The 72,089-nt window shown below is 33.2% G+C and overlaps 2 protein-coding genes across 2 annotated transcripts; one reads left to right on the forward strand and one right to left on the reverse strand.

The window, feature by feature from the left end:
- The first annotated feature begins 7,518 nt into the window (after positions 1–7,518).
- Smp_018550 (hypothetical protein) lies at positions 7,519–21,377 on the forward strand. The gene is made up of 10 exons (XM_018798922.1): positions 7,519–7,606; positions 7,643–7,661; positions 10,607–10,766; positions 12,413–12,567; positions 13,408–13,452; positions 14,654–14,686; positions 16,287–16,313; positions 17,125–17,229; positions 18,563–18,667; positions 20,871–21,377. Exons 1-10 carry the CDS (start codon positions 7,568–7,570, stop codon positions 20,996–20,998), a joined length of 816 nt encoding a protein of 271 aa, XP_018650763.1. The 5' UTR covers positions 7,519–7,567; the 3' UTR covers positions 20,999–21,377.
- A 2,347-nt stretch (positions 21,378–23,724) lies between these two features.
- Smp_132320 (putative cadherin) lies at positions 23,725–42,041 on the reverse strand (the record flags this gene model as incomplete). The annotated part of the gene is made up of 9 exons (XM_018798923.1): positions 23,725–24,440; positions 25,969–26,147; positions 27,616–27,706; positions 28,913–29,307; positions 29,800–30,273; positions 30,340–30,666; positions 32,572–33,010; positions 36,962–37,822; positions 41,403–42,041. 9 exons carry the CDS (start codon positions 42,039–42,041, stop codon positions 23,835–23,837), a joined length of 4,011 nt encoding a protein of 1,336 aa, XP_018650764.1. The 3' UTR covers positions 23,725–23,834.
- Positions 42,042–72,089: the final 30,048 nt, after the last annotated feature.

Below are 72,089 nucleotides of genomic sequence, written 5' to 3' on the forward strand. Positions count from 1 at the left end.
TATGACACCAGCCTTCCCTTTTGTGATCAAGAATTGTTGAATATCTGTCCACTATGGTTAGTAAGTTAATTATACAATAACCACCTTTCCTGAAACCACGCTATTCGAGCGAAAGAAGTTTATGGATAATAAATAGTCACATAGACCAGAGTATATCGAAGAATCCATAACTTCTCGGTGTGTCGAGAGGATTGCTTACAACTGACTGCCCGAATGTTCACTGCTTCTGCCTCCTTTGAAAAGTATTGTGATATGTCCCGGTTTCCAGTTTTCTGAGAGCATGCCTTTGCTTAGCGAATGAGAGAATAAACCATAACGCCGTTTTTGCCATGATTGAAGCCGCTCCTCTCAGTATATTAGAATGAACCATATCCAGGTCAGGAAAAGTGTCTGTGTTTAGACTATGCCGTTTCTGATACACCAGGTCAGAGCTTACGTTCACTTCTGCGAGTCGATAGAAGGAGCCCACACCACACTCGTCCCTCCTTTTATTATTCTGTTCTCACAATCTTTCCGATCGCCGTACCACTGTCTTCTTTGGTGCTGTTCGTGACTCGTACTCATGAGACTCTTGAAACCATATCTGCAGTTGACTGGCATTTACACGTTTCTGCTTGTCTTCTCTCCAGGTCGTGTAAGTCGAGCCACGTCTCTCCGTGATAATGTACGGTTCTTCCCGTTTCGGGATCAACTTTCCTGACCCTGGTCCTCCTTCTATGTTATCTTTTCTTAATCTTGTTGATGTCCACTTCTGTTGTTGTGGTCAGGTCTTATTATGCATTAGAAGTCGTGGCTGTCTACCAAACATAAGTAGGGAAGGTGATTTCCTGGTTGAACCTTGTATGGAGGCACGATGCGCCAGCAAAATTAGTGGTAACTCTTTCTCCCAATTCCCTCCTTTAGATGCTCACCATTCATTTAACGTCCAGTTGTTTCATTCTGTGGGCCCGTTTGTCTGAGTGTGGTGCGGTGTAGTTCGTATACTTTTGATGCCAAACTGCTTTGGACGGGCCTTAAACTCGTCACTTTCAAAACAGGGACCCTGGTCGGTCAGTATCATCTTCCGTATTCCGTGACACACTACAATATTCCGGATTATTACTTCGGTCACTGTTTTGGCCCGCTGGTCTGCAATCGGTACAGCGTCTACCCATCGTGTAACATGTTTCGTCATTACCAACAGGTATCGGTTGCCGCTAGCCGTCTGCGGAAACAGTCCCATCACATCTACCGACCATAGATCACCGACTGAGGTTACTGGGACTGACTGCAATGGCGGTTCGTGTATCGATCGCTTTTCATTAATTGGCACTGCTGGCACGTTAACACGTGTTGGACCACATCATCTCTCACGCCTGACCAGTATGCACTTTGCCGTAGTAAACCCGTCGCTCTTGCGATGCCTGTATGCGCTACCTGGTGACATTCGTGTATCATCCTACGCCGCCAGTCCTTCAGGATCACAGCCACCCAATTTTTGTCATCGTCCTGCCAGACCAGAGCTACATATGTGTTCACTCTCAGTCTTTCCTTTTTGCCGAAGCGATATTATTATCTCCTTGTCCATTGCTCGTCTGTCAACATCTGCTCCCTCTTTTATCACCAATTACTTCTTGAAGTTTAGGGTCAGATTTCTGTTGCCGGACGAGTTCTAGTAGGTCTCCCTCTATATTATTCACTGCGTATGCTGTTAATGGAAGCCCGGCTTCAATGTCCGGTCTTGATAGGTAGTCCACCACTACGTTTTCCTTTCCTGTAACATGGACGATACTGAAGTCATACTCCTGAAGACGTATCATCCATCGCGCCAACTTCCCACGCGGGTATCGTGCTGTTTATAGCCGCTGCGGGGTTTTATGGTCAGTATCGATGTGAAATCATCTACCTAACAGGTACGGTCTCCTCTTGTCTACTGTCCACACAATCGCTAACTACACCTTTTCGATCGTTTAATACTTCTGTTCAGCAGGCGTGAGAACGCAACTCGCGTATTCCACCACTCTATCAGAATGACTCAAAACGGCACATATACCATGATCACTTGTGTCTGTGGTCACTGCAAACGGTTTCTCGAGTTCGGGCAGTCTGAGCGTCATCTGGCGTTTGTCTAGCCTGTTTTTGATTTGATTAAACGTTTGTTGGGCGGTTTCAGTCACGAAAATTTAGTGTTACTCAACAACTTATAAAGGGGTGCTGCTATTTCGTTGAAATTCTTGATGAACCGACTGTAGAACGCCGCCCTTCCCAGGAACTGTCTCAATTTCCTTTTCGAATTCGGTACTGCAACGTTCTTTATAGTCAGAATTTTCTCCGGCAGTGGTTTTATTTCTCCACTTCCCACTTTATGCCCCAACAACGTGATACTACTTTTCGCCATCTGTGACTTGTCCTAATTAATTTGAAGTCCGAATTCTTCAATTCACTTTAAGACTGTTTCCACATGCTTGACATGATCTGTTTCTGTCTGGCTGTACACAAGTACATCGTCGCCATACACTTCGACATTATCTAGATCCCTGAACAGTAGCGACATTAATCTTCTGAACGTAAATGGTGCACCCGCCAACCCAAATGGCATTCGTTTAAGTTGATATTGTTTGTCACGTACGTTAAATGCTGTCTTGCTTCGATAGCTCTCTTTTATAGGCAGTTGCCAATAACCTGACCGTAAGTCCAGCATTATAAACACCGTAGCATTCTGCAGCCGATCTAGTGTTTCCACTACTGTTGGCATTGCACAAGGTTTCAGTTCTGTCATATTATTCAGTTCTCTAAAATCAACACAAAATCTATAATTTCCGTTCGGTTTCTTTACCAAGAATACTGGTGAACTATATGGGCTGTCTGCCTCTTCAATTATATCTTCTTTCAACATCTCTTGGACCTGACGATTTACCTCAGCCTCTAAGTGCACTGAGACACGACGTGTTGTAAATATACTTACTCCATTGTTCTTTATCGGGATTTCGTGCCGTACTTTGTCACAAAATCCGTACGGCTTTCCTTCTCCAGTTAACGGTTTTGCATACTTTGTGCACAACTTGGTAATGTTTGGTTTCTTCGTTGAAACGACTGTTGCCACTTTTACCTCAGCCACTTTGCTACTTCCATGTAACGGGAACGAACCGTACTTTGTGACCACCTTACCGCTTTTTAAGCCAACTATTGCTTTTACTTCCCTTAGGAAATCTGCTCCTAATATCGGTCTCGATAGGTCTGCGGTCACCACGAACGGAAAATTTATCCCGGAACCATCCACTTTTACGATACTGTTAGACACACCCAATACCTCTAACATATGCCCTCCTATGGTGTGAACTGCTAATGTACACGGCTTGAATCTCTTACATTTCTCTTTACCTATTAACGATACTGCTACCCCTGAATCGATTAGGCACACTAAATCTCGTTCATTTTTGTTCACTGTTGTATAGACTGCCCCTCTATCTACCAGTGCAACAAACCCGAGATTCCTAGAGTAAGAAGAAAATGCGTTATAACATCTAAAATATCTCCTTTTCCGTCTTGTTGGACAGTTTATCTTCCAGTGTCCTGTCCTTCTACAAGCGTATTACCTATCATTCTCTTTACGATTCACTCGTAATGCCGCAATCTCGTGCTGCAGTTCCTCAATCTTCTTTTCGATGCCATTTATCTCCTGACATCCGCACGCGACCGGGGCATAAGTGAAACTAAAATACGTCCTACAATCAAGGAAGACCCCAATGCTCACCAGCACAGCTCTTTTATTCAATTACTATAAAATTACCTGGTAAAGTAATAATGCATAGAGGTGCATCTGTATGTACAGACCTCGGATTATTGCTGAATAATACTATCCAACCTATCTTTCTCATCACGCTGTTGGTTCCACCACGTTCAGAGAAACCTTCGTTAGTCAAGTGAACTAATTTGTAGCTGTTATCTTAGAAGCAGAATACAAGCGACATTCAGCTCATAACAATTATCATCTTGCTATTTAATACACTGTTTTGTTGTTGTTATTATTTAATACCGTCTTGCTTTACTCCTAAACAAGCACTTCAGTTTTTAGTGTTGATCTCTTTCTGGTATATCATTAGTAATTGTACGTATTGTTATATCTTGAATCATTTCTTGAACTGTCATCCATCACAGTCTACTTGGTCATATCACAATTATCCCCTCACAAATGACTAAACGTAACTAGTAATGAGCACTGTCTATTCTATTTCCCACCCTCCTCTTTTTCATCACTCTCGTGGCATACCACCAAAGACATGTATATGGAACATCTGACTTCGTCCTGTGCCTTAATTAATACTTCCGTTAGTTATCTGGGAGCGTTATCGAAATACACAAAACTATATCTTACAATCCTTTAATTCATGCCACCCTCCCATAGACTTCACATTAGAAAGGGAGCAAGACCAGTCAATCCCTTTTCTCGATGCACGTCTAGTGAGGAGTAATGGTTCTTTAAAAAGATCCATCTTTAGAAGGCAAACATGGAATGGTCAACTGACCAACTTCTATAAGCTTCCGCGTTTGGTCGCCTCTATGTGCATCTACCAGTCCACCTGCTCTTGTGGAGCAAGGTACATCGGCCGTAGCCAGCGCTCGCTTTCAACTCGGATACGAGAACATATCCCGGTTTGGCTCTAAAAGGGTGAGAAGAAGGCAGTTAGGAGTTCTATACTTGAACACCTAATCGACTGCAATCATTCTACGGATTCACAGTCTGGTTTTAAGTTTTTTTATATGATTCACTCAAATGTACCTAGATTTCTTCGTATCAAACTCCTAAAAATAGCCGAAGCTCTTACCATCCATGAGCTCAAACCAGAACTATGCATACAAAAGAAATACGTCTTATCATCATTGTTACCATGACCTTAATATTATTATTATTATCATTCTATTACTATCATTATTACTACTCCATTTTCCCTTTACGTATACCTTATATTCTCATTATTTAATCCATGAATACTCATCATATTACCTTATTTATTTTTACACCTATATGACCTTTAATTTTTGTAACAAAACATTTTATTAATTTTAATCATCTTATTATATTCACTAAATCTATTGTTACTACTTGTATTATGTAATCTAGTATTATGATCTTGGTTATTAGTGTTCACATTTCCTCACGGAAATAGTACTTAAACAAAACATTTTCATATATATATATATATACGATTGTACAGCTTGATAACAAAAGAGATCCCTTCGCTGAACTTCGTGTTTTAATTAAATCATGTGAAAACACAGAATCTGCGCTCAGTTTAGGCGGTTCTAGTTTAAGAGAGGGAACAAATCACATAAAAAATGTGGTACTGTCTGTGTTATACAGTCAAGAGTTTCTCCGACACAAATTAGCGTGCTAAACAACGAAGGACTAGTCAGTAAAAATATTTCAATTCCTGAGAGTCAATAAAAAATATTCCTCACAAGATGGGATCAGATATCTATCTGCAGGAATTCCAGCAATCTTTCCAAGCAGACAGTCGAAGGTTAACAGTCGCACACCGAATCAAGTCGTGACCTTGGTCCCGTCAACCAAAACCTGATTGTCAATAGTTCGACGACATGCAACAGAGAAATGAAATAACAAAAGGTGGGTCTCTAACCAAAGTCACATAATAAAAGCCCAGTCGAGGAAGACTGAAGAACATAAACTGCGGTTAAAAGAGACCTGAATAGAATTTGAAATACATGACAGATAGAAGAAATAAATAAATTACAATACTGTCAGACAAAATGCTGTTGAGGAGTTTCCGGAGTTTTACTTACGTTACAATCATTATTATTTCTCCTGATGGCATTTCGTATTTAAATAATCGTGTTGTTACCTCTCGTTCACTACGTGAACTTGTTCTTGAAGAGCTCCACATTGGACATTCGGTCGTCGAGAAAACGAAATTATTGACAAGGTTCGTGTGTTGATAGAGACAGATATATGTCATACAGCAAATAATTGCGAAAGAGGTCACAAGCCGAAAAACCATCCATCAAGGTATACTCCATGAAAAGTATCGACTGCAGCCTGACAGAGACTTTATACAGACCATTGTGATTGATTTCCATGCAAATACCATGCCTTTTTTCATTTACTCTTTTCGAAATGGCCTGAATTTTGTTCACAACTTCACGGAACTCTGACCTTACAACCTGGCACTGAGAAAAGTGTGTAGGACCAAAGAAATGTCACTGGGTCACAGCAAAATCATTCGGCAGTAGGGTCACTGAGTGTTCAACAGTGCACCAATCCTTGTCAAATTCAAGGACAACCAAAGCTCATCAATCGCACATCATGGACTGGCCCATGCAGTGGTCATGGCAGTCCCTTCCTTGTGTCTACTCTTACCAACATATTTCTGTAATAACATCCTTTGTGTTATGCGGTCTTCAAAGCAGCCACAGTACCCTGATATTACGAAAGAGTAATCGAAGTTATAGGATGACCGAGAGGTGTAACTTCGAAGTTGGTTGATTCATCACACCATTCCCGTTTTACTCGAGTAGGCCCACAATCATTCGACATAAAACATCCACGTTGGTGATCTACAAACGTTTATTCAGGAAGTGACCCCAAGGTATTAGTGGTTGAGAAAGCCCGTCATTTTGCTGGAGATGCACTTAATATCTGACTGCGTGGTAAAGAGTGTAGACATTTATTCACTGCCCCTAGACATTCTTGTTCTAACGGTCAAACAGAAGGCTTTGTCAGAACACTTGATGAACTGGCAAGGAGAGCAACATATTTTTCTTCTGCAGAATGAAATTGCTCAACAATCTTTAGGGAAAAAAACTTCATGAAAATTACCAGTAGGAAAAATTTTCTGACCGAATATGAGGTTTTCAGAATCTTCAGAATCTACATACTTAAAAGTATGATATTTTTCGAAACAGTATTGTATTATTTTACGGATCAAGTGTTCGAAAAACCACACAGCGAGCAGAGTTTCTCCGAGTAGAGACTTCGTCTGGAAGCACAATCTTATTAATAACTCTCACGTTGCCACAAGTTCGTTTATTTAGAATCGTCTTTCTGGCTTTCACTGCCACAAAAATTCCCTCAGATACTTCTGGAATAGTTACACTCTTAAGTATTTATTCGCTAGCTGTTTTCTTACAGTATGAACAATTGACGAGCACAATAGACAAGTTGACAATCTATATACTGGCTTCTGATCATTTCCTTTGTTTGACTTACTTTCAACTGTCCACCTAGTTTCTAAGACTTAGTAAACCATAGTGAGTTTCATTTTATTTTTTAATATATATTTTTTGACTTCATTTGGCGAAACAAGCAGTTACTCGAAATGACGACAAAAGTTGTTTTCTAAATCACAATTATTCTTGAACAACCATATGTTGTAAAACAACTCGATCTTGAGAGACCATTGTATTTCACGTCAACATACTTTGGGTTGACAAAATTAACAAATGTTTACCAAACATATGAGGAAATGAATGTGTTGCACCAACTATAAGACATTGTTATGAAACCCGCTGAGTTTGGAACTTTCAAGGTTAAGGGGTTCATGTCGGTAATACTATATTATTCGTAATCTCGATGGAGAGGCAGAGGTCTTTCGAAGTCCTTCATGTCGATGTAATGTATCTCATAGTTTTAAATATTTTATTTCAGGATGAAACTTTTGACCAAGGTATGTTCAAGCAGTGATCAACATACAGAAATTCATGGTTCGTATACGCTATTATTGCCTTTTGGTGCTTGGAAGTTTGTATTTCAGTCCTTCTGTTTCCATTGTAGACTTTATTGCCGGCTTTTTTATTTTATACTATGTTCAAGTCAATATTTTCTGAATAGTTATTTGTTAGACGGTAATGCAGCCCGACAGCTTAGCCTCGCTTGAAATCGTTGAAGAGGTCCATATTGTCTTTTAAACAGCTTGGACATTTCTCAAAACTATGGTCTACTTTCAACATGGAATTTGACTCGTCAGAAAAAAGGTTACGTAGTGTCGATGACTTTTCTATTCGTAAAAATGCTGACAATATGTGACCGGGCAATACACCGGTTCGTGGCAAATGTGTTCACAATAAATTCGAAAATCTTTTAATTGTAGTTCATCTCAAGTAAAAAGTCTATCGACCTCAAGAACCAAATATTCACAACGTTCTTGATTTTCTCCACTGATCAATAAATCAGCTCAGTTTTATAAGATCAATTTATTGACGGCACTGTTACTAGCTTTTTCATCAGATTTGTACAGCTGATATGGTGTGAAAGGTTCCTACAATCTTGAGGTCCACTTATATCTAAGTGTGCAGTTTTCAATCAGAATCAGATTTCGTCATTCAGCACCTAGGTAAAAAAAGAACACTTAGGTGGCTTTGAATACTGTGAGAAATTAGGAATGTAGTTGTGTGCAATCGCACACATTAATTCAATGTCTTATACAGTTATACAGTATCTGTGCTGCAAAAATAAGTTGTTTACAGTAAATGGTCAAGGTTTCTCACCAGAATTTCCTCCTGAAGCTAGTCTCTAGTGAGCACATGATAATTTCCAATATAGTTTTGCAAACATTTTTGACTTTCATTGTTCGGCTCACGATCTCAATGAAAATCAATCTCCGCAACCATGTACTGATGATTCATGAAAGTTTTAAACCTCAGGTAGAGACAGCAAACGTTTTGGATAGTTACTTTGAACTATGATTTGTCCGAATACCTTGTAGTGTGTAATCAGTATCTTCCTACTGTCCTGAGTTACTAAAATTGTTGCGTGCCTTCTCTCGAAACCATTTGAAATCTTTTTTTGAATCATAAGAAACAGAAACCTTGATCGAAGATAAATTTACACCAGTTAGCATTTCTGAGGGGTCACTTTTCAAACCCTACAATCAGTATAGGCTGTGTTTAACGTACAGTAAATGCAGGAGTGAAATTGCAATTTCTTATATTGAATGATAATTCGCAGACAGAATAAACTTTATTTCTTATTACCAACTGTAGTCGCGATTTGGAATGTGTAAACTTTCAATTTACTACAGGTCAAAAGCCGAACCTACCAACATCTTTTAATTCTTAATATTTGGCAACATATAACGTGAAGCAATAAAGTAACAATATGATCTCTCGTTCAACCTAAAAACTATAAAAATAAGTTGGCGAGAATAAGGAAAGTGATATCAAATGATAGTATCAGAAATAATAGTACCAAAGTCATAAAGAAGGTTGACGGGAACGTAATCAGACTTCCAGCAGGTACCTCAAAAGGGACGATACTTGTGTATTAGTTTTTTTCCAAGAACGGCTGATATAGATGAACTTTGTTGATTTAAGATGTTACCAGATCAAGTTGTTGTCTTCATCCTCATAGTTGGTACTTGCTAGAAATGAATAATTTTCGAAACATTTTTTTCAAAATCTAAAGCTATGGCCTAGTTACCAAAGTACTCGGCTTAAAACCACTGAGTTTTAGGTTTAAATCCCACATTAACTAATACAATTTTTGGCAGCCAGGTTGTATCTTTGTCCGACAACTAATTTCTTTCCCAAATACAGATATCCGTACTTGGTAAATAAGTTTCACTTCCTAGAACGTCAAAATACTTTTAGTTTTTCTGTAACTTGATCTGTTTCATCGCTTGTCGAATCCTTCTCCTAACTATAAGCGAAGGTTTGACATCTTGTGACAGTTCTTTGTAGATCATATCCTCAGTCAAGGTGATAGTAATTGACAGAAGCGACAACTCGTAATATCAATTTTTCCGAGTTCTCACAGTCTCATTCATTTAGATGGCGTTCAGGCAACTATTAAATATAATTCATTCTGCAGATGCTTGTACTGCTTTTAACTTAATCGTATACTTCCCCGCATGAAACCACGAAAATTCTCTGATAAATCTCTAGATACCTACCAGGTACTGTGTCATGCTTCCCCATTGGTGAAATAAAGTCAAGTAATGACACGAGTTCTACGTGTGAATTTCAGAAAGAACAAATTTACTTAGTAGAACTTTAAATTTACTGACTAGTGATGTCTGTTATCCCATAGTTCTAGCATTAAGGTTTCCGACAAGTAGTTCGAATTACTGTGTCATGACACCAGGTTTGGTATTACGTAGTCCCAAAGTGTTAAAAACAGTCTCATATCTGAATGAAGCTAATAAGGAGTTGGTAACGTGTCTATAAAAAACTCTATGATAAGATAAAGGGAATTAATGTTGAATCGGATAAGTCTAAGACCTGCTTATGGTCTGTGGAGTACGGACGCTTTATCCCTCCTTAAACAATAGAGTGACTATGGCTTGGTGTCCATCACTAGTCATTAATTGTCCATTTAAGCACCATGCTGACAGTAGTTCTTTATACTATTAATCATTGGTTACTGTTGGAATCCCTATTGTGTAAACATGAAACTATTAATTCGCCACTTCCAAATTATAGTCTTACTGTTAACTTGACTGTATATGTAACAAAGTATAAAAACATTCATTTCGGTTAGTAAAACCTTAAGAGGTAAATGTGATAGGAACTTCGGAATATTGTCCCGCATCAATAGCCATCTGTATAACTAGAACTCACAAATCTGAAAAGTAAATTCTCACTAAAAGTATGTACATCCTTTGTTATATTTTAGAGACTGATAGTCTTGTCGAAAGCGTCTACTTGGTTTCTGAGCAAGCTGTTCCTGATGAATCACCTTCTTACACTGAAGTTTCAGAGTCCGACAAGTCAGAGAATTCTCTATCCACATCAACGTTCGATTTCGTTAAACTGGACATCGACCAAAACCATGCGTAAGTCACATTTCCTCACTGTTTATGGATAGTATTATGGTTAACGTGCTTGTGCTTGAGGTGTCGATTAACAACTTTTCCTTGACTTTATTTTATGTACTCACTGGACATGTAGATTTCAATTTCTGTAAGAAATCCATTAATAACATATAATATCTTACATAACCTATAATCCACTCTATTTATTTAAATGGATAAGGTTAATTTGAATTACGGATCTTGTAGTGAAAAACAAATACTTAGGCCATTTCGAAGACAACTTATGAAAGCATGAACCATAATCACGCTTTATTAGGTGTTGAATTTGCTCATAAATCTTGGATACTTTATTCTAGTCATTAGCAAATAGGTGGCTCCCATTCAGTTTAGACCATCTACCTGACAGAGCTACTAAAATAAGTAGTAATAAAACCGACCAAATCATAGGTGTTAAATAACCTATTTATTTTATAACAAAAAGTGATTCTCATAATACGGTACCAAAATGTTGACTATTAATTCTATCCTTACCAGATATTAAGGGACTCTTGAGAACTAATTTACTTAGGTAGTATGGAATGTTTATCAATCTGATTCATTCTCTAAAGCTTAAATGTTATACAATCACAACAGCTTTTGACCTTGGTTCTACCTTATGTGTTGGAAGTGGGTTAATATTTACGACAGTCGTCTAAAACCTTATTTAGCTGATTGGGCTTGTGCATAGTACGCTTATGTATCAGTTTCAATATCGAACACCATGTCACAACAAACATAAGCTATTTTACACTTTTGCAGCTTGAGACGATGTATGGGACAGTTTGGAATCAGAATTAGTTCAATGATAAACCGTATGTACTGGTCAGTTCACGTGCACAAACAGTCTCGTTTACCTTTCTGTACTAATGATCAATAAGATCTGAATATTACTAAAGAATAATGTGTTTGTCGTTCACTAAGAAGATGTATAATACATCATTATATTCAATCTTGATTTGTTTGCAGAGTATGTTCTGGAAAACGTTAGGTTACAAATTCTACAAAAAGAATGTAAAGTGATTATTTGGATAAAAAAAACCTCGTTCGTTTGATAACTAAATCATAATTTCCCTTCTTTTTCAAAAGTTGTTTTAAAGATAGTGTTGTTGAAAGTAACTTCGGATAGTTAGGTCAAGATGATCAGACTAAAATTTTCCGAGAAGTAGTAAAACATATAACAACTGAAGCAAATTATTCTTTGGACTGTGGACCATTAGAAATGTTTCTTAAAATACTTTTACTGGCTCATTCAAAAGCCATATCTTACATTTTTTTGTGAATGATATTAAAATGTATAGTGGCCTCGGTAATTGTATGGTTATTCTGCACTTTTCTTCTCCTTAACTGAATTAAGTTAATTAATGTATTCATATCTTTACTTAAACTCGTCTGAACATTATATAAACTGTTGTGTTTATAAATATCGTTGATTGGGTGTAATTAACCAAATTTGAAGTTAAAAACGATTTTTTGTAAAAAGTAAAGTACTCATAATGTTGCTCACATTTAATCAATTATTCATGTTTATGTGGCTGATGTTCATTATTTAATTAGGTAAGGTGAAATGTTGTCATAAGCAAATACTATACAATCTTTAATGTCGCCTTTACTTTGAAATTAATTTTCAGTGCCATTACACAACCCTCTCCATCTTGTAACTTGGATCAGTTACACTGTCTAAGCGTACCTGATGAGAGAGAAACAACTATTGTATATGAACAACCATGTATCCAGTCTTCAACGTACTCTGAAATAAGCGCCTCTGATCGGATACATTTTTACTGTAAGTAATTGTTTGACTATTCTTGATATAACAACAATGAAAATTTACAAAGAGAAATTTGTGACAGTTATTTTAACTACTTAGTTTATCTTCAGTACTTTGTGGCGACCAATATAGTTCGAAGATATTTTTCATCTTGAACTGAAAATAGTCACTGAAAACTATGAGACGCTGAACAGCTTTTTCATACTAGTTGGAAAGTTCTTCGTGATATTAATTTCTCATCTTTCAAAGTAAACTTAGCTACTATCAAGTAAATTCAGTTTTGCGAACAAAATTGACTACTATTTTTTGACCATATTTCATGGACTTTAAGAACTGATATACAAAGAAAAACATCTCGTTATTCTTATGATTTTCTTCGTATCATCAGCTGGCGTTTCACTCTTACAAATATAACCAAACACTCCAATGACCAGTTCGTATCACAAATGCTTTTATAGCATGTAACCCACTGCAAATTATTCTATTCTGTACCTCGTACTTAGTTTGACGTGTGATACCGATAAGTTTGTCGTTGGATACTAATTGTTTCACCTACCCTAACTCTAAAGAAAACAGAAATTACGGTCTTATGACACAAATTCGTGTACTTGATTATACACTATACTTTTCGTGTAGCTGGTATCATTTGGCTTTTAGGTTTGTCGTTACTTTCACCTGAAATTCCTTCTTGACTTTTCAACGCATATTATATATATATATATATATATATATATATATATTTGCAAGTCGAAGGCGTATAATTGTGAGATTTTGATTTCACTCGATATTTTAAGATTTGGATTGATGTATTTCATTTACTAAACTTATCACACTTAACATTTTCCTACCTTTTAGTCCATGATTTTCTTTTGGGAGGCATAATTTTCAGTTTGCTTTTAGGTAAGTCACTTGCGTTGTAGAAACGAACTGGTTTTTCTTTATCCTGTGCTTTTTGCACGTACATATGTATGTAGATGAAAATAATTAAAGTGGCTATGACCCTCATTTCAATTTTATTATCAGCTAAACCAATGGAAGTTAACATCGATAAATATGGTCAACCTACTAATGGCTGTTTCTATTTTCCAAGTTGTTGGATAGTTTTACTACGCCATTATTATTAAAACAGTGTTTGGTTGTCTTTTTCTCCGAGTAGAAGTCAATTTGTTGTAACCGTCTTTGAATAAATCAACTTGCTGTTTTTTTTGTCTTTAGGAGTTATTCTATGATGTAAAAATAACTTACCAATTCAACCACTGCTGCTTACATTGAGTTATGTTTTTTAACTGAAGATTTAATATTTACTAGATAAATTTCTCCACAAATAGTAGATACTAGCCTAACAATCTATCAATATAAAAAAATTATCCCACTGTAATGATAATTTTATGTGAATCAGTTTACTCATCGATGCTGACCGCAATGACAAGTAAAAAAGAATCGGAAAAGCAGATTGACTCGAATATTCCTTGATGTTTATAGTCAGCAGTACACAGATTAATAAAAGAAACAAAAATACAGTTTTTGAATAGGTGATACTCGATCATTATGTACATTTACTAAGGTAAATGTTTTATTGACGGCAAAATTTTTTTTCAAAAGGTAACTGATGAAACTAGACCAATCAACAATAGAATATCAAAAGACGATTCAGTTGATCTTCGTCTGTCTATCATTTAGTTAGACTTTGAATAAGACAATAACCCTTGAAATCTAACTAATGTTGTGAAAAGCTGTTTTATTGATATCATTCATGTATACAAAGAAATTGATCTAGAAATTTAAACTACATTCATCCAACCTTCTTATCAGTGTGATACAGTTCACCATTTTTCTTTCTAACAAAAAATAAACAGCAATATTATTTTTATTGTAATGAATTCAAATCAAAATCTAAGGTGATTATCACTAGTCGTATACTGAAGTGTAATTATGTAATATACAGTTGTAGTTTGACTGACAATCGATTAAATTCTTCACTAACAAACAGTCTTTTGTTTCTTTTTCTTAAATATTATTTGAATAATAAACGCAACTTCTAATAAATTTCCCTTAAATTACCATATAACTGCTTTTTCTTTGTATCATATATATATTTCAGGTCACATGCTGTATTCTGAACAATGTTATAAGAGTAAGTAAACATTCTGTCTACTTTTCTTTGTATATGACATTTTCTACCAGCTTTTTCATTTTTGCTTATTTTACTCTTGAATTGTTTATAAATGATTATATATATATACTTCATCCGGGCACAGCAGTAGTAGTGCACCAAACGAGTAAAAAATTACCCTTTTACGTTTTATTACTATACATGAAGAAAAAATATTACAATAGTCATCTGTCAGTGACACAAGGAAAGTAAAGCATAACCAAATGGACAAGTTAATAAGTTTACGTATTCTTTTCTTGTTGTTATATTCCAATATAAAGACTTATTAAGTTCATATAAAATAACAATTAAGTTATTCTAAATCTGAACGACTTTAAGTTCCTTTCTAACTGTTCTTCACTTTTACCACTGTGAATTACACCATTTTCTTATTGGGTTGTCAATTTATCAGTAAGTTATTTGGTGGTACTTTTTCCAATAGTCGTGAGGTTAATCAGCTGTTTTTAATGAAATAAAATAAATCAAGACTGAATTTATCCCTTTAGATTAACTCGAACCAAATGAGTAGTTGGTTTAACACACTGTCCACGATCATCGGTACTAAAAACATCTGTTTCATTTACTTGGCCGTATTAACCTTAGTTTTTGGATAACTATATAGAAATATTAAAATAACGGTTATAATAATGGTAGTCTTATGTTTAGTAATACATATTACAGTGTTTCTGAATAATAATAATAATACTGTGGTGTGGTCTACTTATATCTATATAAGTAGTATATGGTGTTGGTCAGACATAGAATGTATTTTGGCAGAAGACCGATGAGGGAAGAACTGAAATGAAGCGCAATCGGTAGGAAAATGCATGAACAATTGAATTAGAGAAGAAACAGTGGAGATTGAGACAATTGGTTGTTAATTTGCAAATTAACTGTTCATTGTATGGTTATCAGAATTTAGTGAGATAGTCTGTAATTGGTGCTTAAATACATTCGATTGTCCCCAACCAGTGTTTTGTTCACTACAATACTGCTACCAATCTATTTCTTTAAATCAATAATCTTTTCTACCATTTATTCAACGCCTCAGTGATCAGTTCATATCACGATAGTAATAGTATACCCTACATGTTTTGAAATACTTTCATGCAAAGTCGTCAGGCTGTTTTAACCTTTCAATGACTTATGTAACTAGTTCATTCAGTTAATATTTGTCAAAATATTCCAGTAATACAGTTATCATTGGAAGTAATAGAAAGGATAATAATTATAGCCTTCTATTTTGGTTATTGACGAGTATAGTTTACATTTATTCGCTTATTACACAAACTTGGTGATAGTTCAAAGTTAATCATAACTGTATAGATACATCAATTGTCTACTTCCAATTTTTATTTTGCTCTTCATGTATTTACTTTATTTTTCCGCTCGCACTCTTTTCATCCGTATTAACAGCTTTCTATTTTTATCGGTTTTTTCTTTATTTCGCAATCTGTCAATTTTAACCATGATTTATATGTTGTGTAGCCTAGCGATTGTATCATTTCAATTTATTTAATCTATCTTATTTAACGTTCAAAGATATAATTTTTCCCTTCCTGATATTGTTGTTTTCTTTCAGATAGAATGGCAAGTTGTGAAATTGAACGTGACAAATTGTTAACAAGCAAGTTAATATAAGTTTCATTTGTTAGTTAGTTGTCCAACGTTGGGCACTGCTTTGAAAATTTTAACACTAAGCATTTGATCGTATTGAAATGTAAGCTTCCTTCAGCCACTCATTCTATATTCTTGTAACATTTTTATTTAGCGTATATATTTGTGAATTGTATGGAATCCTCTTTCTAGCATCCTGTTTATGAATGATAGCAGTCATTTAGCTTAAACTAATAAGCATGATGTACTTCTAGAATGCTAAGTAGAACCCAAATGTGGGTATGCTTACATAGATTATTATCTGACTTTTTTCTGACAAGATTTCATACTTTTATTAGAGATATTCAGATCCTACTATTTTATAACTTATCTTGAATGATTTTGAGTTACTGTTCTTCCTCCAACTATTCTCATTATATATATATATATAAGTTCAAAAGTCTTTAGAAGATAAAGCAAATTAATTTACTTTAGATATACTAATAATTTAGTCCAAAATATACCTAAATGAAATAAATCGTGATTTTATTTGACCATATATTACTCAATGCAATTTATGTGTAACCTTGTGAAAAGAATCGATTACATAAACATATAATCTTATCCTATTAAGTAACTTAATCTACACAAGTTCAATACAATTATAAGTGAACCAGAATTACTAAGCAGATGTGCCCTAATTTAAAGACGAGTAATTTTACATGTAAATATTGCCGACCTTTCAAAGAAATTGTCTATTATTATCACTGCCTTACTATTTTCCAACTACTCTTTTAAATTTTCTTTTATGCCCCATTTTCTAGACATTTCTTTTCTATCGACTGAAATTTCACAAAAAGATACAGCATATCGACACTTGGAAATTAAAAATAAACACCTTAAAAATATAACGCATCAATTGCATTCAGGTAAAAAAAATTTGTCCTCTTATCATTTATGTTGTGGGATTTCTTCATTCTTCTTTCTTCATTCTTCAAGCTGTTGTTGTATGAGTCATGATAAGTGTTTTAGTAATTCACAATTTGACTAAGAATGTAGAATGTAACTATTAAATACTACTCTGGCTCCCTTAATGTTATCCGAACCATAGTATATTATCTACTTGTCAACCCTAGTAGTTCATTAATGTCTAGATAAAAAATGTACATGAACAATTAAAAAACCACGCATAGTTGTTCTGACTAACCAGATCAAAGTAATCTAAACACTGAACAACTTCCTTACTTGTTTAAGGTCAATCTTATCACTTATATACAGAGATTGATTTATTTCTGAGAGATAAGTCGTCTGAATTACTTCATTTGTCCTTAACTACATAAATGGACTGCTAATACAACTATCAAATCTATTACATTTATATTTTCCTCCATCTAGTTAGTTTATTTCATAGTTTAACTTTAAAATTTATTCGATGATTACATTTTCAATAAAGATTACTCAAGTATACAATGCACTTTAGGTGTATAACCTGTAGGACTTCATTTACTGGTTTGTTTATGTACACGGGTACTGTATCATCTGTATAATGATCTTCAGCTCATGAAGTATGTTCGAATTAACTCTATAGAGAACGGAAGAAATACAAAGTTTATAATAATTATATAGAAAACTTATAACCCCTTCTGGATCGATTCGTCAACGCCAATTGTTCTAACATGAATCAGTCATCATATTTAGACTATGCTCATACCGAGCATACTAACTAGATCGTTATAAGTCTACACTTCTAATATCTGGATACAGACCAACATAGTTAGTTACATTTTAGAAAACTCCTACTTACCATTTATAATTTGTTTCAGTTAGTTTTCATTTCTTCCAAAATTGCGTCGAAAGAAGAGATACAAGAAATAATATGCGAACAATAGCAAATGAAGGAGAATTTAATAGAAAGTAATCAGCCTTTACAAGGTGTATACGAGAGAAAATCACAACCAAACTTATTAATATCAGTTTTGTTCATATCTAATAATAGCATTTTGTTTGAAAGCAATTAACTGGGATTGGAATACTTAATTTTCATATTTGTTTACATTCATGTTCAAACTATCCCAGTAATATTCAAGTAGATTATGCTTCCCCAAAGATTCGAACTTGAATCACTCAGTGTTTCTTCCAGGAAACTCTACAGTTTGTTTATTTGCTTATCATAACTTCATCTCCATTTCATGGTATATATGTGTTATTTTCTAAAAAGTTTTATACAAATCAAAGATGCATAGCTTTTGTTCACGATTACAGATATATCTATACTAACAGCTGAATTACGTGACAAAGCACTGGCTTACAATGAATTAAAATCAGACTACAAATATGTTAGTGATAAAATGAAAGAGTTAACCAATGGTAACTTTATTTTAATATCCTTTGTATAATCCCATTATTTTTGATATCTAATTATTCTTTACGTTGTACAACTTATTGAAAATGCTGCAAAATATATATCTTAACAGAAGAACAGTAGTTCAGTGAGTGATATATGCAGACAACTTTTAGCCAATGTTTCATAGCTCATCAACCACCTTAACTATTTTATTCTGGCCTCATACTTATGGTTAGTCATTAAGTTGTGATAAAATTGACCATTGGTCATAGTTCAGTGTTAAGTAAGGTGTGGAATTTATCAAGCATACTTTCTCGGATATGATATTTATCTAACATATTTCTAATAAATAATCGCTTGCCCCTATCTTAATCATTTATAGGACTTTTGATGCAGCTGAAAATCTATTGATTTTGAGATAAAATTGTAGGTAAATATTTAACATTGAATATGGTCATCAATACGATCCTGTTAGTCGATAGTACCTAGACAAGTCGAATGTTTGAATGGTAGCTAAAGTTGAGCTATGGTTAAAGGTTCACATGTTTCAAATATTTCCTGGGTTGAACAACTAGATTTTCAATATCATCTAACAATGGGGTTTGATTGCTCAATACTAACGATTCCTTTGCCTCCACCAGTTACTCATCACTATCTTTGTTTTCTAAAATTTAATTCGTATCAGTCATGATTATGATGACGATATAAGTAATGTGACATTCGTACGTAATTGTAACTTCAGTGAAGTAATAAAATCCCTGAATTTTTTAGCTTAACCTCCATTTATTTGGTTGTGTAATTGTATATTCTCTTGATGATAAAATGATACTTCAGTTTTGTAGAGATCACCCCATTTTCTAAAGTGTTCATCGTAGATTTTCGTTTCACTGTAAACTATTTATTTATGTGTATTTCCACAATTTCTCGTTGAGTTCAATCGAAATTCGTTTTTGAATCTCTTTATTTTTCTTACATATACTTCGGTATTTATTCAAACCACTACGTGATCGCTGATTTACCACTTGATGTGTCTTATAAAGCATACGGTCGATCTGGAAGAAATACGTACAACTTTTCCAGTAACAGTGATATATTAGCCATTTTATTCCGTAGAACTGCTTTTTATGATGTTCAGGCTAATTCCTCTCTATTTGACTACAATATTTCATATCCCGTCAACTGAATATCTTAGCTGACCAAATCTTCTAGTAGTATTATGAATTTACTCGAGAAAATTCAAAAGCCAGAAAACCAGTTGTTGGGACAGTGTATTATTATTAATTAATAAAACCCGCAAGCATACGGGGAAGCGAGCGAGTGGGAGTGTTAAAAAAAATCCATATATATTTATGAGTGTTAATCGATTGTGGGACTAAGTTATTGATCGCTTATGTAAATAACACATGAGAGAATAGATAAAGAATGAGGTGCAGATATGCGTTCAACCAGACTCACACATACTTTTACATAGTGGGTTACTTGTCTAAATTACAGCAGCTAGTTAATAAAGCCTTCAAAGGGCTTATTATGATGGCACCTATAACTTGGATCTATTTTTCTTACTGCAAATTATTTTACGTATGTTAAATTTTTCTTATTCTTTTAGACTACTTTCGACACTTTTAAATCCTGGTCCTTCGTCAGAAATATCAGTGGCAGTCTAAGCATTCAATTACATAGAGCTGTTAAGATATTTTTGTTCAAAAGCAGCTTCCCTTCACGTATTATGACTTTACTGAATGTATATTTTAATATTACTGTGTTTTCTGTCAGTTTCATCTTTTTGTATACTGCTGCGAAGCGGCAGCCCAGTGGTCAATGCGTCCCACTTTCATCCACTAAATTTCAGGTTCTGATCCCGCTCTACCTACTTCACTATGATCAAATAGCATCGCTTGCCCTCACACTTAAAGTGTGGCTTAAAGTTTAGTAAACGAACCTGTAACTGGTAGATAAGTTGTAAAGTGTAACAACTTGGAGCGGTACACAATTTTAGTTAGGTTCTACATTTATCTATTCTTGCTACAAGCATTTCTAATAGGCAGAGTGCAATATGACAAATTACATCATTAGTTCGTTTTGTATTTACAGAGAATCATCGTTCCTGTCTTTTCACTTTATTGTTAATGTTATTTACACAAATGTAAAATTATTATTCATTAGTTATCCTTTCTGCTTTCTCTTTTAACCATCAAAACAAATCATCTTTTATTTTATTTCTCATAGAATTGCGAAAATTGAAATTTGCGCTTATGGATTTGAAACGCTCTTCGTTATTTTTCCCCGGTATCAGATTGATCAAAGATATCTTGTGTAAAATTTTAAGCGTTTGCCCTGATCTAGATGGTGTGTAGACAAATAAATGAATTCAAAGTGAGCCGTGTCTTCGAAACGGAATAAAGGATAATATATTTTTCTTCTTTTCTCAATTAATGTTTTTGTCATCATATTTCTTTATCTTGTTAAGTTTTATTGAGTAATTTTGGCATTTCGTATAAAATCTCTTTTATCTTGCAGCTGCTATTGTAAACATTTATACCAAAAGAGTATTTATAATTTATCTTCATTATATACTTCATTCTGAGAATTTTCCTTAAAGTCATTACGTCACAGTTCAAATAGTATCATTTAAACTATAACACAAATAGCCCGAAATAACCTCATACAAAAATAGAGTGAAATATCGATCTATTCCATTCTTTCCCAATAAATAAATAATGTACCATTATGCTTCTCTTGTTTCCGATATATTTCAATTATTTGGTTTTGATCTAGTTTAATTTTAATGAATTCGCAGACATTACAGTCGTATCCATAAGATAAATCTTTATTATGAAGTGTCGGGACTTATTTCAGAATTCTAAAACACTTGTTTTTTGGATATTCGTTATTTGAAAATTTACCGAATACCTTTTCTTTAGTTTGAAATTAGTGATAGGTAGTGAATTAGTTGAACGCGTTGAACACTTGATCTATCTCGGGTTTCATTAATTTCGATAGTTTGATGTCTAACGAGATCTCGCCATAGTTCCAGAAAGCTCGCTTGGTTTTTGCTAAATTTTGTCACTTGTGGAGTAAACGAGGCGCCTATCCGCCAACCAAAAGACGATTATACTTAGCAGTAGTTTTCTTTGTATTACTCTATAGCTTTGAAACATGATCTATGAGAGTAGAATACATGTGTACATTGCAATTTTTTTGGTTATAAGTGTCTTGAAAGCATTGATCGTGTATCGTGGAACGACTAAGTGAAAGATCTTGAGGTTGGACATAGATTACTAGCCAAATATACCAAAAAGATTTATGAGTTTATCAATATTCATTAATTGAGGCGGTTAAGACATGTGTTACGTATACATAAACACAGCCTACATAGATGAGGGATGTTAGCTACTGTAGAAGTACATTGGGAGCTAGGAGAGGACAAACTAAAACGTGACATGGGTACATAAAACTACTTACTGTTAGTCTGAGCCACGTTGGTAGATCCAAACTACCTGGTTGGAGTGCGCGCGATAAGTAGTTGGAAACGTCGGGTGACATTTCCAATCCGGTCACAATGACGCACATGCACTCTTTATCTTATTCTAGATCTCCCGTCTCAGTATTCCTTTACATACAATACCTTAGCATTTTTTTAGAACCTTATTCTGGTTATTCTGTAGTCACCTCTAGTCCGTAATTACTTGTGTTTGATATATCTTGAAATCTTCAACCATTGAGCTACAAGTTTTAAAACTGTGCTCCACATATGCGACGTTTCGTGCAGCATAATATTGATATTGTCTCTCAATAAATGTGAATCATTCTGATTTACAAACTTAAGTTTTCTTAATATTTGTAGTTTCAACCGACCTTTTTCATATTGAATCTTAATGGTTATTAAGTGAGGAGTATTGACTTTCACACATGAAATGCTTTGTAAGTGATATTTATGCAACATTGTCCTACACAGTTGCTATAATAGCCGCTTACGGTATTCAGAACGATTACGAAGGGTGATAGAAACAATTATATCAACCACTGAATTAGGGAATAAACTCAAAGTTAGTAAAAACTGAATGGTTCTCTCTAGTTCACCTGGGGAGTAAATATAATGGATATTTGGATATCAGTACCTTCCATAATACATAAATCGATTAGAAACCTTTCGTTCGAAGTAATTAGTGTCTTAAAACATCATATTCGATCATGGCCAGGAAAGGGAGAAACGTATAGTTCCTGAACCAAAAAAATTCTTGTTTATATTCTCTTATTGATATAGCCGAACGTTTGGTTACACCACGACTAGTTGGGAGTTTTAAAGAATACTTCCTGAGAATCAGTGAAGTCCCTATTTTTAGTATGTTCTTTTTATCTTGAGTGAATATGAAACATAAACAAATTTATTAGTACTCATCTAATGTTATGTACAACCCTCAAATCGATCACATCTGGAGTGTATTACTACATGACACGAGGTATTACAGTAAACGAATACCTGTTCAGGCGTCTTTCCTACGGGACCAGTTTTATTCAGATGAACATAGATTCCCTAGCGAATTATTTTGTCGGTGAATTTAGAGTCAGTTTATATCAACAGAAGTTTGGCTTAGAAATATCGCTCGCTAAAGATAAAATCCTGATTCCTTAGGTAAGACAAAAGAACTATAGAATGATATATGTTCTCATTCGACTAGTACGAAGAATGCTTGTAAATTCTCGTTAAATATAATTTAATAAGGTTCTTGCCTTAAAATGGTTTCACTACCTGAACTATGAATGCCTCAGGGTTCGGAAATGATATTACTAATGAATGTTACCTACTGATGTCAAGCAAACCTAAGCTATTTCTTCATCACTGTAAATTCAAATGGTGTATGTTTTTCCCTGATATTATATATATGTCGGCTGTGCATTAATAAAATGTTTGCAATAATAGCAAGTAGAGGAAACTCAGAAACGTTTAAATTATTAAAAAAATTAGTTTCGACAATGAGCAACCATCCAGGGACAATCAAGCCAAATTTTCTGTTATATTAGAATAAAGTAAACATGGTGGGAGAAAATAAAGATTGGAATGAAGAGACAATTCAAGTTTATAATGTAGATATTGTATATTTACAGTAAACAAATTGAGTGCATATACTAAGCAAATATATGAAAAATTGTTTCATTGACTTCTTTTTATGAATATTTCTCTCCAAATTCCTAAACAAAACTAGCTTGTACAGTCGGAAATGAAATAGCATATTGTGACATTTGATTAGTTTTAGTACAATGAATATCGTTATTATTATCAGTAGTAGTAATACTGTTATTGTGACAACCAGTAGTAATTGTGTCGTTTTTATCCGAAGACGGATGTACTGTTATCATTCTTAATTGTTTACTTGATTGGTCCTCCCCATTATTGAAATTTGAATTAAAGGGCATAGGTTTATTCTGGAGTTTCGTACTAATTAAATCCTTATCAGTGGTATGCCTGGTGGACTTGGATCGTTTTAATTGTGTGCCGTAATATTCAGGTATAAGGTTTATACCATCTAATGTAGAACCAATTTTATTGTATAAATTTGTTTCAGTCCATATTTGGTTGCTTTCTTTATTATGCTGCTTTTTAATCAAATCATGCATACTTTGATTCAAATATGGATCGGATTTCCATACACTTAAATGCGATGTAAGTTGTGGATAACAAACACTACTATTATTTCCAATGTATTGATCATTGTCTGGGATAGGCGTTCTATGAAGTGAGTGAACTTGAGGTCTAACATAATCATCTGATTTACCACTTTCCGTGAAAGAAGCAGCCTGTCGTTGTATAGGTAGAGAGAAGAAAAATAGGTAAAATAATCAATTCAGTATGAAAACTTAAATAAATAAAAATTATGTTATGTTAGAGTTTGAGTTTTTTAGTTGTTGATGTTTAAGCACTGCAATTGATAGGTCTCTTTTTGGTCTATATACATCTTAAGCGGATCGTATTGATCCTGCTACCTAGTCACAATTACTTTCTTAGTAAAGTTCGACGGAAGCTGCAAGTAGGATCCAGGACGCACGTTTCGTCGTATTTTGGATTTGTCTGCTCGATATACTTGCGTCTTATTTTTGATGTTCATACTAAAACCGATCTAATATCTATCACTTCAAACGCCAATGCATTATCTACTGAACTATTGAGTTCAAATAGCCATAAATGTGTACGATGTGAATAGTATGTTATTTTAAATGTAAGGGTTTGAATATTCCCACTGTTGATGATGTTAAGGACAGCAATTGTTCATGCTTTACGGTGTAAACATCAACACTCGAATGCAGGTATATCTAGTTGACCAGTCACAAATAGAATGAAAAGTGCATCCCGGATTTTTTTGCCGAAAAGTGAGAAATATAATGCTGCAGACACACTGAACCAATTAAGCTTGATCTCAATTTGAATTAGTAAAACCTGTTCGATAACAATGATAAGTATCTAACTAATTCATGCAGAGGTGGATAAGATTTTTTTTTTTTATACAATGAAATGACCATATCCTGTTTCGGTTAGGGCGCCTAGGCAGTATTCCAACCCTCACACGTATCGAATGATTTATGTGGAGCATATGTATTTGGTGCCAATGTTTGTACCAATATTTATGTGTTTAAATAAATAAATGACCATATATTTTAGGCTAAAAATTCCCAATAACTGAATAATATGCAGAAGGTCCTAAATACCACATGAATCCGGTTCAAGAAAGCAGTGAATGACCAGCTCTCGTGTTGTCGTAGTTAGTAGTTTTCTTCAGCAATGTGTATATACATACATATCATGTTCAAAAACTTTTATATCTATAGAAATGTTATTTGTTGTTCAAATCGATGGTATAACATTCAATGGTGAATGATGTCTATTTTTATAGTAGGTTGTGGTCATTTATTGTTATAGGTCATTATTTCGTAATAAGATAGAACTAAATGTCCTATCGTGAACATACAATGAACCCATTCGAACAATAATTCAAATTATTAGCTTGTAATAAAAGCAGTAACAATAATCAATTTGTTATGGATTACACCCACTGGGTTAATGAACGGTTCAAAATAGACTGTTACATATTATCTAAACCAATATAATCCCTAAAAATACCGACGCCTATAGACGATTTTTGGTAATAATAACACTAATAATGAATAAAAGTATGATAATTCGAAAAATCACAACAACTTAGGTTGCAAATCCTGCAGGCCTATTATTTCATTGGGTTATTCTATATCGATATAAGTCTCCTATCTATCTATCGTACTGTCCTATTTTAAATCTTTAAATATTCTAAGAAATAAATTGAACTAGAAATACCTGATATGAATTGATGGTATCTTTAATTGGTCGAAATTCAAATTCAGAAGCATCCCATGCATTTCTCGGGGCCAAATGTGCATTTGATGTCTCATTACATTCATTAATGTAACATAAACGTCCATTAGGAACATATTGTTGCTGTTCACCAACATTGTAGGTATGTAACAATCCATTACCTAATTTTATCAATAAAAATTACCAACATGAAAACAAGCTAGAAAATATTTTTATTTGTTATCAGAATGAAGGTTTGTGGAAATTGTAGTAATTTAATAGTTGATTTCATGAGTCGATTTAAACTAGAACACAATTGAAAACCTGGAAGTACTGGACTCCTCAACAGTGCACATCCCATTAATAATAATATTATTATCATTAAGTTTCCATTTATCAATAATATATATACTATTTTCGAATTCATCTGCACTACAAATGAATAATTTTGCAAGTATTATGTAGATTTCGGTTTGGTTTATGTGGATCACTAACACGGAGTAAGATATCCCACTCAGCAAGTTCTAATATATCATACATCATCAACGCATATGCTTTTGAGCACTGTAATCAAAACAGTAGTTCGTTCAAACTGTGTTTATTAATACAGTGATTTAGATCATATCTGTTATTTTATGTCTTACTACTACTTACTAGTAGTAAGTAGTATGAGTTAAATTTAGGGTATTATTACGTCTTAAAAATTGCACTTTTCATATACGTTGAACGTACTCTTTTAGATTGCAATTCTCCTTGCTATTAATTCATTTGTTTGTGTAAGACAACTCACGAACTGTTATATGGAATGGTAAACTAGTTTTTAATAAAGTAGGCAATTCAGTGAAAATTTTCTATCTGACGATCTCACGTACTTAAATTGTACAAACGTATTTATAGTTAATTTGCTAAAAGTAGTAGTTCATAGTAAAACAGAGTGACGTTGATTAAAATACGCATCTCTGAACATTACCGTGCCTGGTTGTCTGAATTATTACATAATTCAGTTAAACATTTAATCAATTCTGGTCACTGCTTCATCAGAATCTTCCTTCAATATGATCTGTACATTTGAGAGAATCAGCTCAAAATAAATGCAAATGAAAAATTTACACACAGTAGTATGTTCAATTCCTTTAGCATGATCTTAACCTTCCTTTCTATCTTCTAATATCTGTCTTTTTCCACTCGTTTCCAATTATTTTTCACAACTACTAATAAGCCAATATACAACTTTCAATTATTCTGATCCTAATATTTATCAACTAGACAATTATCTTCACTTTAAGATTTTTCATGAGCCAATTATTAAGTAACTTTCTTTCAACACAAATTAGATTGCACAACTTAGGTAAATGAAATCATTGAGAAGAAAATCTTCTACGCTGAATTGTCTTTATTCTTCTTTAATGACACAACAAGTATCCTTTTCTAATTGTTATTTGCTCCAAAACACTATAAGCGACTGGAAAATTAATATTATTTTCAAAGGGCCAAGGAGCAATCTTATAAGACAATATCTCTGTGAACTCGATGATAAAAAGAAAATGTTATTAGTAGAAGCAATTAGTAATGTTCAATCTTGAGTTCAATAAACTGGACTATGTTCATTCAAATATATTTACGACTGTTTTGACAAAATAATTTTTTTACCTGGTTTGTAGCCACGATAGAAATTCTTTTTACTTTGATTAGGAAATTCTACTCCAAACGAATTCGGAACAAAGTGATAATAACTACCATGCTAAATGATTTGAGAAAAGAGAGTATAGGAAAATTTATTTCATTTTTTATTGTAGACAAGTTATTGGTAAAATGTATGTAGTTTAGTAAGAGTAAAAGTGTACAGCCGTTAAGTACATACAGTAGCCTATTAGTTAAGTAATTGATGAGGTAGTGAATCTCTATCGACCTTAGGTGGTTGGGAGATGTATTATGTATGCCTAATCACCGCCTTACTCGACAAGTGATGTTTGCTGGTGCCGATTAGAAGTAAGGAGCGACTAAAGCTAAACACAATACTTGTCTATGAAGTCATTGACTTTCGGACTAAGTCACGTTGATAGACACAGCAACCTGATTGGGATATGCGCGATCATCGTAACCGATAGTTGGAGACGTTAGATAACATGGCTCAGAATCGATTACTATGGAGTAGATGAATTCACATTTCGTCTTCTCTTAGATCCAGAGTTTAACAAATATTCCTTTTTCTTCGACAAATCTATTCTTTCTTGTAGAATCATATTGTCTATGTCTAAACTTTTCTACTATCACTAATACTTGTAGTACTTTTATGACTCCGTGATTGGTTTTGAAAATTTCATTTTGCTGTGCTAATGTGGTGTAGAAAATTGAACCGATGTATATATGTGCTACGTTCTACTTTCAGTATTGTTGACTGACTACTGAAGAATAGGTTGATTTTGAATTACTTTTGGATCCCTCTTAAACCAAGAACTACCACATACCTGTCTTTATTTAGTTCTCAGTTTCTTTAGAAATTCACTTCCATAACAACATTCAGAAGGGAACCCATGGTTTTTAAGCACAAGCACAGTACATTCATGCTATCTTCCCCGATAACTCTTGAAAAAACTAATAATAAGAATCATTGTCATAAGTGACTATAGGTAGAACTAGATCAGAAATTAGGTAATCCTAAAACGTGTCCTGTATTTCACCCAAATAAAGAGAACACAAGCATATATACTCTTTAAGATGATAAAGTTTAAGTGAAAGGTCATATACAAGTGCTTTTGGATCCTACTAGATGCGTTTTAAAGATAAGTTGCGTTTGTAAGACATTTTATCCTAATGAAAAGGGAAATTATTAACTTCAACCACGTCAAAGAAAATGCATTTCAGATATTAGCGGAAATTAGTCTTATATATATATATCACGTTTTGTACTTAATCACGTTTTGTACTTAATTAATAATAAACTAACCATTGTATCATTAGTTTCATTGACAATATTAGGTATATTTACAGTCAATGGATTTATTGGCCAACATCTATGATTGCTATTGGTAACATATGAAGTGTGCTTACGACTAAAATCATTAAAATCATAATTTGAGTGAGATGGCGAAAGAGAATTGCTAAAACTACTAGTATTATCAGCGATGAGAGCATTTGATACATCAGAATCCACAAAGAAATCTTGATTCTCACGATGTCGACAATTTCGACTGTTAGTGATCAAATGGTGTTCTCGTCGTTGTTGTTGATTATTATTATTATGCGAAATCGGTAAATGTACAACAGAATGGCTACAACATATTGGACTAACTGGTGTTAAAGAGCCCAAATTGAAATTTGTTTGTTTATATTTTAATAAATCTGTACATACTCCATAATCAATATGACTCAAATATTTCAACGTTGTTGTTGTTGCTGTATTTGTCGTCATTATTGTTTTTATTGGTGTATTATTATTACAATGAGCAGTTATGTTAGTAGTAGTGGTTGTTGTTGTTGTAACCGTCGTATGATCAAGTAAATTTTTCAGATATGGCTTTTCATCAATATTCGATGACAATGTTGATTGACTACGTCTAGACAACAGACATGTACTGCAACATGAACACTTATTATTATCATATATATCTGGGATAAAATGCAGAAAATTATATTTATGACGTAAATAAATACATAATCCAATCATGATCAAAATAAAAAATAAAATAACTATAATGATAATGAAGAGAAGAACATTTGAATCAAGATTTTTAAATAAGGGCAATGTCAATAAATCATTGCTAGTAGTGTATAATTCATGTTGACTTCTATCATATAAGTCAAGATTATTTCTAAGAGTATGATGATTATTACTGTGCATTTGATTAGATGATGATGACGATGATAGAAAATCATTAAACTGATAATTCCTATTATTTTTTATATTTGATGCCCATTGTGGTTCAGACTGATCAATTAATAAACGTAATAACAACTGTGTTTCCAATGATGGTTGACCTTCATCTCGTACTATTATATGCACTTGATATTCACCTAGATCATCTTTTGTTAATGTACGACGTGTTTTCAACATACCATTATCTCGATCAATTGTAAATAAATCACTGCTTTTTAAATCTTGTACCATTTCAAAATGAAATTTCCCATTGAATTGATCAGCATCACGATCATTTGCGTTAATACTGATAATTTCATGACCAGCGTAAACACGATATGATAAACGATGTACAGTAGAATTGGATGTCATTGGATTAGGAAATATAATCTCTGGTCTATTATCATTTACATCAATCACATTGACAATAACAGATAATGAAGCTGTATGACCTGGATAACGATGATTATTTATAATATAAGCACTTGGATAATTATTTTTTATATCATGATAAGTACGAACAGGTTCGTTGTCTGTAGCAACAATAATAAATTGGAAAGCTTCCTCTGTTTCACGATCCAATGGGCGTGTTGTATTCAAAAAGTATCGTCCATTGCCAATTTCATGTAATGTAAAAGGTAGATCTCTTCTTCCATGTCCTGGATCAATACGCACTTGTAATCCCTTATGCTGGTGTTGTTGTTGTTGTTGTTTTGGAATTTGAGAGAAACTTGATGACGATTTTCCAAAATAATCACCAGTTTGTTTTTCAAGTAACCCAGGATAATAAATATCATCAAGTTGTACAAATGAAAATATATCAGGATCAATCACTGCGATTTCACCTATTTTAGTACCAGTTGGTTGATTTTCTTCAATGTTAAATGTAGGTCCTGTGCTGATAATTCTTGGAGGATTATCATTTTCATCTAGGATAATTACTTGAATTAAAGCGAATGAATGTAATTGATGTGAAATGCCATGATCTGTAGCTTTAATCAAAATGAATACTTCATTTGTTATTATTCCATTTTCTTCACGATCAATTAATTGACGAGTTGTTAAATCACCATGAGTTGCATTTATTTGAAATAAATCAAATGCTTCTTGTTTACTATGTATTTCAATTACATCATCATTCATATGATTATTATTATTATTATTATAAGTTTGTTGATTTAGTAGAATATGTTGAAATTGTGGTGAGTAGCTTAGTTTTGAAAATAAATTATTAAATGAATATGACTCAATCATTTCAAATGTAACACGACCATTTTCACCGGAATCATTATCAGTAGCATTTAAATGAGCAATTAAAGTAGATGATGGTCTATTTTCAGGTATATATACAGTATATACAGAAATATTAGCTAAGAATGCTAAAAATATAGGTGAATTATATACTTTGTGCTTGTCTTGTTCAGTTTCTAATAAATAAGTTAACTTTTTCATTGACCATGGTTGTACTGGTATATAATCTTTCGGTTGTCGTTGCTGAAATTTATCTGTATTGTAAATGTTGGCCGCTGTCAAACTTAATGTAGAAACATGAATTTCTGGAATGCAATCATTTTGATCATCAATTTCTACCTATAATAAGACCAAGTGGGAATAATAGTAATGAATTAAACAGGAATTATTTATACACATTCTGTTATGAATTCAAAGATAATAAATTATCAGTGTGGAGTAGTGGAAATTTTCGAGTTTTATTGAAATTATGAACCGATCAATATCAGACCCATACTAGGCCGAAATGGACGTCCAGTGCTTCTAGGTTATTAATGATGATCTAACAATGATAAGTTCATGGTTTCAATGAAACTCAACAATCTCCACAACCCTATATTGACAATTATCATATGGTCACTAGCGACTAACTTCATGAGGAAATTCGCGGAGTTCTAGTGAGAAGACACGACCAGTGGGTAGTTACCCACTGAAGTGTTTTAGAGGTTGAACTGCATAAAATACATTTGGTCAGTCAGTTATTTATAAACTAAAACCAATCAAGTTAATACATATCGGAAATTTCCTTTGTACATAACAACCAAATGGACTCAACAGAAATGGAAGCTTTAGAGGTTTGTGGAGATTTTTGAACTTTCACAGTTGACATTATGGACCGATCTTAGTTAGACAACGATTGAAAACAAGCAAGTGTCGGACACTTGCTTCCTTCTAGTATGGGGGTCTTCTGTACTGAATATCCGCGAACCACGAAGGACAAATTGAAAACCTTCAGGTTTCAGGTTGGGTACTTCCCCTTTAAACTACTGATGTTCAATGATGTTTAGATCTAAATTCAATCAATTCGCGATATTGTTGAACAACTTTCCATCGCCCTTAATAGATAACTGATCCAAAACCAATAGAGCTGAGTTCCGCAGGTCACGTCCCATTGGAATTAAGTCTCAATGATCGCACATTATCGTGACTCGAGCCTAGACATTAGAGCCAAATGTGATGGTCTTAAAGTCAAGCGCTTGCTATGAAACCTAAAGGTCCTGTACTTAGCCATCGGTTAGGTAATGGATATGCACTGCTGAGGAGTCAGTTAGTGAACGATAAATGTTCAGTGTTTCTTATTTCTCAATGATTATCTAAACATTGTCACTTTTTGATGACTACCATGAGAAATAAAAGCTTTGCATCCTTACCGTATTCTCAAGAAAAACTTAAACAAGAAAAGCCGAATCAGAAATATTTTCTATGTGAAACAAAGTAATTTATTTCTAAATAAAAATTACTTACCACAACTGTTGCAGTCGATGTTTTCGGTGGTATATCCGAATCCGTACAACTAATTACAATTCTATTCTCATCACCTATTTCACGATCTAATGATTTAATTGTTTGCAAAACATATCTTACTTCATTTGCTTTATTCAATTTATAATTATCTGATTCAAATAAACTGTAGAATTCATCATGTGTCTCTAATTTACATGAGATTAATGCAGTCTTAGACAATGAAGCACTATTAACTCTATTCGATAATGATGATATAGAAGAAGAGGAAGAATGTAAATGATAATTATTGTTATCATTATAATCAGGATCTGTGACTATGATGAAAGCGATAAAATATAAATTCATGGAATTTTCTGTAACATGTTTATAATGTTCATTTTTCTCGTTAGAATAATCAATTTGAATAAATGGAGGTTCATCATATTCATTGTCAACCTATAAATTACATAGATGTAAATATACAGTAATTGTGTTTTAAAAAATTCTTCATAGCAATATGAGAATTAAAAATTACTTGTCTATGTAAATAAATGTCAATTTGAAAAAAAACAAATGAGTATGAATGAGGTAACTTCCAAATCCGACCACACCTACCTACCTCATGACTTCATTTAAAAAAAGCACACACACACACACCGGTAAACCATCAAACAGAAAAATGAAAAATAAAAAAGAAATTTGAAATTTTATTCCACAGACAATTTATTCTTTAAGAAAAAAGATTATGAAATGTTAATTTCCAGCTTTAGTTGGAAATTGCTTATAGACTATAGTAAAATATATCTCAGTTAATATACCAGGTAAATCTGATGAGATGTGTTTTTTTATTCTTTTTTTTTGTAAATAATGTTATCAATTTTACTTAAGTGGGATAATTGTCAAACTATCCTCAGTATATATAAGTACATGCTGTACAAAATTGTATCTAATTTCTGATATGACACAAAAGAAATCTATCTAAACTGAGGATTTCTTGATAGTAGTTCCCCAATAAAAACATTATTTGCATGAAATAGATTTTTCATCCAACTAAGATAGTTTTCACACCGTAAGACTCTGATCTTAACATTTTCATTATTATCAGTAAAGCGTTGTGGAGATTGTTGAGTGTAAATTGATGTCTAGAGGTTAAGCGTTCGTGCACGAGACCTAAGTTCTTGGGTTCGTGTCCCCCTTGCGGGATCGTGGAGTCTCATAATAGGACTAAACGGCCGTCCAGTGCTTCAAGGTTTTCAATGGTGGTCTAACATTGATCCATTCATGATGTCAATTTTTATCATTACTAGAAAACTCAATTTCTCATCAAAGTATATTATTTTGAGATAGTTGAGAAGGTTTGTAGCTTAGGTAGATGATTTCGAAGGAGTTTCGTTTTCTGAGCTAAATGGTTTAGTCATGGAGCTTATATTAATCTTCTGAAAAACATTATCATCACAAACTTAATGTAGGAGTGAATTAAGTGAGATTCCTCCACATATAACTAACAGTTAATCCTGTCGACCTCAATCTTGATTGTTTATTGTTGACTTTGCACCTGACAATCGGCAAAAAATTGCATCGGACAAAGTGGACGCCCCCTCCATCTTCGCCTGCACGAACATCAATTAGCAGTGAAACGCCATGATAAATCTGCGCTTATATCAATGCATATAGACAACTGTGGATATACATTCAACTGGGAAAATGTTGAAATCTTGGATAGAGAGAATGCTAAGAACACCAGAGAATTTTTATGAGCTTAGCACTCAGGTTAATCAGCAATCAACAAACGCATAGAAATGCGGCCATGAAACATGAAGTTTTAATATGCAACAAGAACAACAACACTGACCACTTACTATTGTCATAGAACAGAGCAGGAATTCCCATGTGTGTATATTTAGAAAGATGTTATGTACTGTTTAACTTGTCTTAGCATTTAAACCTTCTTTGAAAGGAATTATAAGTCAAAAAGTTTATTCGCGGGAGTATATGATTTGAACAAGTTTTATCTATGTAAATATTACAAGACTACGTTGTTGAAAATTGCATGAATTAATAAAATGTAAGCTCAATAATAGCCTCCAATCTTAACTTTCAAAGCTAATCGAAAGTGCTACGTGTTTCCAAAAGCATTGATTGTACCTCCCTAGTTGAAATAACAGTAAAAACGCATCACAGTGATTAGTGAATTTTAATTAAGCTGATCGATCAAACCAAATTTTGTTGTTTGTTTGTTTGTTTGTTACCTCATAGCTTTCATCAGACATACCCCATAATATTTATGTTCTTTTCTAAGGAAGTAACTAATGATTTTCTGAAATTCTCATTGGCGTATAAACTTATCAAGTTCCTAAAAAATGAGTCGAAACAAATCTAAAACTCGGATTCAATAACACCACTATGTCTACGTTAGTCATAAAAGAATAAAATTTTACGATTCGAAAGAATCTATTGGTCAGTCAAATGAACTGGCAAGAACATGTACCGGTAAAACTTTCCACAAATCATAACCATATTGAGAGAGAGAGAGAGAGAGAAAAGAGGTCAACAAGATGACAAGTAGAGAAATCGAAAAGACATCAGTTGTGATGATAAATCAAGTGTGAGAAATATATAATGTACGTGAAACAAATGCCATCATGACCAATTTCAATTCATGTTACATCCAAGGTCTCTTACTAAATATATTATGATTGCCAGACAGTTTCCGGATAGAAAGTCTGAATCTATAGATATGATTTAGACCAGCAATTTTAGTGTGGTTATTCACATCCTAATTGCCAAAAAATAACTAGGCTGAGCTTCCCTTGGCATGACCTAACGGAATTATAACTAGAGTGTCAAAGTATTCAATACTTAACAATTTCAAACCTATTGCATCTAAATATCACTACTTTGAATATAACTGATACAACGAATTTGTTAACGAATTTGGTAATGACCTTTCAAAATCGCATACTTCCTTAAGTTTTTTTGCCTGACTAAGTTTGTTCTCAGAAATGAAGAATAACTAAGAATATTAATGTTCTACAGCATATCCAAAATAGTAAGTTTCAAAAACAATAGTAACATTGTTTATAGGGTTAAAATGACAATAGTTGGATAGGTGCTAGCAGGGAAACCCAGGGCCGACCTCTCGTCCTGGTCAATCTAGAGGTGCCTGTATCTTAGTGCTGATGATCAATTGTAATCCATGACACAAACAACAAGGAAATACAAACCTTTAAATATAAAAGACATATTTTGTTGCACAAACTTGTGGCTATCCTGATTCCACAGCTCAGTGAATAATGTTCTGAAGTTTAAAGCGAAATCTATTGAATTTAAGTCTCATGGTGACTATTGAGTATGAGATGCAAGTAAATCCAGTTGATGAATCCCAAGTATAATAAAACCCATGAGTCCCAAATTTCATTGCTAACAACTAGCCAACTTTATTAAAAACTTGTGACTAAATGGCAATATTGAGACAATCTACTCAGGATAGATATATTTGCATATATATAAAACTGAGTTTTCATAATTAATTGACTGATCTGGGACATTTTAGTTTATTTAAGAATTCAATAATGAATCGCATGAAATTATACATTGAATTTCATCACAAAAATCATTCATAAGTAAATATCAAATAAATGATGAATGTTATTTATGCTGAACAATGAAAAGAATATCCATACTTCAAATTTGAAACAAAAATATACACTGAAATCAATGCTATTGGGACAAATACATAAAAAATGGTAAGAATATTCATTACAAACTAAACTAAATAAATCAACGTGGTATAAAGTTACACAATCATCATCGACTAATCAAAGACAATGAACACGATATTATTACTCAACCGCACAGTATGTCTACAAATAATATGCATACGTACCACACACGTCACTTGATTTATGTGTGGGTTATGATACTGTCCGGGTGCCCAGACCGAAGCAGGTGGTTTCCTTAGGGGACCATACCCGGAGCCTTCGACCTAAACGTCTAATCCACAAGGCAGTGGAGTAACGTAAGGGGATGCAGTCCCATGATACCGGTGACCAACGATTGGTTCATACGCCCTTTGTACCCTCGGTATCCTGGAGCCCATGTGCACCACTGGTTTGTAATCAGGGTTTTCCAACTACCCTAAGTGGATCCTCCGTATCCACTAACCCAGTTAAAGCGTCAGACATCCGCCTTTTGTCCTCTCAATTTCGTAAACAACACCCCCGCCACGAGAAGGCAGTGAGTAGGACTTCCCTGGCAGAGGCTATATACGCGTGGCCATGTGAAAGCATTTAGAGAGAGCTAACCCTTCCACTCTTGGCCGTACCAGGGCATTTGGGGGCAATTATAAGTGTTCTATTCTAATGAATGTGATAAAAACATTTTTTGTGTAACCGATATTTTACTTACTTTCACAATAATCTTAGCTGTTGCTGTCATATCTGAAGAGATTCTGTGGTTTGATGACGATAAAACTGAAGGTGGATTATAAGCTAGAACTTCTAAAATATGTTCTGATTTTGTTTCATAATCAAGTGGTCGCTGAATCGATAGTCTACCAGTTGAGTCATCTAAATGAAACCAGTAACCTGGTGGATATTGGTTCACATTCACCACGTCATTACTAGTAAGTAATGATGATGATATTGAAGTAATCCATTCAGAACCTTTAGGAAATTTATAAATTATAACGGCGTTCTCTCCATCATCTGCATCTGTAGCACTCAACTGTAATATGGTTTTATTTATAATTCCTTCACTGACATGAATTTCATAAACTGATTGGTTAAAAACTGGTGCATGGTCATTTATGTCTAATACATGAATAAATAAATAAAGTGTACCAGTTTGCGATGGTTGACCGCCATCAATAGCAAGAATCCGTAATTTATATTTATCTTTCTCCTCACGATTCAGAGGTTTCAATAAAACAAGTTCAAGTTTTGAAATAACCGACTCTGTTCTATCATTTGATACATGACCAATTGAATGTGAAGGATAATGTCCATCAGAACTAGTAACAATATTTTTTGTGTAATTCAATTGGAACGTAGGTAAATCTGATTCACTCATATTTAAATGATCAAGATTTTCTAACTCATAACGTTGAACATTGAATGGTGAGGAGTCCAAATCTTCAGCCAATGGTAAAACTATACGACTTCCTACTGGAGATGCCTCAGATAAATTTGTAATAAGAATAGGTTGTCCATCAGAAGATGCTGGAAGACTCTTTTGTTCTAATAACATTTTTAAGTGGTCTTTAGGATGCTAAAATTTGTTTTACGAAGAAAATGAAATAGGCACATGATTAGCACATAAGCGAATAATAATATTAATAATAAATAGATCTCATTTGTAGTGATTTGCAACACAGATCACTTTTTCAATGTCCTATACAAAAATGGGAATCTTAAAAATATATTACAGAAAGTCATGATCACTAAACAGCTAGAGCAGACCAGTTCTAATATTGACTTTAATCTAATTGAGTGATCAGAATGCTTGGATAAGCTAAACTATATAGAAGTTAGCAAAATGCACACCGACATGTATTTGCCGAACGATTATTATCTATAATTTAATTTATATTTGTTGCCAGTCAGAACCATCCCGATAACAGACATGTAGATATTGATTCTGGTTGTACAAATAATTCATTTACACAACGTATCTAACTCACTCTTACATATGATTTACCATACAACCTTGGTACACAATGTGATATGTCATATTCTGTCTGCTTTGCACGGTGTATCAATTCTCCGGAATGTTTATCTCTACAATTAATAGATTAATATGTTTCACAAAGTTGGTAAATCTTCAGAAATAGCATTCTCAAAAGTTTTCAAGCATATGTAAAAAGTAAACGTTAATAATCATAAACTGTGTTAGCAGCAAGTACTTGTAATCATGCACTAAACATTATACTTGTCTAAGAAGAACCAAGGCAATAATGAACGCGATCAATAAAATAAGCTACAAATATTCGCCAATGTATTCTATTTTCAACTATCTGATTAGTTAATAGTCAGATATAACCAAACGATTATATATATTCATAAATATTATAAGTTTTATATGTATGCATGGGAAACGACAAGTGAATAGGAAGGAAAAATGAACAGCGATAGAAGGGAATGTAAAAGCATCACGAATATAACTTCTAAAATATATCTTGATATATATATATATATATATAGAAAATTAATCAATACAAACTTAAAGTAGCCTTCATCTATCAAGTTCTATGCCAACTAAGATGTATCTACCTATATACATGTATAAACTTCTTATTGAAATTTATCTTCAGATATTTAGACAACTGAATAATTTTTAATTCCAAGTTAAAACCAGCTTGACATGTAAATAATAAGAAAAAACATTATCCCTAATAATCACTGATGCAAGTATGTATGTGCATGAAAAAGCTTCTTGCTTGTTTGTTTTTTTTCACTTTCGTAAAATTTTATTTATATATAACAGATAAACAAGAAAGAGTATGACCATTGTGTATCCCCACTCACCATCACTCACCAACGTAAATACTGTCAACGCTATAACATAAAATTGGGACAAATTCTTTATATAATACAAACACAACATGATAACAATTGGTATGACAACTACTAACAATACAGTATTGACTTTTTCGTATCTTCTTCTTCTTCTCCTTTTCCCAGTTTCTTCGCGAGACAAGTCATTATACAAAAATAGATCAAATAATTTGATATATAACTAACTTTACAACGATTCATTTGACATGACACTAAAAATTGACTAAAATAACTGAAATGTGCTTATATGCGTTTAATATATCATTGTACTTGTCATCAGATTAGAATTTTTTTTCAAATTCTAAACAAAAGAACAAATTATTCTCCATATATTTAAGTATAGGCTTGAAATAGTTTGTAAAAAAATTTATGAATAAGCCCTTCTAGTTTGTCAATTTTTCTTTAGATAAATCAATCAATGATATAAATAGTTCATTTACACCTATTCGAGTATTCAAACATACGCATACATAGCTGCCAGTAAGTAAGTGTTACTTAGAAACTTTAAGTAATAGAACTAGTTAAAAGAGAGGATGTTTGTAAATGGCTTTTCATACGATCGAAAGATTTTAGATAAATTATGTGTAGAAATTTGAAGATTTATGCACAAACTAATATTCTATATTTGAACTGAATTATCCAGTGTTTTCTAGTCTTTAATGATTGTCTCTAAGATTAGTCTGTAGCGTAAACTATGAAACATAGTAATCTTCATAAAACAAATCAATTGGAAAATCATTAAAAAGACAAGGAATCTTTTAGTCAGTTATTATTATCTGAGTTTAACACTTTCCATCAAGTAGTAGTGGATACTCGGTAGAATTTATATGGAATCCCACAACCCATCATTTAAATCTTACTCATTCTGTGGTGTATGCTACTTATGCCTGTCGACACAATTAGTAAGCAACACCAACATAAAGTGGAAAACTTGACAGAAGCAGGTTGGGAAGATCGAATAGAAGATAATGGGAACAATGAGTAATTGGTATCGAAATGAAAGAACAATAAAGTCTGAGACAATTAATTGGTGTTTTGCAAATGAAGGATTAAACGTATGGCTTTCATATTTTACTAAATAACTCCGTAGTTATGTTTTAAAATGCATATGGTTGTCCCCATCTGTTTTCGTTCATTACAACTATACAATGTATCACAATCTTCAACAAATGTCATCAGTCAATTACTGTCTTATTATAGACTTTGATGATTTGAACGTTAGCCGACCATCCAACAAAACCCTGAGAAATTCATCTAAAACCCAGTACATCAGGGATTTTATGGTCATTATTTAATATTAGATGGTTTCATATAACAGTACATTTCGTTGAAACTTATACATGAGATTTTCTTCTATTTCAGTATTCCGATGGAAAGACACTGTAGTTCTATAGTGAACGAAAACTCAGGTACGGTGAACCAATTTATTTTTTATGCAAAATTAAACAGTGCCTTTGTAAAATCTGAAAATAAATACATCATTCGGATATCCTCGTTGAGTTGTCGTTTACATACTTCATCATTTTTCCGATGCTGTTGTTATTCCGACTGTTCTTCTTTCTCCTTCCTTTTCTATTTATTTCAACTTTCTGCTGATAACCATTTCAATTCCAGTTCCCGCTAAATACTACTTATGTCTGTTCGCATACGTAGCGTGCACCATAGTACCAGTAGAACACTTATTTTCAGAAAATTCTGCAACGCCTTTGCTATAACGAGGTAAATATTGTAAAAGTTGTAACAATTGGAACTGTCTTACGAAGAATTACTGCTAAACTCTTCGATTATTGTATCGTGTTGTTTACGACCAAAGCTGAACAATTTACTTGCCGTTGGATTAAAATCCAAACATCTTAAAATCCTCATTGATAACCTAGGTTATAAAATTGTCTCAAAACATCATGTTTCGTGCAGAATGATTTATGTGATATTGTGTAACATCATAAACAATATTTACTAAAACCTTGACACAATTATTGAACACTGCACTCTAATTATTACTTCTCAAGTGAAGCAAAGTGGAAAAGAACTTTGATGATAACAGATTATTGAGAAGAACTAGTGTTTGTATGATATACACAACAACAAGTTAATTTTACCAGTCAAGTTAGATTTATACGCACTCTAAACAAAATAAGACCGAACTTATTAAAATAAACATCTACCCAAATAAGTTCGACATTTGTAATCTTATTCAGAAATGTATAAAATTAATATAAGTTTTTTATTATCATACAAATAATTAACAAGAAATAATCCATATATATGTATAGAAAAGAACAAACTTCACTTACTTTAAACTGTGGTACATGATCATTTTCGTCACATATAATAATTGTTATTTGATGTGTATCCGGTACCTCGGATGGTGATGTCATAACTGACACAGTTAAATTAAATGTACACATTGGATTATATAGAGATTCAGTATCATCTATTTTAGCAGAACATAAATTAGGATAATAAGTTGATTGTGTCTGTAAACCATGTATATTGTTCCTAGATGTTGTATGTGAAAGATAATTATACTGATAATTCATAAAGTTGGTATGTTCAAAAGATCCAATATTAGAAGAAATGGTTGATGTTGTAGTTATTGTTGTTGTAGATCCTTCGAGTGGACAACATAATCTAGACTGTAGACATAATTTATCACGATCTATAAAACGTGATGTAATCAATTGATGATTTTCATTAATATCAAAATATTCTCGTCCTTTAGATGATTGCAATAATGATAATTTATAACCTGACTGAATATAATTTAATAGGAAATCTTTAGATACAATTTCATTTTCACGTGTATTATCTCTTAATACAATAGGATTAAATGTAATAGTGTAATTGATGAAAGATATTACATGTAGGAAATAGATTGTATAAGATAATTTTATGGTACAGTTATGAAAAAGTTTGGCTAACAGTGAAAACATGATTTCTTTTTAAAATTTTTCTATCCACTTTAATTCATTTGTACAATCTGATTGATTGATGTATCCAAAGGAAGGAGTAGAACTGATCACACTGAATCTAAATGATTATAAAGGATGCGGTTTTTTTGGAGGAAAAAAGAAAAATGAGGAAGAAATAGCTATTATCATCATTTAGTTCAAATCTATTTAGAAATCTTGGGAAACATACTTTTTCTTAAACATTATCAATAAGTAAATCGTCACTACATTCGGTTACCAATTCTTCTTTCTGCAAACTCCGTAAACGTTATAGGTGATTAAGGTAAATGTGACACTAATCCTGGAAGTTATTGGGGTTTTTTCTAATTAAAATTGTGAAACGAACAGAAAACTTTCTATTAACATCCACCGGTCTAAACACTGAAACCAATTCCGTAGATCAACTTAACAACTAACAATTAGTTGATCTCCCGATCTTTAATGTTATGTTATTTGATGAAAACCATGTTTGACAGTAAAAATATTAGGATTTCATTTCTTTTGAGCACTTTTTTGAAAGATGTTGATACTATCCATTTCCCTTAACAGTTAATTTTATAATAATTTCAAAAGGAAATCATGTTAATCAAACTTATTAGCAGTGATCATTCATATTCGATGGGGATTCAAGGTTCAAACTGTTGGGGTGATACAGAAAACTCGCAAAAAACAAGAAAGGCTCAGGAAACATTAGGAAGCATTGTATCCAGTCAGTATTCACTAGAAGTTTTGCCAAAAATATCACGAAAGTGAAAAGTCACATGTAGAGTTTCTGGTAGGCTGATTACTATACTGCTACTATGTTTAGTAGCATTCCAGAATTTTCGGGAAAACCAAAGGATTACTAAAATACTATAAAAACCATATATTTTCTGTACATAAATGAACCTTTGGAGTAAAGTGCTTCTCGCATATTTTGTGCCTTTTCTCTCATGTTCAAGTTGCTGTGTAGATTTACCTTGGGGGTTACGAGAATAGCTTAGGAACCGAGTATAGCGTTCAACTAGCAAGACTTATCAAAAACTAATAATTAAAATATTGTATTCCATATCTGTTTGAACCATTGACCAAAGTTAAACAAGATTAGATGTGACCCCGATAAATTGAAAGTCACCAATGAGCAATATCATTAATGATATACATGAAAATGGTGTATGTCAGTTATAAAAACTATTATCATTTAACTTAATAATTGATGAGGAAAATGCACGAAACTAATTTATTTAGCAGTGAATAATTTTTAAAACTTATTTCTCTAATCATTCCATACTATTGTTAAGTCATACATTTAAAGTTATATTTTGTTTTTATAAAAACAGTGGACAACGCGATGGCGTTTGAAGCAAACGGTACTGAGTTCGAGTCCCAATTAGGAATAAACACGCGTCCTGGATTCTACGACTATCCACCTTCCATCTCTGCTTATAAAGCTTCGGTTTCTTATAAAAAAAACAAGCCAAAACAGATTTTATTTTATCTAATCAACTATAAACCCAACTGAATTAAACAGAATTTTAATCGTCTCGTTTTTTTTCAATTGTTGTTACTGATATCGTCGTCAGTTTTGATCACCTCATCGTCACCATCGTCATTATTGTTCTCTCTTCTCTGTCGAGCTTTAATGTCTACATAATTGGTGTACTTTCGAATTTCTCGATATTGACAATAGAGTGTAAATACATCTTAACACACACATTATTTATTCATTTAATATATGGCACATTACACTACATAACATTGAGGTGAATTATCCCTCATTCATCGTCAACTTATTGAAAGAGAAAAGATATCTGGATTTGTTGTTAACTTTTCTCCATATGTTTGTGCCTGGTTGATATGAGAGATGATGAACAAGAGAAAAAAGTAGTTTCGAAGTCAAGTAAACTGACAGTTGTCAGAAGAAAAAGAGACGTTATAATAGAGTAGATCGAGGAAAACCAATTACAACGTGATTCAAAACTCACTACTTCCAATACAAATTGATCATTGAATAATGGACTACATTATTATGATGTCTAAATTGATAATCTTTCAACGCAAGTGAATCCTGAATGATCAATCAAATAGATATTAGATAGGAAATCTTTGATTTGTTTAGATATAAATAACCGAATAAAACAACACCAAATGCTATCTACTAACTTTTATTTAGTGAGTTGTCTAGCTCTAAACAAACATTTCTTGTTTGAATAACAATCTAATACATGTTGACGAATTCACTTCAATGGAATAAATTTCTCAATTTTTCTGAGATAATTTTATTGTGAGTAAAGAAAACTACTCAATTCCAATAGTAGTTATTACGGATAGGTTTTTCAGTGTGAATAAAGTTTAAAAAATAATAAAAACTTTGATCTACTGGTTCAATGTTAAGTAGTTTGTTATGAGATTTGGAGAATACTACGTTAACTTTGAAAATGTCAACGTTTTCAATTTTCGAAGAAATACGTAACAAAAATGAACTGGATTCCTAGAGCTATCTGGTCTTTAAGGTCTATTTTGATGAAAATATGTTTGTTGAAAATGTGCATACAACAAACACGGCATTTGCAAACAATTTACAACTCTTAAAACAGACAATCTGTACATGTGTCAAAAATTAGAAACTATCATTCTTTTACACAAGGCGATAAAGAAGATCTTATAATAAATCTAGTGTTTGAAGTCACTACACCTTAATACAAGAAGTAATAACAAAAACAACAGGAGAATATCAAAATGAAGAGGGTGGCAACCAGTAAAAGGGAAGACAAATATTGAGTAAACACTTGTTCGTGATTAGGAAGAAAATGGAGATAGGAAAAACATATGATATTGCGACCAGTTGTGAGCTATATTTTACAACAAGCATTGAAAATATGAAAGTTTACAGTCAAGTTAATTGGCTTCACTTCCTCTATCTAATTTTTTAAATTTACTATAAACATACGCCTAAAAAGACTAAAACATGAGTCTATTTCTTGACCTCTCGTTTCATTTACTTTAACAGTCATGGCTCAGAAATGTGTTAACATTTAGCCGACTGCTAAGACACTATATTTAACCAGCAGCATAACTGTAACATAGCTTGACTGAGCTCTTTGTTTCTCTTGCATACATCTGTAGTCAGTTACATAGTGAAAATGAAGTCGGGATCGGTGAAGTTCAACCGTGTCAGGTGTGAAACAGTTACACCCTGAAGACAATAAGAAATAATAACGCAATATCGTGGATTGATTAGATTTAGATATTAGCTTAATGTTCAAGAGGTTAGGCGACCTCACGCAAGACCTAAGAACCTGGTTTCGAGTCTGGCGTGCGAGATTGTGGATGCGCACTGCTGAAGAGTCCCGTACTAGGACGAAATGGCCGTTCAATGCTTCCAGGTTTCCAATGGCGGTCTAACATTTATGCGCTGACTATCTTAACATAAAAGAATACTTTGAACGTAGTTCAACAAATTTCGTTATTTATAACACTTCCAAGCAGTGTAAATGTATAAATGTACATTTCTAAATTACTTAAACGGTAGTTAACAATGTCACAGGAAAGTGCGTCTACATAAACACAAATAGGAAATAAAATTAATAAACCTTAGTAAAATTAAACCTAGAAACTACACCATCTCGGTTTTACAATTGTAAACTGTCAAAAATTAAATTTCTACATAAATTATACGTAAACTTATTTGACCTGAAAAACAATAAAAGTCGAATTTGTCAAAGTCATACTCCAATTTGTATATATGCATCAATATGTATCTGTTCAACTGTTGTCGACATTATCAACACAGAAAAAACATATGCACATACTTGTCGCTCGTTACAATCAAAATATACGAACACACAGAAACTTCCTGTAATATGAAAAAAAACATTCAGATAGATATTTTATTCAGCCTTATCAATTACATTAATCTATACCATGTCAATATGAAAGTAAATATCTGCGAAAATTTTGTTGTAGACATTGTCTACCTCAATGTTAAATGATATAAAGGAAATGATGACGAAAATTGAGAACCGGAGGAAACTTTTAGGTCATAAACATGTCCCAAAAAATATTTATTTCTAATCTCAGTGTAATTGTTCTCAATAATCCCTTCCCTTTCTAGAATATTTTCAAATAAACACATAAAAATCAATGAACAAAGTTTCTTTTGTAACTTGTAGTATACAGTGGATGGAGGTGAAAATACTAAGTTTTGAGAAAGGAATAAATGAGTAAGAACTCAACCTATTTACTTCAATTATTTCACTCATAGACTACACTATGGATTGGCCTTAGTTAAATGTCCATTGAAAAGTAGAAAGTTGTGGAAAGCTGTTTCACTGAATGCTTCCTAGTTTTCAATGGTTAGCTCAATAGAGGTTCGTGATGTACTCCATAAAATTTATCAATCTTTACAAACAACTTAAAGTATTTCATTTATATTATTTAATATTATTGATAAACTTACGGTTGAATATTGAGAATTGAATAATCTTGGTATAACTGTAATTAGCCAAGTTGGTTTAGAATTGATTGTTTAAATTTGTTGACTAGTTTCTCATATCCATGTCTAATTACTCTATACAAGAAATCTTTTGAGATTATAAGTAGAATTTGATCACTGTTTCACACTATGACTGCTTCATACAATACAACTTTCCGTATTTCCGTGATTTTCACAAGTTTCCATTGCTCTCTAAAAATCAATTAAAATATACATCATAATTGACTTCCTCTGATAGTTAAAGGAATTGAATGGACAGGAAACTATCTATTTGATAGATGTTATTATTTATGATTTGTCTTATGATCCGAGGAAATTGATGCTTTCTGAAATTTTCAAACCTATCTAAATTAATATCATATAGATAGTAATGCGTTATTAAAATAAAAATAGTCTACAGAACAACCAACTGATCATCTCGGTGTTTACTCATTATGATTAATGTTCACATCGAAGACTCGACCACTACTACAGAACACAATAATAATAACTAGTGTAATTAGCTATCGGAAAACAGTTAAACAATTGTTTGCTACATCACCACCTATTATCTTTAAACATGTACCCGCACACTTGAAAATATGTGATACGTTGCACGAAACAAAAATAACAAAGTATTGGGTCACACAAAGTGAGTGCTCTTTAAACGTATAGCTAAGTATTACCCTGATTGGTTTACTAAAAGACAATGTAAAATAATCAATAACTCAACATTGGAGCATCTTGTTAATCCTGGTCATACCGCCCCCTACCAAAAAATATCCTTCAAAACCATCCTCACAGTCAAACAATAAAGCAATAACTTGTGAACTACAGCAAGAGTAGCAATTCATAGTTTCATATCTAAATCTTATACCAAAACGACACACCCAAGCACCCATTATACCATGCCCTCAATATTTCTACCTTTTTATACTTGGTAAATTAGTTGTTAATACTTTCTTCTATTGTTTCTAAAACCTGGTTATTTGTTGTTGTCATCATCACATCCAACTTCTTAATTTGTTCTTCACTTTTCTGAAATTTATCAAACAAATACATTTCGTTTCTTTTTATGACATTTTGCGTTAACTTTCTGTTCATTACACAGCCCGCTTTTGAAATTTGAAATTTTTAAACTCTTTGCTATATAATCCTTTTTTCTATATTTTTCAATAGACTAATTTTATTTGTTAACTCATTATGAAAAACAGTCGCACAACTTGTATAAATCGACTATGTCGTAAGGAAAATCTTCGTTAAACCATGTTGAATTCCTTTATCGTTATTTGAAAAAAAAATAGTACACCGCAAAACTTAAAACATCTTAAATAATACCACAATTTAAAAGATAAAACATTTCTAAAACCCAATTCATAAATAATACTCGTAAAAAGAATACACATATGATTTCCAGATGTAGTGTTTAAAACAAAATTATCCGTAAACACCAAGTAAATACCAATTGAATTGTGTTATTTTGTTTGTTGGAGAAAATACAGACTGACAAACCAGTAGTATTTTAGTATGACAAAGGTTTATCAATTCTCTTCATTTTCCCCCTATTACTACTGTAGTGAACAAGAACACGGGTGGGGAAAATGCGATGTATTAGAGCACAAATTACAGACTATCTCACTAAAATCTTACAACCATACAGTAAACAGTTAATTTGCAAAATAACAATCAATCGTCTCAATCTTGACTGTTCCTTCTGCAAATATTAATCCATTTCCTCTGATTTCAATGTTCATGCATTTTCATACGGATTGCACTTCGTTTCAGTTCTTTCCTTATCGATCTTCTGACGAAATACATTCTATGCCTGACCATCACCATATACTACTTATGTGGATATAAGTAACCCACAACAAACTACTTCTATAAATAATAAGAACCAACAAAATTTGGTTAATCTGATTATTTATTCTCTGAAGAAGTGGTTCACACCGAGTCACGAAAAGTCAGAAAATCTAATTTTTCTACTCATTGGGAAATTACAAATATATTATTTATTTATAACAATCTACTCAATGTTTAATTTATTCAAAATTATCAAATCAAAACTTGGTAAGGATACCTACAGACAAAATTAGTTTAAGTCTTTTGTCAACAATAACAAAAAGATAACAATTATTTTTTTATATGGATTGGAAAAGCAATATTATATTTCCCTTTCTACGAAAAAAATATTAAGGAATAAAACCGAAATAATTTTTACTGCAATTAAAGTCTTTTCGATGATAGATAATCAATAATTTAGAAGAATAATTATTAAATTAAGGGTAATAAGGTTTAATGGAGTGATAACTAAATGGTTAAGGCATTCAACTTTCAGACATCAAGTTGTAGGGTTCAAACCTTGAACTCCATCTACTTTGCTTTGAATAACCGAATAGTATCACTGGCTAAGCAAACATTTATGATCTAATTACTTTAGTAAAACTATAAAGCAAAAAGTGATTAGTTTCGCGTAAAGTACCTTAAGATTGGACATCATTATATAGTTTTAGCAAACAAAACTAGAATGAGTCATTTGTCACCGATTGAAAAAAAGATGTAGTAGAAATCATGTATATGAATAATTACCTAATGATAGCTACTGGTCATAAAATTCCTTAAAATTGAACTCGTAAACTGACCTCGAACATCAGAGATTATTCCTTTGCACTAGAAATCAAGTTGTATACCGCGTAATCTAAAAATCCTAATTACCGTACTACATGGTGTCATAAAAAGTAGAAATGCTTTAGAACATGATTAAAGGTTCGTTAAATATCTACCTATTTTCACTGCTTATTTTAAAGTTGTTAGTTTGTTAGGATTAGTTAATTGACCAAACATACATGATTATTATAGTATTGCATAGTGTCTTAAAACTCCGCCTGTAGCTCCTCTGGGGGTTACTGCCGGTCCCAAGCCCGGGTAAAGGAGGAGGGTTGGGCATGGGGTTAGCGACCCCATCCCGTAGAAAATCAACTCGCTAAAAAAACGCTAACCAGAAAAAATCATTCAAACCATTCAAACTCTGCCCTGGGAGTAGGAGGAAAAATGACGTCTCATGATGAAAGCCGAGTTCCTTCGGAAGTCATGAGGCCGATGCACCTTCTTACAACCAGAGCGACAATTTTTATAGGTACATGGAATGTCCGAACAATGTGGGAGACCAGAAGAGTCTTTCAAATTGCTGCAGAAATGAGAAAATACAACCTGGAGGTGCTTGGAATCAGCGAAACACATTGGACGCAGGTTGGACAACAACGACTGTCTTCAGGAGAACTTCTGTTATACTCCGGTCATGAAGAAGAAAATGCCCCACATACACAAGGAGTGGCATTGATGCTGTCCAGAAAAGCACAAAATGCACTTATTGGATGGGAATCTCATGGACCAAGGATCATCAAAGCCTCCTTCAAAACAAAGAGGAGGGCATTACAATGAACGTCATCCAACGCTATGCGCCTACCAACGACTACGATGAAGACGCTAAAGACCGATTCTACGATAGGCTGCAGTCGATCTTCGAGAAGTGCCCAACAAAGGACCTGACCATTCTGATGGGAGATCTCAATGCTAAGGTTGGAATGGACAACACTGGATATGAAGACGTCATGGGACAACATGGACTGGGAGAAAGGAACGAAAATGGGGAGAGATTTGCAAACCTATGTGCCTTCAATAAACTGGTCATAGGTGGCACCATATTCCCACACAAAAACATACACAAAGCCACTTGGATTTCACCGGATCACATTACACAGAATCAAATCGACCATATCTGCATCAACAAAAAGTTCAGGAGGACGATGGAGGATGTGAGAACCAGAAGAGGAGCTGATATGGCATCCGATCATCATTTGCTGGTCGCCAAGATGAAACTAAAACTCAAGAAGCACTGGACAACGGCGCGGACAACATCACAAAAGTTTAATACGGCCTTTCTTCGAGATGCTGACAAACTCAACAAATTCAACATAACCCTCAGCAACAGGTTCGAGGCCTTTCATGATCTACTCAATGGAGAGGGGACTACCATGGAGAGCAACTGGAAAGGTATCAAGGAGGCAATCGTTTCAACATGTCAAGAGGTTCTGGGCCAAAAGAAGCACCATCACAAGGAATGGATCACTGTTGGTACACTGGATAAGATTGAAGCAAGGAGGAACAAGAAGGCAGCACTCAATATCAGCCGAACAAGAGCGGAAAAAGCCAAGGCACAAGCCGAATACACAGAGGCAAACAAGCAAGTGAAGAGGAGCATCAGGACCGACAAACGTAAATATGTGGAAGATTTAGCGATGACAGCGGAAAAGGCTGCAAGAGAGGGAAACATGAGACAACTGTATGATACAACAAAGAAACTTGCTGGAAATTACCGTAAGCCAGAAAGAACAGTGAAAAGCAAGGAAGGCAAAGTAATCACCGGCACTGAAGAACAACGAAACAGGTGGACAGAACACTTCAAAGAACTCTTGAATCGACCAGCTCCACTGAACCCACCCAACATCGAAGCAGCACCCACGGACCTCCCAATCGATGTTGGCCCACCAACAATTGAAGAGGTCAGCATGGCCATTAGACAAATCAAGAGCGGCAAAGCAGCGGGACCAGACAACATCCCGGCAGAGGCACTGAAAGCAAATGTAGCAGCAACTGCCAAGATACTCCACATTCTCTTCAGTAAGATTTGGGATGAAGAACAAGTACCAATAGACTGGAGAAAATGACTTCTGATCAAGATACCAAAGAAAGGCGATTTCAGCAAGTGCGACAACTACAGGAGCATCACTCTCCTCTCAATACCAGGAAAAGTCTTCAACAGAGTATTGTTAAACAGGATGAAGGATTCCGTGAACGCCCAACTTCGAGATCAACAAGCTGGATTTCGTAAAGATAGATCGTGCACAGATCAAATCGCAACTCTACGTATCATTGTGGAACAATCAATCGAATGGAATTCATCACTCTACATCAACTTCATTGACTACGAGAAGGCATTTGATAGCGTGGACAGGACGACACTATGGAGGCTTCTTCGACATTACGGCGTGCCTGAGAAGATAGTCAATATCATACGGAACTCCTATGATGGACTAAACTGCCAAATCGTCCACGGAGGACAACTCACCGACTCGTTTGAAGTAAAGACCGGTGTTAGACAAGGTTGCTTACTCTCACCCTTTATCTTTCTCCTGGTGATCGACTAGATCATGAAGACGTCAACATCTGGAGGAAATCACGAGATACATGGGACAGGCAGGATGCAGCTTAACGATTTAGACTTCGCGGATGATCTGGCTCTTCTAACACAAACGCAACAACAAATGCAGGAGAAAACGACCAGTGTAGCAGCAGCCTCAGCAGCAGTAGGTCTCAATATAAACAAAGAGAAAAGCAAGACTCTCCGATACAATACAATATGCACCAATCAAATTACACTTGACGGAGAAGCTTTGGAAGATGTGGAAACCTTTACATATCTGTGCAGCATCATTGATGAACACGGTGGATCAGATGCAGATGTGAGGGCGCGGATCGGCAAAGCAAGAGCAGCATACCTACAACTGAAAAACATCTGGAGCTCAAAACAATTGTCAACCAACACCAAGGTTAGAATTTTCAATACAAATGTGAAGACAGTTCTACTGTATGGGGCAGAGACGTGGAGAACTACGAAAGCCATTATCCAGAAGATACAAGTGTTTATTAACAGCTGTCTACGCAAGATACTTCGGATCAGATGGCCAGACATTATCAGCAACAAGTTACTGTGGGAGAGAACAAACCAGATTCCAGCAGAGGAAGAAATCAGGAAGAAGCGCTGGAAGTGGATTGGGCACACTTTGAGGAAATCACCTAATTGTGTCACAAGACAAGCCCTCACATGGAATCCTGAAGGTCAAAGGAGAAGAGGAAGACCAAAGAACACATTACGCCGAGAAATGGAGACAGACATGAGAAGAATGAACAAGAACTGGATAGAACTAGAAAAGAAGGCCCAGGACAGAGTGGGTTGGAGAAAGCTGGTCGGCGGCCTATGCTCCATTGGGAGTAACAGGCGTAAGTAAAAGTAAAAGTAAGTATGGTGTCTTAAATGTAAATAAATATAACGTGAATAATCCAAGCTTTGATATCGTGAGAAGTAAGCAAATTATCTGAAAAATGAAAAATTGCTCTTGACCTACAAGTCATCCTAACAACCAACTGAAAATTACAATTAGTTTATATATTACTTATTTCCATTTGGTAGTGTACTTCAACAGACCAACGCTTATGATTGGCGGAAAACACAATGAAAATACCTCTTGGCCAGTCAAAAATACGGCAACAATTCAGACCATTACATTAATAACATAGATACCATACATACAAACACGCATACAAAGAGAATCTCAAATTTTTAAACACAAAATAATTTCCACCCGAATCCATAGCAAAACATGCGAGTAAAATGAAATGAAAAATAAAACAAAAATTTTTTAAGGTCAAACTCTTAAATTTATTCATGGTCCACGGTTTAAAAAGCCATCGAAAAAAAGAATACAGAATATAATAACAATAACACACATACTACTCGGTAGTACTCATATTAACGAATGAATCATCCTATTTAATTTCTTAAATAGTTTTGTTGAGTTCACAATCAGATAGGGATTGAATTGAATTCATATAGACAATTGGACTATTATTGTGAATAAAATATACTCAATTGTTATTATTATTATTATTATTGAAATTAAAGAAAACTCAGGTAATTAACAAGGTCAAATATACGTGAGTGTTAACGTAAAAAGAATAGATAAACTGGTTTACCCAAAAGCTAGAATAATCCATGTAGGCATGAAATAGTACTAAATGCTACAAAGCTCTATGATATCTAGCCCAGTAAGCACACAAATAGTTTGGATAAACAATCTTTCATGAAAGTGGTGAAATTCAGGTATGTTGCTGCAGTTCTACATTGTTTATAACTTATTCAACATTATTAATCTGTTTTCCCAACTTTAAAGTAAACTAATTTATTTTTTAGCTTTTTATAAATCAATAAACGATCTTTAAAAAGACCTTACATTTCTCATCCAGAATCTTGATATGACGCTATAAATAATACAACGATCTCGGATTTTCTGTACATAAGTTTCCAGATCTGTGTTTAAGTAACTTAATATGTATAAAAGTTTACTTTCAGCAAACAAAGTCAAACGGGGCCTTTAACTAGGGAAACATAAAAAACCCCATAACTCTATTATTTAAAATTATACAATGATATATATATATATATATATATATATATATATATATATATTCCTCGTAGAACAGTCTGAAGAGTTTTATCTCTTCCAATCACTTGTCACGATCTAACAGGTTGCATACAATGTCCAATATAAATATTGCCTAAAATAACAGAAAACAGTAATAACATTGCTATGTCTACTGACTTAACCCTTTCATATTGTCTTTTCTTCTCTTTGCTTCCATTTAATGTAACTTAGTCGAAACTATTAAATAGTCTTAACATTTTGGCGCTTTGTCTTTTCGAAATGAATATTTACGCAAAGTTGTCATGGTTACCACTGTGTTTTCATGCTTTAAATGAAAAAAAGTAGAATGACTGTTGAAATCTAAACACCATACCTAATGCATGTATTTAATGATGATCAATAGAACTTAAAAGTATAAAATTGTGATTTCAGTAGTTTGTACATCAACGCCATGAAATAATAATAATTAAGTAAAATCCCTATTTAACTAATGTTTTCTTAAGTGTCTAGATAGTGTACCAGATGCGTGTGTATTGAGTGTGGATCGAATAGAGAATGAAACTACTCTGTTCTATATTTCACCCTTTTAGAAGTATTACTTTGTATAAAATAACAGTTTTACGGATACTTTATTGAATAAAAACAATTATTGTAAAAAGTAGTCAAAAATAGGACCTGACAAATATGTGTATATCTCATTGTCTAAACGACTGCCAATAGGCTATACAAACACATTAATCCATTGACCAGTAGACACAGATTATGAAGATGGTAAATTTGACTTTAAATATAACTGTTTCCTGTTGTAGGTTCCGTGTTCGAACATTTAATCGACTAGACTAAATCTTAAATGACGCATAAAATGTATATCATCCAACTGTTGTGTTATCTGTCAGTCAATCATCGATGAACAATGAAGAAGCTGGTGCAAACGTGTACATTGACTAGAGTCTTCGTCTCTGTCTAAATCTAAAATGTTGATTCAGAACTGGTCTGTATCAACGGGTAAACTAACGATAGGGAGTGAAGTAGTTGAACACATTTAGTGTTCAATGAAATTGTGGATACCTTTCTTCAACCTCCGTCACTCGTGTAGTAGAAGAGGTATCTGTCTGTCACGTAGACGGCTAATAGACTGCTCAACAGTTAGCTGTCTTACTTTATGACTGTGAAACGTGTCCTTTAAAAATAGAGGATATTCGTAAGTTACTGGTAATTGGATTAGAGGTGCCTTCGAAGCATTGGCTTGTGTAATTTGAATCCATCGAGTTGGCAATGCCAAGGTTTTACGCAGAATACAAGGTGAGGACGGAAAATCGGTTGATGGGGTTGTGAATCTTTATTGACTGAGATGGTTGAGATAAGTATTACGTATGTCTTTTATTGATTACCACATAGGGCAATGATACCTGATACAGAAACATGTTGGAGGAAAACTAGGGGCGGCTAAACCAAGACATGGTATCAACTCATGAAAACATTGACTGTTGAGCTAAACCGTGTGGATTGATGGATACTACCTGGATGGGGTCCATGTGATTGCTGTAACCACTGGTTGGAGATATTGAGTGATATGACTCAAATATGTAAGATATGGAATAAATGCCTTATTTGTGTCCTGGAACACATCAAAGATATAACTACTACTTTAGTGACTCACAACTTTTTATAAGAGATAAATTAAAAGATTATATACGTTTAATAAACATTAAAATACCGATTTAAATATATTGAGGACTAACACTAACTTTGACTACCGCTGAAGATATCAAAACACATAACTTCCCAACGAACCATATACGTACACGCTTATCTTCATTTGTTTATAATGAAATCATGAAACTATAGACTTTTATCTCATTTTTTCTACCGTTAAAATTACGCATAAACGATTAATAATAAACGGAATTTAAGCCGAAATAAAAACCCAGTAAAAATTTAGCTCATAATCATACAAACAAAATACAATGTTATCAGTATAGTTCTTTTTCCGTTGCTATCAGTTTCTTTCTTATTTTGCATCACATTAGATATATATACTGTATATACACCAACCATTTGTATGTATTAGTTAACATTCCCATGAGTTTTTACACACACAGAGACACAAACTTACATGTTCAATGATAAAAGGAATAGCATCATTGAGTATATGAATAAAAACTGTTAGTTTATCAGTAACGTCTATCAAACAAAACGTATTTAACATGTTTGTATACCATATACATGCGTACACTAGACTAAAATGAAGACCTAACACGTTCTCTATAATCCCCACCCCTAACCCACACAAATATTCCACTGTTTTCTGTTTGTTTTTCTTTTAGCTTTCTGGATAATTTGTTGCTAAGCCATAAGTTGGGAAATAGAAGTCAATACAAATAGAAGTATGTTTTACATGGTAAAAGTTTTCAAAATGTCACTTGCTAAAAATATGAAACATACACTTGAAACAGTTTTATTCTATCATTTCAAAGTTATATATATATATAATAAGTGCAGGAGGGTGTATGTATTTTGTAGTTCCATCGATATACCGATGAACAGAACGAAGAAAACATAAGCGACAGAGATATGTGTGCACAAAGAGCAAAGAAAAAAAGCTGATACCGTTTTTTAATATCCTAGATACGGTTTGTGTATTTTAAATGTAAAACAAATTTTATCTAATTCCTTTATATGAATAAACATTTTAATCAAATAAATAGGGGAAAAAACTAATGATATTTGTTAAATAGAAGTCTTAACTAAGAAGAAATTTATTAAAGTAGTCAATTAAAAATGAAAGTAATGCGCAAGTAATTGTTATATATCTTATCATTCTAACTTTGAATAATTAGTAATAGGATACATACACAACTTGTTTTGCATACCATAAAAATAGGACTAACTAACTAATATAACTATTTTTTATGATTTGTGCCGAAGATAATAAAAGGCAAGAATCAATATGAAATAAAGGATACAATCCCAATGTAGTTTATCAGACAATGGGATGAACAACTCTCTAATGATATTTAAAAAACCATACAGAATAAGGTAAGTCTTTGAAATAGAGCTTTTAATGTACCGATATAAAGCAATCATATAGATAGCGCTGTTTACAACACACTGGTTACATGATCTTCAAGGATGTATGATAAGATGGATTATTAAAAGATAGTATTAAGAAGGAGCCATTATAGAATTTAGTTAAACTTGTCAGTTAAAGCAGTTTAACCCATTTAATATTGTATATTGCATACATGCATCCAATTACTGATTAATTTATATCAAGTACCGCTTAGTTCGACATATTCAATACTGACAAAATAAGTAAAGCATAATTCAGCATATTTTGACATCGTTTTTGATTTATTTTAGTGCATAATAAAATTTCCACCTATATATGGTCTTCTTTTTCTTTCCGTCCAACTATATCAGTCTTATTCAGTCATAAAACTATCCCTTAGTTGTAACTGTGAGAAAAGTGGTACTGTGGTGTGGTCTACTTATATCTATATAAGTAGTATATGGTGTTGGTCAGACATAGAATGTATTTTGCCAGAAGACCGATGTGCAAAGAACTGAAATGAAGCGCAATCGTTTGGAAAATGCATGAGCAATGAAATTAGAGAAGAAACAGAGAAGATTGAAACAATTGGTTGTTAATTTGCAAATTGACTGTTCATTGTTTGGTTATCAGAATTTACTGAGATAGTCTGTAATTTTTGCTTAAATACATTTGATTGTCCCCAACTAGTATTCTGTTCACTACAGTACTAGCTACTTTATCTAACTGGCTAATGGGAGGTAAGGTAGGGTGTTATGATTTCATCATAACGATATTTACTGTAGTGTATAAATAACTTTTATAATAAATCTGTAATAATAATATCTGCTGCAACAGCCAGTTGGTTATATAATAATTATAAACCTATAATTGTTTGACACCTCAACAGCATATTAATTAAGCCTTAAAAAAAGGAATAAACTACAATTATTTGATTCGCCTTAGCGACAACATTCCGGTACAAAGTGAATTCATGCTGACAACTCCAACTGACAACACAGCATGTGAAGAAAAAATTCACTCATTCAATTTTGATTGTAACATTGTTGATAAAAACCTTCCAGGTTAAATTGTCAGTTAAAATGAAAAGCTTGTTAGGAATTTTCATAATTTTTTTATGTAAAACTAACAGAATTCAGTATCCCACAGCTGAATGATGAGTTAGTTGATTTTTAAAGTCTATTGAGATTTCCTAATCGTACATTGTGTCACTGTTAAGATTCGTTAAGAGAAACATTTGTCTACTATACACTGTTTAACAAGTGACTTTAAGTCAACTCATTTCTAAAATAAAACGTGTTTAGTTAAATTAATAAGTTGTATTAATTACTATGATTAATTATTGTGATATCTCACCATGTTCTATAGTGTCTATGGATGTTTATCAACTATGCATATTACTAGTCTTTTACTGAAGAAAATAAAAGTTCTATAAGAATAGACCTCTCACCAATCCTTCCTTATTCATCATCCACAGTATGAAAAAATATTTGAAGTGATGTTGCCTTATCTCTTATAATATATATAATTATGGTACTTAGCTACTAGTAATCGTGAAGTAAGCTCTCAGTCTCAATCCAATCACAGTTGTGGATGACATCCCTCACTTTTGCCAATAAATAAACTACAAAACACCACAATCAATAATACAACGGAAAATCTCATTCACCAACCCTTTATATTCTTACTTACCCTTTCTATTCATTCAATATGAAAAAAGTAGCAGTAACTTCATATCGTTTTTACAATCTCATGAATAAACTATTCGAACAATCATATCTTTAACAAAAATCTATTTCTATCGAAAGGTATATATATATATGTACATACATATGTATGAGCAGAATCTTATCGTTCCCAGAATGAACTCATGTTCAGAATGAATAAACAAAATAAAAGTTACAAATTATATAAATATAATGGGGAAAAGCATAATACTACGATGTTTGTTAATAAGAGTATCAACCTCCTTTCTTTTCCCCATACACACAATTTACATACACTAGCAAAATCTCATTTAAATAAACGGTCCTTACAACTGAATGTTTAAGAAGACTTGGACCAATAAACTTGGAAAAAAATACAAAAAACAGATGGACATTAGAAAATATATAGATCATATGTTCACGTTTGTGTGTAGATGCGTTGCTTTTTAATCCCAATCAAGGAACATAATAGTAAATATTGTGAATAACGAATTGTAAATAAATATTAATAACAGTTATAGTGACTTCGTTTAAAGTTATTAGAGAAAAGACGATGACGCCAACTTTTATGGTTTCAAGATGAATTTCACTGACTAGACACATGTACACATACAAGCGAAAATTTCCTCGAAAAAACCTCAACCAGAGAAGAAAAAAAGTAAATACTCAGCTTGTCTATAGCAGAAATTTGTGGTTATAAAATAAAGAATTGAGCATATATTTATAGAAGAGTGTGGAAACAATAGTGAAAATCAAAAAAATAATAATTTACTCTTAAATTAATTTCCTGAGTCATAAAATACCATTTTAAAATTCTGTGTGTGTGCTGTACATATCTGAATGAAAATGAATTGACTTACCTATATATAAACTATAGGAAGATAAAATACTGACTAGGGGAAAAAGTTTGTTTTCTTTCTTGCTGAAGCAATAAAAAATAACTTTTCAGGAGAAAAAAAACGTGTTTTGAATTTTTTAAAAAAGTATTCACTGGATGAAATAACATGCAAAAGGGACGCACGCACATAGTCACGCATGAATCCATAAATGCTGGTAAGACAAACAATTGAACATATTGAAAATTGAAACTTACAAACGACGATTGATTTATAAATAATAGATGTATGTTTGTAAAGTTTCATTTCAACATTATTATTATTATTATTATTATTCAGATGAGAAATATAATGAAAATATATGTTTGTTTTCTTTGTAGTCACTAAACGATTAGTTCGGTTACTATTTGCAAATAAACGTTCTACTCTTATTTTTTTTAAATTTAAATGAACTTGAGGTGCGTGTTTATAAACAATTACTAGTAATATTGTCCTAATGGTATACACTATGAGTTTACGGAATGAATATACATATAAATATATTTATGTGTATATCTGTGCATATTATACTTTTTAAAATCACTCCATTGATCATGTTTAAACTATTAAATAATGGTCGTACTATTCAGGAGTATCGGTATTAACATTTCCAGTTGGGACTCTTTGCTCTACAAAAAATAACATAAATCTAAAAAGTGTAATTCATCACTATTTATGGATTAAATTTTTCTAGAACGGATGAGATGCTCATTTCGAAATTGAATCGGATAAGGAATCAATGGTGCTCCTATAAGGGTATTAGTTTACAGATCTACTAGTTAAGCATACTCATATTTTAATAGAAATAAAAAACCAACTATTTATACTTTCATTTGATCCCAATTATCAAATATCTTGTTGTATTTACCAAATACCTACACATCACCTTCACAGAATTCATTATTATTCAAAAGCTCAAACTAGTTATGTGGTGTCTGGTACTTATATTGACAGATATAAGTAGTTCGTAGCATCAATCGGAAGTGGAATGCCTGGATGCAGAAGACTGAATTGAACAGAATAGAAAGGAAGTTGGAGAGCGATCATAATAACAACAGTACTGGAGGAATAATGGAGTGTGTAAAATGAGACAAAGCAAAGGTGTGAAAATGACTTATTCAATGCTTGATTTCCATATTTTACTAACCCCACCAAATCTCCATTCACTACGTTTAGGGTCGCTGCCAAAAGAGACAGCTAAACTATGTATATAATACTCACTTAGACTAGCTATTTCTGAATCTATAAAGTGTTAGAAGCTCTCGATTATTCTCTAAAAATACGAGTTTTCAAGTCAGAAAGAAAAATCTTGGAAATACGCTGACCGATTAAAGTTTTATGGAAAGTTTTAAAACAATTCTAGAAAAATATAGGTTTTCTTGTCATCGTAAAAGAGTGAACAACTACCGATTTTGTTATAATTTTCAGGATGTTCTTCAGAAGCCTATGGAAACTCATAGTCATAAATAATACAACAAATCCTCTCATTCTCTCTACAATATTTAACCTAGTAAGTAGAGTTTCTTTCCTACCTTCCGCTCTTCGCTTTCATATGAAGTTTAAGAATAGAGAATTTCTATGGACTAGGATGTTAGGAAGCTGATACCTAAGCACTTAAGTAGAACTTCAGATTTTCCTATCTCGTAACAAGCCCTCTGATGTTAAAATTCCTTAAGCTGCTTTTCCAAGTTTACAACCAACTTTCAGATCTCAACCCATACGTGATGTAGAAAGCTCTAGTCTTTGTGAAAAGACATACCCCAACTAAAAAAATACTTCCAAATAAGAACTGTAGAAAAATGGCAACCAGTTGTATATGTCTATACATATTCGTGTACTGGTCAAGTAAACCTTCCACTTAACTGATATTGTAGTAATTACCTTAAAATAACGATAAAAATCAAGTCTTAAATACTGTCTTTGAGTAAAAAGCCTAATTTTAATTAACTACACTCTAGGAGATAAAAACTATGATGCTAGACAGGTGACGAAAGTAACACAGCTAGAATTTTGTTATTATATCTTAATTAAAAGTTTTATATTAAACACACTATATACACACCTGGAGAATAATCCTAAGGAGAGAAAGAGGAAGAGAGTAGTACAGCGAAAAATAATGAAGGCACATATAAGGCGAAATCTAATTTCATTGATTTAAATAAAAGTATTGATAAAATAAAAATATTTAAAAGTTTAAATTAAATATTATGCATGAGTGAATTTCACTGATTTTGCTTATTTTATTACAATGGTCAATCATAGTTACAACTTTTCAAACACTATTTTCTAACAATGTATACATATATGGAAAAAACTAATAATTTACGGAAGAAATGTGTTTACAAGCACACAAGCACACACACATAATGTCTATAACAAACTAAAGACTTGGACAATATGGTGGAAGATTTAGTTATTCAGCTGTTTACGTAGTTAAAGTTTTGTGTTACTCAAGAGTATAAAGGAATAAAACGGAACATTGAACATATATAATAATAAAAACAGCAATAATCATAGTAACGAAACTATCAACATTGGTCACAACCTCAACTTGCACGTTTAAAATAGGGAAAACACATTGAAACACATACAAACACACGATTATTCATCAAAATAACGTTTACTGATATAGATTTTGTGGAGAATTTAGTACAGTTTTTTTTAAATTAAATTTTACATCATTATTAACCACAATAAGCATTGTATTAGAAAACCGTTTAAGTGTAGCTTGCAATATCCTACCTGATTCAGTGTTTCTATACCTAATGTCAGTTGGATATTACAAAAATTAAATTGGGAATGCACGAAATCTCGCACAAAACTATGTTAGCGAACAATTATCATGTGTTCACTAGCATCAAAATTAAGGAAACTAATGAGTTTGTGAGTGTATTAGTAACTTCTTGGTCACAGTGTCTGATAACAGTTCAGATGGGGTCTTAAAGTACCTATATATATATATATATATATATGTATTCAAGAGTATACTTTGATTTGAAAAAGGAATTAAAGCTACGAACCGAACCAACAAATCATAGCACTTATACAGCTAACTCATCGTCATTTATGGATCTATCGATAATGCATAGCTACACTGTTTAGTAATACATGATTGAACCGAAAACCTTTAAGTCTCCTCCGGACGACCATAATTTCATCGAGCTAGTGAGCTCAGAGGTTGCGTGTAGTTCAGAATTAATAGTTGTTCTTAGTTCCATTGGTTTATTAGTTGAACAAATCCCATAAATCATCTTTGGCTGACAATAAACGTGTTGAAATCATCTCTTATCGAATTACTTTTCCAAAAAAGAGAAAAATTCGTAACAGATTTCATATGAGAAAAAAATCGAAATCATTTACGTGGATGAAAGAAACAAAACACATAACTCAGTTGGAGTGTAAATTTAACATTTATGAGTTCATTTGGCAGTAAAAAGACTTGAGGTATAAATAGATAGATAGATAAATGCGTTCAGCCTTCAAATTGAAAATATAGGCATAAATATACTGACTAATTTTATATGATTTCATTTCCCAACAATAAATGATATTCTAGTTAAATGAAGCATAATTTGTTCACTGTGTCACCAAAAACAGCAGTAACCATAAAACCAACTTAATAATCAACGTATGATTATGGTATGAAAATATCAAACAATTTTAGCATAAAACTGATTGCTTGAATATTGTTATACCAGTTAGGTTCAGTCCTTTGTACTGATTAAAAGTATAAAACTACAACTGTTAAAGTGAGTAGCGAAGTACTTCTTTTTTAATGATAATGATGATAAAGTCTTACCAGATAAAATAACTGAGACTGCTCTGTTTCTAGTTTAGTTATTCGCTTGACCTTTTCCCCTGTCTGATTAGATGTCGCTAATTTTGGTTCGTTAATTTTCTATGCTAAAAGCCATACTTTCGTTTATATATAGAGACAGAAAGAGAGGGAAAGAAAGAAAAAGAGAGTTGTAGCATTTTAACTTGTTCTGAGTGGATATTAATTCTCCTCTACACTTCGTTTTCTTTCTGTGTTAGGGGCTTGTTGTTGAAGTGCTGTATGTTAGCTTCATTTACCGAGTCCGTATATAATCGTTCGTACTAGAATTGCCCAGTCGCTCCGTAATTCGCAATTATCGTGGACTAGTCAGAAACCCGTATAGATATAATCGATTTATCAACACTAAGTACAACAAATACACTTTCTGCAAGAATGTGTATTCTATACCCAAACTTCTTCGACATCTCACAATGCATATGTTGTTTGTCGAATGAGAAAACACATTCTCAGGTAGATTAAATCTTTTTTTGACAATCCATTAATGAATATATCAGATTATTGAGTAGATGTTAGAAGTCCAGTTTGGTACAGTTTTTAATCAACATGATCTGTACATATGACGTTTTAAAATGGTATTAAAAATGTCCTGGTTATACACCGATTGATATCTATAAATTACTATGATTTTTGGTCCCGTGTTTTAGCTATAAAACCATATGAAATATGAGTCTACTGAATTATGAAAATACTTGTAATCAATTACCTACCTTTTAATATTATAATTGAAGGTTTAGGAAGCTGTTATTTTTCAATGCCCTATCGATTGTGTGGTAAATACAATAGCAGAACTAACTAATGGACATATTATCAGTGGCATGGGAAAGAAAATAACACTTGAAACTTTATAGAAACAATGAATGACTGGGAAACACTAACATTTGCTTAAATAAAGATACGTAATGCCATAAAAAGTATGTCCGTGATGTATAAAAACAAGTATTCATATAATATATTTTAAACATTGAAAATCATAAAGCACTAAATAGCTTTTTCATCCCGACTTGAGAACATTTAGTCGTAAGAACCTATAACGCATAGAATACAAAGATTCAAGTAATGCAGTCACTTATAACTCTAGATCACAGAGTTGATTCATACCTCAATTACGTAACAGAAAACGATCATCCGATACTATTGTGGGTACATGTTCTAATTCCTAACATTGTTAAACTTTAAAGTTCACAAGTTCCCTAATATTGTTCATATGTAATTTTGACATTTTCATGGATATAATAATCACTTTTTGTTCGCCTTTAAAATGCTTCTTTCACGAGAAAGACAGCTAGTAGACAGAGTTCCATACAAATATGTTACTTTTAATCTAGAGATATATGACAGAAATAATCATATTCAAGTATTAAAACGTTAAAAACAAAAGCAATTAGGTAATCTAGGAATGAAATCTAAGTAAAATATCAAAATACATCATCACTAATGGTGATTATGAATAATTGATTCCAGTTGATTTAGTAGTTTAGAAAAATGACATGAACAAATGCATGCCTGACAACACGGTTTTCTGAAACTGGTTTTATTGATGCATTCATCAATTATTTGGGAGATTTTATGATCACTTCTTTCCACGTGTAATATAACCTTTGAACCTCTGAACACAAGCCAAAATGTGGAATAATTGTGTTAAACAAATAATAAGTAGGATTTGATAGATCATTTACACTGATCTACTAAGCTATAAATCAAACATAATAATATTATGATGTACGATTTTACATCATCGGGTTAAGTCTTGAGTGCTACTAGAGATACGAGGGCCGTTATCATTTCCCGGTCGCCCACGCCGTGGAAGGGTTTTTCTAAAGGTACCTGGAAAGGAAATTGGGTGAGAGTTGGTCTTAGTGACCTGAGAGCGTGACCACAGTGACCAAGGGACAACTCCTTGAGGCCAGTCACGCACGACCATTTTGTGGGTGATTTTTATGTTAGCTCCGTACTTGTTGGGACCTTCTCGCCGGAGACGGAATTCCGTGAGATAAGGCGAGGTGTGCATTTTTAAGGTCGACCTTTTCTAACTCCACCCGTCCTTGTGGGAAGGCAGCATCGTTGTTATGCTGGTTTTCTGAGGGAAACACCTTACTGCATTCACACACCTCTGAACAGTACGACTTCACCTTCGGGCCTTGGGTTTGCTGCTATTAGTCTTACCGCTCTTCAACTGACCTGTCTGGCATGGTAGGACCTTGAAAGACGATTGTTCCAGCCATTATGGCTCGATCGGTTCATCACGATAGGCAAGCCCAACCACCACGTTAAGGTAGCTGCAATGGTCGGGAATCATCGGTCACCCCAGAGTGAATCAAATGAGTCAAAATTCTAACTGTATTTAAAATTTTGAGTATTCAGATTCCCATAGTAGTAATCTTAGTGTGATGTGCGCTTCCTATATGGACAGATATAAGTAGTGTGTGGCAGGAATTGGGATGTTTACCAGCTGAAGATTGCAATAAAGAGAAGAGGAAGAAAAACGAAAAGCAATTGAGACAACAACAGGGTTGAAAGAATGATGGAGTATGTAGAGAATAACTCAAGGAAGATTTCCAAATGTTTTTATTGCATGATTTCCATATCTTACAAAGGCACTGTTCGATTTTGCATATAACGATAAATCGGTTCACAGTATTTGAGTTTTTATTCACTACTATGGATGTTGATGATACAACTGATAACTAGTTATCATGTGTACAACAACATTTACTCATCCATAATTGATGAGTGATTTGTTTAGCATCAAATTTAAATAGTAAACTTTCACCCAAAATATTTTCTCATATGGATCCATTTCACCCCTTTCTCTTTCGATAATTTCCGTGTACGTACTTAACCCATATCCTAATGATGTTATTGTTGTCACTATTATTATAACTATTGTTCAAAATGAATGACAAGCAACCAGAACAAATAAAGTAAATCGAAAAAAGGAAAACGGAAGAGGAGAAGAATTGTCACTGTACAGTGTTGCAGTGGAAAAATTCGTTGTGTCGACATAAAACAAAGAATATGAATGAGAATTTTTCTCTCACGAAAAAAAACAACAAACTATAATACATAAGGGGAAAATAGACTCTTTTGTTCGCCAGTAGAAAAAAGGAATAGAATGGAACGTGAATGATGACAGTGTTCTGATATGAGTTTATACGTGTCTATTCATAAAATGTATGGCTATTGAAAATGAATGGAGTACTCAGACAAAACAAACTTAACTTATCTAGTTATTTTGCAGGAAAAACTTTACGATAATATAACGAAAATGATTTAATTATACAGTATGAATTCATCACTGAAGTATATCATATACATATAAATTATATCGATAGTAAACATATTCAGAATGAGGGTTTGTGGAGAATGTAGTAATTTTAATAGTTAAATTATTGAGTTGATGTAAGATGGACCACTATTAAAAACCTGAAAGCACAGGATGACCGTTTCTTCCTAGTATGGGGCTTCTCAGTAGTGCGCATCTACGATCCCTCATGCGCAACTGAAGGCCCTGGGCTCGAGTCCTGCGTGAGGAATCGTGGATGAGCATTGCTGAGGAGTCCCATACTAAGACTAGACAGCCGTCCAATGCTTCCAAGTTTTCAATGGTTTTCTAACTTACATCGACTAATGAATTCAACTAGTAAACATTCATTTATTGGAAAGCGTCTATTGTATCTATTTGGTAATTGAATGACAATTTTGAATACGATATTAATTGCGAGAACGGGTTTACTAATAATTTTGAATGTTCTATCTCTATATATGTTCTTGTCTTTTGTAACATTCAGACCGTCCTTGTTCATTCTTACAACTTTTCTACAACGATCTTGACATTCGAAAATCCTTCGAAATTAATGATAAACAAAAGACTTTGAACTTGATGAGTTTTGTCGAAGTAGAAGCTTAAATAGGATTTATCCATTCCACAAAAATACTCTTGTCAGTCTTACACTGTTTTAGTGGCCTTAGTTTCAAACATTTGTTAGCGTAACACATCTCATTTTGTGTTTCCAATCATAATTTAATTTACTTTATTTCTCCTTGAGTCATATTTGGGCTTCAACCATTTTAATTTAAAAATTAATCTACTTTTCCAGTTGTTACCACGTAACTTTTAATAAGATTTTTCCAATAACCTTTCTTCAAGCTTTTTAAAATTTTCTTTTAGAATATTCACAATATTCCACAAATAAATATTAAACCACTTAAAATTCGCTTATTACTCTTTATTTAAGAGAACTGTCTTGACATAAAGTATGTAAATTGTTTTGCTGTTAAAAAACTAATGCAATCATTTCTAGGTTGTGAGTAGCCGAAGAGAAACCATAAGGTAAATTGACTGATATTACTCTGTTACGTTCATCTGTTTGCCTGATCTAAACTTTTACTTTCATTGATTTTCATCAACTACTACTGTTAAATGTGACATGAAATTACACCGTTTATGTAATTCAGATTTCTGTTTGTGTTACCTGACTGCAAGCGCTGAAATGAGAAGCATTAGAAATACGATTTCATAATGATGCAGAGGGCTTGAAGCTCAGGTCAATGCTTTCAATCTTGTTGAGCTTTCTGAGTTAGATGGTTTTGTCCTATAACTACATTCAGTTACGTAATTTAAATACCTAGAGTAGCTCTTTTCACTGATTTTAAGATGAACACTGTCGCATACTCAAAATCAAAATTATTTACAATTTAAATCGACCCAACCACATGTGACGTAAGGATACGCTAACTGATTACTATATTATTTTGAGAATGAAACAAGTAGATTATATCAGAGAAAACATTAACAATGAAGACAAACTATTGTTCACTGCAGAGGCAATGACAGCTAAGGAACATTAGTCCATTGATTTATTTTAGTCTAAGACACCTCAACGTTGTACACCTACAACTTCACTTAGGATCTTTTAGATCATTAGATCAAAGTTCATCAGCCTTAATTTCCAACTTCAACTGATTTCTAGCTATAAAAGACTTTCAACTATCTCACTCCTGACTGTAATAGCTCCTCAACTAGCTCAAATTTATATGACAGTTGACATTTAAACTCACACATTTACATACGTTGTATGCATATATGTACACAAACATGTGATTGAAACCTAAGACAATGTTATACACAATACTTATTATTACACTGTCAATCATTTAGTCCTTAACTAATTCTACGAACGATACAAAAATAAGATTAAAAAAATACCACATGGAGACAATAATTTACAAGCAAGAATATACTACTATGTATTACATCGTTTTCTGACAAATTTTAAAAGAAATAACCCATACAGTCATAACAAACGTTCCAAAAAATGACACGTTTAGTCGCCACATGTAAGTACTACTGTGTATCAATCATTCTTCTTTTATACGATCATCATAGTCACCATCATCAAGTTAAGAGTTTAACGTTTTCTTATCTTAGAAAAAGAAAAACACCAAGCTACCCACGACACATTGTACTTCCTTAGTTTGTAATTTGTAAGACACATGGGGAGAGGAAACTGATAGGAAATTTAAAAATTATCTTCACAATCTTTCTTCGTCATAGACACACAAATTTGTACAGGTCTTTTCAGTTGCTTTCTTGTAACTCATTACATTGAAAAAAATCATTCGTTTTTCCAAAAGCAGAAAAGTCTAACAATTTGGATACTGATTTTTATATTTTCATTGATGTTGTTCCTGTGTGCTACGGTATTCATGGAGGTGACTTTTGAATAATAATATTATTACTATTGAGAAATAGCTTATTGGAAATAGTGTATAAAATATCACATTCTTGTTCTTTTTACATAATGAAATATTAGAACTGACACTTTTGTCAAGTTTGTGTACTAAAAAGATAATTGTAGGTTAAGAATAGAAAATAATTTTGACTGTCACTTAGTCAACAATTAGAACATTCACTAGAAATCATGCAGAGTGCGGAGATTGTACGATGTTAGTTTAGTTTGCATCAACAACTGGAATAGAAATTTCTTTATAATTCAAAACACCTCAGCAGTTTGCCAGCTGTTACCTTGTCAGCGTTGGACTAAAAGTGTTGTTAGTAAATCACCATTGAGCTGTATCTACCATTATTAAGTTCAGTTCAAAGTGACTAGTACTAAGAAGTATCAGAATAAAATGAAAAAAGGAACCAATACTCTTATGGTTTCAAAAATGATCTTAAAGATATTGAATTCACAATGAAGCTGATTTCCAAATTAATGAAGTTGCAAAAATAATTAACACCAGTTAGTCATAACTAATGAAGACTAGTATAAATGTGAGCTTTCCCAAGTTGGTATACCACACTAGCATAACAATATGGAAATAATCAGATGTTTATCAAAATAAATCGAAATAATGTAGAGGCAATGATAATGAGAAAAAGTGAATAATAGAAATATAATTCGAAAAAAGCAGATTGGAACGGTATGTATTAAGAAATAATGTGATTCAAGATTTGGAGTACAACAAAGAGTGAATCGATCTCCACTTAGTATCTGTAACCAGAGGTCGCGACTATCCCCCAGACCTGAGATAGATAGAGCCCATACCTACCTAAATGGTTGTCTGACGGCCTATAACTTCATGGAGTGGAATGATGTTAATTTGTAATTTGGTCCTCCTTAGTATCCTTCCAACTTGATCCTGCACCAGCCAACATGACCAGTCAAGATGGTAGTTATACAAGTATATCACATCTCCAAAGCATATAAGTTGATGAAGAGTCATGGTCTCGTCAACCGACTTTCCATTTTTGCCTAGTACTATCCTACAACTAAGCTCACAATTGTTGCCTCGGTAGTCTCACAAAACAAATAAGCAATGCTTCAACAAAACATTTAATCAAAATCCTGAAGCCTAATTATATCCCATACTTTTAAAGACCATGTTTTACAGCCGTAAAGTTAGACACGTCCAACTACCACCCAGTACATTACACTCGTCAGTTGGTTAACAGATAAACATCTCGCCTATTGTAAAAGTTGGCAAAAGCCAAGTGAGCTTTCTGAATACTTGACAAAATTTTGTCAGATACAAACCAACCCACCCAGGCTGATGCGATTTTAAATATAAATCAAATGATCAACGCACCCAACTACCTTAGTTTCTATAATCCTAAGCCGATGTGCACTATATATAGGTACAAGTTCACACTAATTATACAACCAGCCAAATTAACGTATACTTTTAATATCAACCAGATATACATATAACAACAAACACTAATATGAAATAAAATAAAACTCTATTTTAGAATGATGGACAAAAAAAACTAATGTTCCTATTTATAAGTTAGTCGATCTGTGTATTCAAACTTTTACAGACGCAATTGATGAAAAGAATTGAATTTCGCTTTGTTTTTGTTTTTTTTTTAAAAGAAAATTCAAATTCAATTTTAATCACGACATCATCAGTTTTTATTTTCAGGTAGGAAGAAAAAAAACAGAAAGAAAGAAAAACAATTTAGAAATAATAGATTTTCTTGTTTTATTCTTACAATTGATTTGATTTCTTTTTTTTTTTTTCTTGTTTTCACATTTAAACATGTAATTTTCAGAAACATGAAAAGTCAGGAAAAACGTATTAAATGAGATGTATATATATACATGGTATTATTGTAAGAAAAGATTTTAATGAATGAAAACGAATTCTCATATATCACATTTCATATTTATTGGAGAATAAATAAGTCAGTCAATCAGTCAGTCAGCTACAATGTAGGACCAGGTCCAAGTTGCCACATCTCATTAGCACAAGATGAACACCTAATTCATAGAAGTAATTGATTTAGTGGTGGTAGTATATAAAAGAAAGGTTGTATATAAGGATATAGTATAGGAAGGAAGACATATGAAGCAATTTTAATCTCAAGGTTTAAGGAAAGGTGAAGAGTGCATACACCAGCGTCATTGTGATCGATTCTGAGCCATGTCACACAGAGTCTCCAACCATTGGTTACGATAGTCACGCGGACCCCAACCAGGTAGTCTGAATCTAACGACATAGTTCAGACTAGAAGTTAGTGACTTCAAGCTCTCATGCCACGTTTTGGTTTGGCCGCCCCTTACTCTCTTCCAACCATTGCCAATACTAGTCAGCATGGCGCGTCGTGGTAATCGGTGTTCAGGCATACGAATAAATAAGAACATGTAGAAAAGAATAAAATTAAAAAATTATACTATATGCGAATGTGGGTTTGCGGAGATTGTAGTAATTTTAATAGTTGAATTCATAAGTCGATGTAAGCTAGACCACCATTGAAAACCTAGAAGCACTGGAAGGCCGTTTCGTTCCAGTATGGGACTCCTCAGCATTGCGCATTCACGATCCCTCACACAGGACCGAACCCAGGACCCTAGATCTCACTCGAGAACGCCTAACCTCTACACCACTTAACCGGCATCCAACAGTGTTAATGTCTAACTTCAATCGATCCATGATCTTGCACAACCCTACATCCATTGTCTGAAGTGGATAACTGTCTCCACCTAACACGGATCGGACTACACTGGTCACGGCTTTTCACTAGAACTCCGAGAAATATCTCACGAAGCTAGTCTTTAGTGAGCACATCGTAATTATCAACATAGGGTTGGTCGATTCATGATCCCAATCAAAACTCAACAACCTCCACAACCCTATACTGATATGTCAATATGTATTTCTAACTAATTGAAATTACATTAAACCTCAACTCATATCGGTGAAAAAAGCAGATTTTAAAGAATTAACTTTCTTATTGTTGTTAGATTTCTAAACGAATTAATCTTAAGCAGATTTGTGAATTCTCATGGTTCAATATTAGGGTTTTTGATTCTTAAACTAGAAGTATGTAAATAGATGATT

The sequence above is a fragment of the Schistosoma mansoni genome, chromosome 3, assembly GCF_000237925.1.
Source record: "Schistosoma mansoni strain Puerto Rico chromosome 3, complete genome".
In the NCBI taxonomy this organism is placed as follows: Eukaryota; Metazoa; Platyhelminthes; class Trematoda; order Strigeidida; family Schistosomatidae; genus Schistosoma; species Schistosoma mansoni.

Bases quoted from the DNA above. Each gene is read 5' to 3' on its own strand.
- Smp_018550 (XM_018798922.1), top strand. From the start codon at position 7,568: ATGGAGAGGCAGAGGTCTTTCGAAGTCCTTCATGTCGAT. The intron at 12,568-13,407 runs GTAAGTAATTGT...CCTACCTTTTAG, and splicing joins TGATCGGATACATTTTTACT to TCCATGATTTTCTTTTGGGA. The intron at 18,668-20,870 runs GTAACTTTATTT...TATTTCTCATAG, and splicing joins AATGAAAGAGTTAACCAATG to AATTGCGAAAATTGAAATTT.